The sequence below is a fragment of the Lotus japonicus genome, chromosome 6, assembly GCF_012489685.1.
Source record: "Lotus japonicus ecotype B-129 chromosome 6, LjGifu_v1.2".
Taxonomy (NCBI): domain Eukaryota; kingdom Viridiplantae; phylum Streptophyta; class Magnoliopsida; order Fabales; family Fabaceae; genus Lotus; species Lotus japonicus.
The window spans coordinates 11124662-11195580 of record NC_080046.1 but is presented as its reverse complement, the minus strand read 5'-3'; the positions used below and the strand labels follow the sequence as shown (position 1 = coordinate 11195580).

The 70919-nt window shown below is 36.6% G+C and overlaps 5 protein-coding genes and 1 long non-coding RNA gene across 10 annotated transcripts; 2 read left to right on the top strand and 4 right to left on the bottom strand.

The window, feature by feature from the left end:
* Nucleotides 1-16352: 16352 nt before the first annotated feature.
* On the bottom strand, nt 16353-21402 carry LOC130723908 (factor of DNA methylation 1-like). Its single transcript, XM_057575052.1, has 6 exons — nt 20507-21402; nt 19095-19243; nt 17776-17973; nt 17460-17672; nt 16815-17061; nt 16353-16667 (listed from the first exon to the last, which is right to left on the bottom strand). The coding sequence occupies exons 1-5, from the start codon at nt 20949-20951 to the stop codon at nt 16921-16923; spliced, it is 1146 nt and encodes a 381-aa protein (XP_057431035.1). The 5' UTR covers nt 20952-21402; the 3' UTR covers nt 16353-16667; nt 16815-16920.
* Nucleotides 21403-24225: 2823 nt separating this feature from the next.
* Nucleotides 24226-28902, bottom strand: LOC130722111 (factor of DNA methylation 1-like). Of its 2 annotated transcripts, XM_057572741.1 has the most exons (7): nt 28718-28902; nt 28020-28323; nt 27082-27230; nt 25750-25944; nt 25447-25659; nt 24661-24914; nt 24226-24510 (listed from the first exon to the last, which is right to left on the bottom strand). In XM_057572741.1, exons 2-6 carry the CDS (start codon nt 28300-28302, stop codon nt 24681-24683), a joined length of 1074 nt encoding a protein of 357 aa, XP_057428724.1. In that variant the 5' UTR covers nt 28303-28323; nt 28718-28902; the 3' UTR covers nt 24226-24510; nt 24661-24680. The 2 variants fall into 2 exon arrangements, with proteins under 2 accessions (XP_057428724.1, XP_057428725.1); XM_057572742.1 differs by lacking the exon at nt 25750-25944.
* A 31-nt stretch (nt 28903-28933) lies between these two features.
* Nucleotides 28934-33674, top strand: LOC130722112 (uncharacterized). 3 transcript variants are annotated; one of them, XR_009013780.1, is made up of 6 exons: nt 28941-29394; nt 29509-29580; nt 29718-29862; nt 30836-30980; nt 31192-31266; nt 33294-33674. It is a non-coding gene; the product is annotated as an uncharacterized LOC130722112 (long non-coding RNA). The 3 variants fall into 3 exon arrangements; XR_009013781.1 differs by lacking the exon at nt 31192-31266 and having other exon boundaries at nt 28934-29394; nt 30712-30980; XR_009013779.1 differs by lacking the exon at nt 31192-31266 and having other exon boundaries at nt 28950-29394.
* Nucleotides 33675-42212: 8538 nt separating this feature from the next.
* Nucleotides 42213-55615, bottom strand: LOC130724899 (protein INVOLVED IN DE NOVO 2-like). Its single transcript, XM_057576166.1, has 17 exons — nt 55446-55615; nt 55181-55342; nt 54565-54713; nt 54103-54309; nt 51461-52400; nt 50878-51059; nt 49669-49758; nt 49289-49576; nt 48551-48760; nt 47233-47466; nt 46156-46339; nt 44374-44419; nt 44058-44292; nt 43369-43572; nt 43062-43274; nt 42768-42994; nt 42213-42450 (listed from the first exon to the last, which is right to left on the bottom strand). The coding sequence occupies exons 5-16, from the start codon at nt 52365-52367 to the stop codon at nt 42770-42772; spliced, it is 3018 nt and encodes a 1005-aa protein (XP_057432149.1). The 5' UTR covers nt 52368-52400; nt 54103-54309; nt 54565-54713; nt 55181-55342; nt 55446-55615; the 3' UTR covers nt 42213-42450; nt 42768-42769.
* Nucleotides 55616-57244: 1629 nt separating this feature from the next.
* LOC130723175 (protein INVOLVED IN DE NOVO 2) lies at nt 57245-65266 on the bottom strand. 2 transcript variants are annotated; one of them, XM_057574132.1, is made up of 8 exons: nt 65094-65266; nt 63245-64189; nt 62662-62843; nt 60562-60651; nt 60171-60458; nt 59492-59701; nt 57935-58173; nt 57245-57510 (listed from the first exon to the last, which is right to left on the bottom strand). In XM_057574132.1, exons 2-7 carry the CDS (start codon nt 64155-64157, stop codon nt 57937-57939), a joined length of 1920 nt encoding a protein of 639 aa, XP_057430115.1. In that variant the 5' UTR covers nt 64158-64189; nt 65094-65266; the 3' UTR covers nt 57245-57510; nt 57935-57936. The 2 variants fall into 2 exon arrangements, with proteins under 2 accessions (XP_057430115.1, XP_057430114.1); XM_057574131.1 differs by having other exon boundaries at nt 65098-65265.
* Nucleotides 65267-69498: 4232 nt separating this feature from the next.
* Nucleotides 69499-70113, top strand: LOC130724898 (protein MAIN-LIKE 2-like). Its single transcript, XM_057576165.1, has one exon. It carries the CDS (start codon nt 69499-69501, stop codon nt 70111-70113), a length of 615 nt encoding a protein of 204 aa, XP_057432148.1.
* The last annotated feature ends 806 nt before the right edge of the window (nt 70114-70919 follow it).

Sequence of the window (70919 nt, the reverse complement as noted above, 5' to 3'; positions counted from 1 at the left end):
TTAGTGATTTGGATAAAAATTAATACTTAGTGATTATAATATCATCTTATTTTTAATTTCAAAACTACTATTTATTATTTTTACTATGAAAGTGCATAAAATTACGTGACTTAAAAGTTTATAGTTGTTTCAATATAGAAGATGACATGTTGACTTCACCTTATACTCCTTGAATTTTCTTAGGAACCAAAATCAAATTTTCAAGATTTTATGGAACCAAAATCATATTTATCGCTAATTTAAATTATTAATTTAAAATTACTATTATCTTATAAAGTAGTAAAATGATATTGTTATTTGATTCTATATTTCATTATTTTACTCATTCATATGACTATGTAGTCGGATTCTCTTGACGTTGTCAACCTTGTCTTGTCCACTCCCCCTTCGACTCATCTGTATGCTTCGGTGGTTTGAGACATCAAAGAGCTTCTGGGAAGACCTTGGAGTTAATTTCTCTCACACTTTGCGAGAGGGTAATGCTTATGTTGATTTCTTGGCGAAGTTAGGAGCCCAGCAGGATGAGGTTTTAGTGCTTGTTGAGAACCTGTTTGTGGGTATGAGTTTGTTTCTCTTAGCTGATGCTTTAGGCATCTCATCTTTAAGGTCTTAGCTCGGGCATTTGCCTGTTTTTCTTTTTTACTTTATGAGCTGGACAAAAAAAATTCATATGGCTATGTGTTGATAATATGATGTAAGTTGTTACGGTCAAATAAGCAAATTTTGGATCAATAATCACCTATCAGTATAAATATATGATTTAATGTTTAAAAGATATAAATATTGTTCTAAAGTTTTTTTTTCCAAAGTTTTAAATACAAGCCTCAATATAAAATAATTTAAACATTTTAAAAGTTTCAAAAGAAGAAAATCAGTGCACTCCCGTGCATTGCACGGGCTAAAAGACTAGTCGTCAATATATTTTACATCTGTTAAATATTTGCACAATCCTCATCCTTATAATGGTAAAAGAAATTCAAATTGTTACTCCCTCGGTTCCTAATTATAAGACATAGTTTTACATTTTTCATATTTCTAAATATAAGACTTTTTACAATAATCCAACAAAAATGAATAATGTTCTCTTTACACCTCTCTTTGAGGTGGAGAGAGGTAGAAGGAAGAGAGAGATAAGATGTTTGGCATGCCTAGCTGATAAACTAGCTGAAAGCTGAAAAGCTAGTTGATAGCTGAAAAACTAGCTGAAAGCTGATAAGCTAGCTGAAAGCTGAAAAGCTACGTAATTGAAACAAAAATGTTTGGTAAAACTAGCTGTTTAATAAGCTGAAATTGTAAAATGACATAAAAGGACATACTTGTATAATTCTTTTTATATTTAACATTGCTGTATTTTCACATTAATACCTATATGTTATTATTATTAAAATTATTAATGAATATTTTAATTTCACTCAAGTTATTTATCATCTTAAAAATATAATATTATTTTTTACTTATTTAATTTTCTGTATTTTTATTAAATTAAATAGAGTAAAACAAATAATTTTCAATTTTTAATATAAAATTATTTATTTTATTCCAAAGTAGTAATTATTTGTGTGCGGGAACGGCGTGCATATGAGACAAGTGTGATAACTGATAAGTAAATAGGTTTAGTAAAAAACATATAAGGCTAAAGGTGAAATTTTAATAAAATAATAAGGACAAAAATGAGAATATATTTAATAAGCTATAAGCTTTAAATTTTAAGGGCTTAAAGCTACTGAAATAAGTTCATTCACTAAACACTTTTATAGACCTTTTAAGCTAGTCAAATAAGTTTTAAGCTAGTCAAATAAACTATAAACTAACTGAAATGACATGTCAAACATAGCCAATATTTTTGGATCGAAACATTATCCTAGGTTTGAAAGGAAAGATATTTACAGTACTATAGTTCAGAAGCTAGGTTTTAATAACATGGAATATTGGATATGGATCCTATTCTCTAAAAATAGGAGCCTATTGTTACAAGAGCTAGCCAATAAAAGGAAGAACAATCAGAGGAATCTTCTGAGGTGGCGAGGAAAGAGGACTTCAAGAAATTCACTGCTAGGAAGGTTTTGATTGCAGATGAAATCTCCGAAGTCGACACTAAGCTTGAGGAGCTGCATCGAGAGATTACCAAGTTGGAGAAAAAGCGAGCTGATTTGGTCGAGGAAGGCCCTGCTGTGAAGGCTCAGTTGGAGGTGCTTACCAAGGACTCCAAGGCTCTGATCATCTCGACAAAAGATGTTATCAAGGAGTTGGAGGTTGACCAGGCCGTAAAGAAGGATCTCGATGCCAAGATTTCCACCTTTGCTGATCGCTTGAATTCCTTTAAATTCCTGCTTTAGAATTTTATCTTATCAATATGTAATGATGGCACTATTTTAACCATGGCTTTCGATGCCGATTTGCATGTAATATTTCGACAATGGTTTTGGCACGTAGGCCATATAATTTGACGTTTAATTTGCCATGTCTTTTCAGTTTCCACTACGCCTTTATTCTGACGGCTATTCACTTATTGTAGCACCGTTCAAACTTCCTTGCACCCCCTTACGTAGTCGTTGCTTGGTTTCTGGGGAATGAACCCATTTATTGCAATCTTATACCACGTTTTCTTGATTCAATGTAAGTCTTTGTTCATTAAAGGCCAAAGCTATTCACGATGGTAGTGGTGATTTATGTGGCCGGTAACCATAAGATGAAGAGTTGGCAATCGATTGCCACTAATTAATGCACTCCTTTGTTGTTTTACTATAAATAGAGCATTCTTGGTTACTTCTTTTCAGCAACTTCTTCAAGCTCTTCCTTGCCTTTTTCTCAGAATTCTTTTCCTGCTTCCTTTTCAGCCATGGCTAGCCGTCGTGTTCTTAACCAGATCCGAAGCTTGGCCTTTGAAGAAGACCTGTTTTGAGAATTGCATTCCTCCCTTTCTCTGGCTGAAGAGCTTACCAGGCTCGTTAACCAGCTTTTGCAGAGGAATATTATTGCCTCTGTAAAAACTCCTCTCCTGGAGTTCCTGGGCCTCCTGCATGAAGCTGTACCCCTATATGAAGAACACCGGGAGCTTACTGCTCGAGTGTTCTTTGCTGAACACCAAATTGAGGAGAAGATGGAAGAATTTGAAGAGTTGAAGGCTGCCCTGAACCGAGCGGACCCTGAGGGGAGTGTGGGAGCTTTGAAAGCCTTGGTGGACAAGCTTTCTTCCGCTGCCCGTGAGGAGCTGGATCTTCGACAGGAGAAGTCGAGACTGGAATCCCAACAAGAGGATGTCTTGAGGCGCATGGAGCCTCTTAGGGCTAAATACGATAGTTATAGGGCCAATCCCCCTTTTTAAAGTTTCTTTGCCATAGTTGTAAATGCTCTATTCCAATTAATAAAACATTCGAGTTTGGCAATTTACTTTGTTTATCTTCTTATTCTTGCTTCCTTATTCGATGTTTACTTCATACAACGTTGGCTTATACGTTTTTAAGTATTTGCCATTTACCGTTATTTGTCGATTTCGACCTTCTAATTCTTTAATCGAATAAGCGTTGTGTAAAAGTACTTTCTCGACTGTGAAAGGGCCTTCCCAGTTTGGGGCCCACTTTCCATAGCGTTTATCCCTTTTATCGACTGGTAATACAACCTTCCATACGTAATCACCGGGCATAAAAGATTTAGCTCTAACCTTTTTATTATAAGCTTTAGCAACGCGATTCTTTTGCCTGGTTAAGGTATCCAATGCCAATAGTCTTTCTTCGTCGAGATTGACTAATTCATCAAGCATCATATTCCAATAATCTTCACTTGGAATTTCCTCTTGCCTTTGAATTCTGCTTGATTGTAAATATACTTCTGCTGGTAACACCACTTCTTGGCCGTACGCTAATCGAAATGGCGTTGCCCCGGTAGCTTCTTTAGGTGAATTCCTGTAAGCCCAAAGCACTTGGCCCAGTGTTTGATGCCATCTTTTAGGTTTTCGACCAATATGTTTTTTAATCAAGGAGATCAATGTTTTGTTGGCCGCTTCTACTTGACCATTCGCTTGAGCGTAATAAGGAGTCGAGGTTAGGAGTTTTATGCCCCAAGATTCCGCGAATGATACCACTTTTTGGCCTACAAATACTGTGCCTTGGTCTGTAGTAAGTGACTCAGGTAACCCGAAACGATACACTATGTGATTCTGAATGAAATCGATCACCGTGTCCTGGGTAACATTTTGTAGAGGAATTGCCTCTACCCACTTGGTAAAGTAATCTATAGCCACTATTATGTACTTGTGTTGCTTAGAAGAACATGGGTTAATTTCGCCAATTAGGTCTAAAGCCCATCCCCTGAATGACCAAGGTTTAACGATTGAGTGTAATTCACTTGCTGGCACATGTTGTATCCCTGCGTGTCTCTGGCAATCTTGGCACCCCTTGGCATACTCCATACAATCTTTCATAATAGTAGGCCAATACATCCCTTGTCGAAATAGGATCCATTTCATCTTGATCCCTGCCTGGTGGGCACCACATAACCCATCGTGAACGGCCGAGATAGCTATGAACGCGTCGTCTTCACTTAAACACTTCAGTAGTGTTCCGTCGACGTTTTTCTTGAATAGCTCGTTTCCCATGATGACATAGCTCATTGCCCTGTATTTCGTCTTTCTGTCTGTGGTACCCACAGGATTTTGCAAGTAATCGACAATTGGCTTTCTCCAATCATTAGGTGCCATGTTGTCAATGACTAGGACGTTGAGGTCAGAGGGGTTTAGTTTTTCTTTGACTTCGATAAGCTCTTTTAGCCTATATTTATCGACCATATATCCTGACGCGATTTGTGCCAATTCATTGGCCTCTTGATTGTCTATTCTGGAAACATGGCCTAGCCTAGCGTCGTCGAATTTGGCCAACAGATTATTAGCTTTCGTGTAGTACTTAGCTAGATTTTCACTGATGCATTTGTATTCCTTGGTGAGTTGCTTTATTACCAACTCAGAGTCTCCTTTTACGACAACGTTCCTTGCCCCCAAGGCTATTAGGATCTCGAGGCCTGATATCAAAGCATCATACTCGGCCTCATTGTTCGAGCACTTCTTCTTGATCCTAAACTTGAACTTCGTGGGGATGCCCCCTGGGGATACTATGAACATCCCGATTCCGGTGCCATTTTTATGGCTAGAACAGTCGAAAAATAGCTTCCAAGGTTGGACACCCACATAGGTTACAATTTCTTTAGGCAAAGTATGATCTACTAGGAAATCAGCGACTGCTTGCCCCTTAACTGCCTTTAGTGGGGCATAAGTGAGTGAATATTCGGTTAGGGCCAAAGCTCATTTGCCAATTCGACTGTGCAAGATCAGTTTAGATAACATGTGCTTTATTATATCATAATGAGAAAAAACCATTACATCAATTGGCTTTATATAATATTTCAGCTTTACACAAGAGAAGTACAAGCATAAGCACAATTTCTCGATCATGGTGTATCGAGTTTCTGCATCATTCAACACCCTACTTAAGTAAAATATGGCTCTCTCCTTGCTATCTTCATCTTCTTGAGCCAACATGCTTCCAATGGTTCCATCTGTGGCAGAGATATACAGCTTCATTGGCTTTCCTCCTATAGGTGGTGCCATTACAGGTGGACTGGACAAGTACGCTTTGAGTTCATCGAATGCTTTCTGGTGCTCTGCTTCCCAGCGAAACGTGTCTTCTTTCTTGAGTCGAAGAAGTGGGGAAAATGATTTGGTCTTCTCGCTGAGGTTGGCAATAAATCTCCTTAGGAAGTTAATCTTTCCTAACAATGATTGCAGTTGTTTCTTGCTGGTTGGTGGATTTGTGTCGAGAATGGCTTTGGCTTTGTTCTTGTTGATCTCGATGCCCTTTTTATGCACCACAAAACCCAAAAAGTCACCTACAATAACACCAAAGGCACATTTAAGGGGATTCATCTTCAAGCCATATTTTCTCATCCTCTCAAAGGATTTCCTTAGATGCAACAAATGGTCATCCCTTGATGGGGATTTCACCACAATGTCATCAATGTAAACCTGCATGAAAGTTTCGATAAAATCATGAAAAATGGTATTCATTACCCTTTGGTAGGTCGCGCCAGCGTTTTTCAATCCAAATGGCATGACCACCCACTCGTATGTCCCCAAGGCACCAGGACATCGAAAAGCTGTTTTCGACACATCCTCTTCTGCTATGAAGATTTGGTTGTAACCTGAGTAACCATCCAACAAGCTTAAATATTCGTGACCAGCAGCTGAATCCACCATCATCTCAGCAATAGGCATGTGATACTCGTCTTTTGGAGTGGCAGCGTTAAGATCTCGGAAATCGATGCAAACTCTCATCTTTCCATTCTTCTTGATCACTGGAACCACGTTGGCTAGCCAGTCCACGTATCGAGCCGTTCTGATAAATTTACACCTGAGGAGTCTTTCAATTTCTTCCTTGATTTTCACCAACACATCTGGATGGAACCTCCTGGGCAATTGCTTGACCGGTTTCTTGTCTTCTTTGATGGGTAACTTCAATTCCACCAATTCTCGACTGAGGCCAGGCATTTCATCATAATCCCAAGCGAAACAGTCTTTGAATTCCTTGAGTAATTTCACCATCCTGTCCTTCAACTCTGGGTCAATTTCATCATAATCCCAAGCGAAACAGTCTTTGGCCTCTTTTCTAAGCCATCTCCCAGGTCCACTTCTTCCAAAGGGTCTTGTGCTTCCATTTTCTTGGAAATGTCGACCACTGGCTTTTCGAAACCTAATGGACCGTCATCATAGATGCAATCCAGTCTCAAATCGCAAAGATCCTCGAATTCGCATTCATCGACTCTCTGCTCGTTTTTTCTTATGCACGTGTTATCCTCATTTGCTGTTGCCTCCTCTTGGGATGTCATTTCGACAGGCAGAATTGAGGCATTGGTTTCTTCAGTAGCCATTTCTTTGGCTATTCTTGCGGCCTCTAAGGCCGTCCTTATTCTGTTTTCGGCTGCATAAGCCGAAATCCGAGCTAGGCTCGAATTAATCATCTTTAACCTCATTTTGCCACTCAGTTGTGGCATCCTTTTCTTCATCGCTGTGCCATCCACTCATGGCATCAGGTTTGTATGCTTCATTAAGGTTCAAACCCATGATAGGATCTAATGTCACTGAGTACTCTGAGTACGGGTTGAAATATTGGGAGGCCACTGTGTCTAGAGGAGCAATTGTGGCTAAACTTTTGTCGAAATTCTTTTTGCTGACGTAGCCTGTCTCCGCTAAGTAGTAGCTCTGATCTACTTGCACATTCTCGACGACTCCATCTGCTTTCCAAATGGAAATACGTTGGTGCAGGGTTGAGGGCACTGCCCCCACGCCGTGGATCCATTCTCTCCCCAATAGCAGGTTGTAGTTGGCTTTTGAGGGCACCACGATGAACAATGTGGAACGGGCTACCGCTCCTACGGTTATGTTCAACATAATTGCTCCTAAAGAAGAACCTGTCTTCCCCTCGTAGTCGGAAAGGACCATGTCGTGAGGGATTAGGTCTGCTTCAGTTTTGCCCAATTTCTTGAGCATGAACTTAGGCATTAAATTGATTGTGGCTCCTCCGTCGACAAGAACTTTATTGACTCCTTTTTCGTCGACTTTTGCCCAAACGAACAACGGCTTCAAATGGCTTTTCATCTGCTCCGTTGGCCTCTGGAAAATAGCTCTTTCGTCTTCGACGGATCCTTTTTGCATCACGTAGTAGCACAAGGGGTTGTCATCCGGCTCTTCCTCGTCGTAGTAGTCCTCTTCATTTTCGGTTAGCTCCGAGATTCTGTCGAATTCAGCGGGTAAGATATACACTATGCAGATGATGTTAAGATCTTCCCTATCACTGTCGTCGAAATCGTCGAGCATGTCTTCATCCTCATCCTCAGCCACATCTTTCCCTTTTTCTTTGGCCGGGTTTGATGGCACAACTGTTCTTTGTTTGATGGCGTGGTCAAGCTGGTTAATAATCGACGCCACATTAGGTTCATTGCGAGGGTTATCTTCTGGCTTTATGTCCCATAAGGAACGGAACTTGCCACCTCTTTCTCTCTCAGCTTTTCTTTTCCTCAGGAAACGTCTGAATTGAGTTCTGGTCATTTGCTCAGGGGCATAGTAGTTTCCAGAGCCATAGGAGTAGCTCCGTGATACGCGGGAGTTGTTAATATAGGAAGACCCCTGGCCCAAATCGATCTTCGACCACTTCTGGTGATGCTTCGGTTTTGGGGGTGCTGACCTGAACCATTGATTCTTTGGCAAACCAGCATCAGGGACATAAGTCTTGTCCTTGATTCTTGACTTTTGGCCTCTATTGCCATCGAGTTCTTGATCCCTTTCAATCCACTCCTCGTGGGGATATTTCAACCTTCTGGACACAGGCATTTTGCTCTGGTAATGCCTCTTCATCTCAGAATCTTGATAGGCTTTAGCTGCTGACTTGTCGAAAACGGCACTACACCGAGGACAAAGCATGACCTCTTTCTCGCCATCTTTGCTTCGTGACAAAAACTCAACAAGAGTTTCTCCTGCCTTGGGGTAAACCTCCTCTAGGCTCACCTCTTTCGCGACCTCTGGTTCTTCGACAGCCATGTTTTCCTCCTTTGCTTCCTCGAGTATCAGGCCCAGATTTAGCTTCTCAGAAATGTCGACCATGCCAATGTAGAAAGGTTCCACGTAGTTGGCTTCAGCTACCTGCAGTGGGTCGGAATCAATCTTCATTTGGCTTTTGGCTTTCTCGTCATACTTGAGCCTTCCCGAATCCAATGCCCCCTGCACAAGATCCCTGAAACGAACACATTGTGAGGTCCAATGACCAAAAAAGTTGTGATATTTACAATATTTCTTCCTTTTCCTTTGTTCAGGAGAAGGAAGTTTTTGGTCTTTAGGGACCACAAGCAAACCATTAGACACAAGTATATCATAAATTGCATCACATTTGGTCACATCAAAAGTATAAGTTTTCACAGCAGGAATCGTGTTCTTGGGGTTTTGCTCCCCAAGTTTGTTTTCACGTGGTTTCAATGCTTTACAAACATAAGGATCCCCTGGCTGAAGTTCAGCCAGATTGACATCATTTAATCCGACGTCTTCAGGAACTTCTCGATAGACACATGGACTTTGACATACTGGATCCGCATCTATGTACGCTACCTTCTCCTTCTTTGGCCACTTAGTAGTCTTGGCCCTTTCCTCAGACTTTTCGGCCTTTAGCACTTCGATGTGCCTCACTCTGTCTGCGAGTAAGGACATATCTTGAATATATTGAGTGTCGATTTTCTTCCCAATAGAATACTCTAGACCACCAGCGGCTAAGACAACTAGCTCGTGTTCAGGGACATGGGTGAAACACCGAGATTTAAGCATCCTAAACCTGTTTAGATAATCATCAATGGACTCTGCTGGCTTTCTTTTGACACTAGCCAAATCTTTCAGACTCACTTTGCACTCTCCCCTAAAGAATTGTTCGTGGAAAATTCTTTCCAACTGGGCCCATGTATGGACTGACCTAGGAGCGAGGGTAGTGAACCAGGTAAATGCATTCTTAGTTAAAGAACTCGGGAAGTACTTCATTTTCAAGTTTTCATTGATGGCTAGGTCCCCTGCTTCGATTTGGTACCTGGCTATGTGTTCTACAGTGGACTCCCCTGAATCCCCGGAGAACTTAGTGAATTTGGGGACCTTCCAGCCTCGAGGAAGCTCTGATTCGAGAACTTCCTCTGTAAAGGCCGACACAAAATGGGGTCTATTCGCGAAACCCACGTTGAAGCCATGTTGGTTCAACAATTGTTCCACTACAGCAGCAACATTTTGTTGCCCCCCAGCGTTCTGGTGTCGAATTCTTTCTAGCACACCATCAGCGTGTTCTTCCCTGTTTACCATATATACATTTTGCAATGGCGGCTGCACTGCCTCGTACAAAGGGTTTGCCCTCATCTCTTGGCGTTGCGGCGCCTGGTAGCGCACAGGGGCAGGGACATGGTTAGGCAACGGGATTTGGTTAATCCCTGGTGCCGGTTGGATTTCGACTGGTGCCCCCAGGGCTGTCGCCAAACGATCCATCTGTCGTGCCAAATGCTGATTATTGGCATTATTATTTTGGAGCACAGGGTTGATTAACTCACCTATCTGTCGAGATAACATGTTAACCATTTCATGGTTACTGTCATGTACCTGTTGCCTAATGGCTTGAAGTGAACTAGTATTCATACCTGTAGATAAATAAACTTGTGAACTGGATCCAAGAATAGGAGGGCTAACTCGACTCCCCAAATTTAGCATTGTTCCATTTGCCCCAAAAGGGGGTATGCTGAATGGGGGAACATTTTCAGGGAACGTCGAATACGCGCCTTGTATGCCTTGCATCATGGACGTAGGCATACCATAAGGCATGTTTTCCCTCGTAACTGTTGGAACAATTTGTGTCTGCACTGATGTAGATACAGGCATTTCTGCAACTGCAGAGATTGCTACATCCTGGGTTGGCATAGTGGTGCCATGCCCCATTCCAGTAGACACTTCTTCATTATTGTTACCACTACTTCCCCCATGGCTGCTCTGATTACCCACGTTAGACCCTTGAGGAGAGGTTCTTCCTCGATTGCTCGCCATACTTATAGTCTTACCACTTCTCAGGTGCATATAAATCACAATCAAGGCAAGTAACAAATACCAAATAGCATGCAGCAAACAAAACACACGAAACGCTTCTGTAAAACTTAGTTTTCACAAAAACGGTCCCACCGGGCGTGCCAATTTGTTTACGTGGTTTTTTGGTAAACAAATATCCTCTTAGTTCGACTAAAGGAAGTTTAGATTCGGGGTCCTTTTGAGAAAACGCTTTGCCAAAGTGTTGCGTGTGTGAGTGCTTTTTCGATAACACCAAGTTGGTTTAAACAGAACTGAATTTCATTACACACGGGTCAATTACAAAGAAATCACATACATCAAAATAACATAAAAACTACAAAAGATGAAGATCTCGACAGGGAAATGCGTAGAAGAACTGGGGAATTAACAAACTTAAATGCAAGAAAACTAAAGCGTTGGTTCTGCAACATACTCCTCCATCATCACGTTTTGCTCTCTGAGTCTCATTGATGCGGACGTTTAGAGCTTTTTGGTGAGCTTTCGGAGTTTTGAGTTGGGAACCCCTCTTTCTGCTGCTGCTTCTTCTATTTATAGTGCTGTCATTGCCCACGTTCTTGGCGGTTTTTCTTGGGTGCATGATGGCTTCGTGGGTTTTGAATTTTGGCGCCATGCCCCACGTTTAGCCGCTGGTTTTCGAGCACGTGACTCTATTGCCAGGTGGGTGGTTCTGAGTCGTGGGCAACCGTTGCTATTCGTGGCATCGTGGGTATATGCACGTGCTTGTAGTTACTTGTTACTCGGTAACTGCCTCTTCCATTAAGATGATCGAGATTTCTTCATCTGCTGAGTTTGTCGAGATATAACTCTTCCTAACTTGACTTTGAGGGGCACCGTATGCTGAGTTGCCGGTTTCGCCATAGCCCTTGTTGTCGAGAACCCACCTTTGCACCATGATGTCGAGAGTCGTAGTCCTCGTAGTTTTTTAGCTCAACAGATATACTTGTAATTTAACATTTACTTCATTTTCTTTCACCTTTTTCTCAGTTACGACTTCTTCTCCTCTCACCAGCTGCTCACCACCGCGCGGGCTCCCTTACTCTGCTCCGTTAATGTGATTCTTTTTCTGGATTTCCCCGATAACCCACTCGAAGCAGACAATCATGTTCGCAGATGGTGGTTAATTAATATATTGCATGTTCAATGGGCAAATGAAATCTCACAATAAAAACTATTGATTTGTTTGTCCAACAAAAATCACGGGTAATTACAAATCCAATAAAAAAGTACTGATTTTAATATCAAACCAAAAAGGTTCAGATCATTTTTTAAATACAAGAGACTAAATTATAAATTTAAAAATTTGACGATGGTAGAAAACATGATAAATCAAAGAAAAAAAAGTAAAAAACGCTTTTTTTTAAATGGGTACTTGAGAAATTGTCAATATATTTTACATCTGCTAAATATTTGCAGCATCATCCTTATAATGGTCCAAGAACATTCAAATTGTTAATGATAATATTATTCCTAGACTTCGCTTCCAACTTAATTTCAGGTGGTTAATTGGTGGATTATAATTGGAATTTTAATTTTTCTTGCATGGGCTTGGGCTGTTTTATGCAGGTTCAAGCATCAGAGAAATCGACAAAAAAAAAAAGCACAAGGGAAGGTGATCGCAAGAGGGCCTAAAGTGGGTAGATTATTTCCTCTTAAATTTTCATTTCCTAGTCTTTTGTCTTTTGCTTGTAAAGTAAAGGTGCCCACTAGGGTGGACCATTTTATTTTTGGTTTACCGGTGCACCATGGGTATATTTGACTTTGCACCAAGAGTAATTGAGACTTTACCCCTTTTTCTCTTTCTTCCTCCAACTTTCCTGTCCTTACTTTCACTGTCCTTCTTCATCGGAACTTCCTTATTGCTTTCAATTTGCGTTGATCATCTCCACTGCAACATCAGTTGCTTCTTAAACCCATTGATGAAGTCATCAGCTTTTTTGTACACCTCTTAATTTTCTGCCATCCCTTTCTCTGTCAATATCAAAATCATCACCTTCTTCTCTTAAAAAATCAAAATCAAAAGTGCCCACAAATCAAAAATCAAAAGCTTGCATAGATCCATCTTCCATATTCTCTTATGCTTCTTTTTCTTCTTCAATCTTCTTCTCTTTGTTAGCACAGATCAATGCCTGCCATGTCTCTATTTTTTCTTGGTTTCAGTAAAAAGGATTCAATCTAGCTTCACTCTTATTCTTGTTTCTGAGTTTTATGTGTTTCAACTTTCTTGGTAATGCATTATCTCTATTTTTTGTGGGTTTCAATTAGACAAGATTCAATCTTTCTTCTCTTTTTTGTTGTTTCTGGGTGGGTTTTTGAGTTTCGTTTTGTCTTTGTTTTTCAACTTAAAAGATTCAATTTTTCTTCTTTGGTTTCTATTTCTGGGTTTTGTAATAGGAAGTGTTGCAAAGAGGGTATGGAGGTGAAGGTGGGAAGGCGGAGAGTGCTGGAGAAAAAGGAAACCTGCAAAATTTACATTGTAATTTAAGCCATCAGCATTTCTGAAAAAATCCACACAAAAAAACAAAGATGATTGCAGAACCACCCACAAGTTGAAAGACAATCCAACTAGATCAAGCTCTGATTCATCTCGAAGCCTTCTCCTCTAAGCACCAATACTTGGGGCATAGATATTAACAAAGATTCACATACCTTAATTGACTGAACACTGGCCTGAAAAGGAATGCATCCCCACCCCCACCCCCTTTTGTTCCCAACGTTGCTTAGCAGTGTTTCTTCCACGAACAACATTTTTCGGATCAGGATGTGGCAAGAAATGCCGCACATGAGCTGGGAGAAGAGCATGTAAGAGGAGGAGCTGTAGGTTGTCAAATTATTTTTTTACCCTTTTATTATTCAACTAATCCTAACCATTCAATTATAAAATATTCTAATATTCTCAGATCTAACGGTGATTAATCGTGGTCCACCGGTGGACCAAAAAAAAAGAGGTCCACCCTAGTGGGCACCGTAAAGTTATTCCAAAAGTGTGAGGATTGGCATAAAAAAGTATGTCATCAATTGTTTTGTCTTATTTGCTAAAAACTGGATTATAAGGAAATAATAATGTTATTTTTTATTTTTCTTATTCTACGTGCAAATTGGCTAAAAACAATTCCTTATCTTTTCCGTCTCATGTTCATTAGGTAGCCAAATGTTTTGATATAGTGTGTTTGAATCAGTGTTAGCAGAATTGGATCTGACCATAATTGGATTTGGTCAAAATTGAATCTTGTGACGTGAATTTAAGTGACATGATTTATGTATGGATAAATATACCCAAAATTGATTTTCGTAATTGAATTATTGTAGTACATATACACAAAATCAGATCAAGCTGATAGAGAAGCTACCTCAAGTCAATTCTGCCAGATCCGGATCAAACTTGTAGAATCGATTCTCAAAATTGGTTCCCAAACATTTTCAAAACGGTTGAGATCTACAATTGAGGCTCTGATCCACAGTTGGAGCTCATATTAACGTTTGAGAATTGCAACCAATTAAACACACTAATTGTTCATTATGATCTTTGAGTTGTGTCTCCTATCTCATGCACAATATAAGTACTTTGTGATGTTTATCGACGCCTATATCCGCTTTGCTTGGGTATATTTTCTTCACTCTAAAGCTGGAGTTTTTTCTAACTTTAAGAAGTTTTTATCTTATGTTGAGAATTAGTTCCATAGAATAATAAGATCTTACTCTCCGACTCTAGTGACGAGTATGTCCTCATGCCTTTCAAGAGTACTTGCAGTAAAAAGACATCATTTTTTCAATGTTCATGTCCTTTACGCCTCAATAAAATGACGTTGTTGAGTGGAATAATTGTCACTTGCTATATGTCACTAGAACATTACTCTTTGAGGCCTCTGTTTCCTCTCAATTTTTGGTTGAAGCTTTGTCCACTGCGATCTATTTGATCAACTTGATTCCTCTTTCTTTCATCTCTTTAATGTTCATGCTAGTTAGATATCATTTATCCTTTTGGATGTGTATGTTTTATCCACTTACTACCGCTTTTCTAGGATATAGTAACACTAAAAAATGGGTTATTGTGTTATGATGTCTCTGTTAATCGCATCTGAATTTCTAGGAACGTAATTTTCTTATATCATCAATATTTTTTTCCTGTTCTCCTTATAGGCCTAACAAGTTTGTCACTCTTCCTGGTTTTGCTCACGTTTCTCTATATGCAGCACGTTATAAACCTGGACATGTATGTGTTAGACGCCCGATTATTCCACCACATGCAGATATTGATCTGTCTCTTCTCGGTGCTGATCCACCATTTTCTAATGCTGATCAACCACTTCCTGATGTTGATCCCTCACCTCCTAATTTTGATCCACACGTTCCTGCTGAAGCTTCTTCGTCAGAATCATCACTGGTTACCATACGTAAATCCTCTCGTATGCATCGTGCACCTGATAGGTATGGATGTGAACATACTTCTCTTACTGCTACTTTATCTTGCCTATCTATTCCTACATGTTATTCAACAATTATTAAGGATATGCGTTGGGTGAAAGCAAGACTCTAGGAACTGCAGGAGAATTTTACTTGGGACATTGTTTCTTGTCCGTCGAGCGTTAAACTCATTGGTTGCAAATGAGTTTACTTTGTGAAGCTGAACTTTGATGGATCTCTTAATCGTTCCAAAGTCTGGTTAGTGGCTTAGGGAAACAAACAAGAAGTGATGCAGATTGGGCTGATTGTCTTGATACTCAGCGATCTGCCTTCGGTTAATGCATATTTCTTGGTCTTGCCCTGATTTCATGGAAGAGTAAAAATAAGTTCGAGTTTCCAAGTCCTCCATTGAGTCTGAATATCGGGCTATGTCTACAACTTGTTCAGAGATAATTTGGCTTCATGACTTGTTGGCTTAACTAGGATTCCCTAGGCATGATGTCACCCCTCTTTATATTGAAAAGACTATACATAGTACTGGCAATCCAGTTTTTCATCAGGGCGCTAAATATATTGAGGTGGACTGTCATTCCATTCATGAGATTTTTGACGATCGTGTTATTTCTCTTCCTCATCCCACCTAGCAACTCCAACTCGCTAACATTTTCATGAAAGTTGTTCCTCGTCTTCATCACCAATTTCTACTAAGCGAATTGATGTTTCTTGACCAACTGCATCAAGGATGTTAATGAAGATATTAGTTTTTTTTTTTCTAATTAAGGTTGCACAAATTAGAAATTGTAATTATGAGTTGTAATATTAAGCAGGTGTGGGCGATGCTTTGTAAGTGGAAGTTGGCCATTAAGCATGGTTTAAGTCTGTGCTGGAAGGTGGCCAGGTGGGGTATAGAAATGTGCAAAATGAATCAGATAATTCGCAAGAGGTTATTAATTTACTAAGACAAAGAGGTTTGGGGTCTCTTCAATCTTCAAGTTTAGGTTTTAGATGTTCTCCAGACTCCGCCTTCTCCATCTTAGGCGGCAACTTACTCTCCACCATGCTCCAAGGGAATGCAGTGCTGCACACAGAGAGAACAACCCCTTTCTTTTTTTGGCATCACCCCCTCCTGTTGTGTTTATTTTACAAGATAATGATAGGGTTAATAGACTAATAGTTAGTTCTTTCTATTTCCTTTCTACTTCACCAAATAATAGTGCAACTCATATTAAGGAGTGAAATTTTTTTTTTCTCCATATAACATTAATATATAATTTCAAATAATTTTTTAATTTCAAAATATGAAAGTATCCATACTATTAATTAAATATGTATGACAATTCAAAACATGGGTTAACCACCTAGTTATACTTGGAAAAGTTGGTTATCAACTCTTTGCACCACCACCAAGTACTACTACCACTTTATGGGGAGAGTGTCAAGAGTTTTTAAACCCACCTGGTAATATACATATTTATAGACAAATAAATTTAGCAGCAAACTATACAGATGGATTTTATCAAAAAAAAAGGTCCTTGTGTCTAATAAGTCTTCTTCTGATCTCCTATGCACTTGATCCATCTTCTCTTTCAACCATGTTTTGCTTCTGCCATTCTTTTTAGCTTTGAGACTATAAGAAAGAAACTTTAATCAATACAAGTTATTCACAGACACCTAATGTAAATGGATAAATGGCAATAAAAAATTTCATAATGTAACATAATCATAATGGTCTAACAATATATTGGTGAATTACATTTAAAAATACTTGCAGGACCTGAGAGAAAGAAGTTCTACTTTCTTTTGCGCTTGTGAGTCTTCAATAGCCTGATAATATATTGGAAAATTTCTTTCAAAGTAGCTTTCCTTTCCTCCTTCCAGTTCTAAATTTCAGGGATTGCATATCTTCCACTTGAATTGTATTCTTCTATTTCCATCAATGCATTTCCCACAGCCTTGTATACCAGTTCACCACACTCATTCCTCAATCCTTTCAGTTTTTCATCATTTTCATCTAATACTTCCTGAAAGTATCAAAAATCTCAAATCAATGACTCCACCATTATGAGGAAAATGCTATATATATGTCCTCGTTTAATCATGACATCTCCCTTTCCCCTTTCTTGCATCCTTTTTTCAACACTTAGCCCCAAATCAAACATGGAATATTTATGGTTGTTATACAACTACTACTCAATCTGCATTCTGACAACCATTCAATTTATTCTATATTTTTTGTTTGACATGTGCAACTGAACAATCTTAAATTCTTCCCTTCTTTACGATGATACTAAAGAGTAGTCATATAATTTAAAAGATCAAATACACTTATATGCTTCTCATATTGAGTTTTCACCTTCATGAAGGTACTAAAGATGATATCCATTTGATTCATAGTGAAAATTCATAAGCATGTACGTACCTGTAAAATGCCATTGACCTCAATCATTTTGAAAGGATGCCAAGCTGAATCCTTCAGATTCTCTTCCCATGATGAACATAACTTGGCAGCTATCTCCGGCCATTGTTCACGTGAGTACCTCTGCAAGCAGAAATTTTGAAAAGGTATTGGGTCTAATTCTCCCAATCTTTTGATTCCAAGTTCAGATTGACCTCTGAACATATCTGGTAAACTCTACAGGAAAGAAAGCTATGAGAGTTTATCTATTTTACACTTCACATCTGTTATCAATAGATTTTAGCAAAAGAGTATTCATTAAAGAGGTTGGAAATCTCACTTCTAGAGATTCTTTCCGCACATCAAGTATTTCTTGTTTATATTGGTGCTCTTTAACCACAAGGGAACTGTTAAGGACTTCCACAAGCTCCAAGTAATCCATTTTGTCCTGTAACTGATTTCTAAAAGTAGTAATTTCAGCATTCAAACTGCCACCACTTTTTGCATGACTCTGATCTTGTAATATTATTCTTTTCAACTGTGGCAGTGAAAATTTAGAAATTAGAAAGAAGATTATTCAATGACAATAATAAATTAAATACGAATAAGTATCCTAGCAAACAGCCATATTGAGCATCACATGGACTAAATCACTAAATGAAAAAGAGAAAAAAAAAATCATTATATTATTAGTGAATGTACATTATCTGTTAATCATATCATGCTCAAGTAAAGGGATTTAGTATAAAAACTATCGATGACATTTAGTAACTAAGAGGAAAATAGCAATCATGAAGAGCTCATACTGACTCCAACTATTACATGAGTCTCATCAGTTAGTTAAGCTAGCTAATGGGTCAGTCACTAATTCTGGTGCAGGGTAGTTAAGAGGTTAGGAGATATGATAACATGTAAAATAGAGCCTCATAAGTACATATGATAACATGTAAAATAGAGCCTCATAAGTACATATTAACTGAAGTACCGCATTCATTCTTAATCAATGAAAGGAGATTTAATTTCTTCTGTCATTTTTTCTTGGATGATATCATAGCCCTGTCGTGCATCTTTGAGTCATGGCGAGAAATTCAAATTTAAACTCTTCACCAGCCCTAACTACCTCTAATAGTATAACAGCTTTCCATCAGTTTGCAACTGACTCTATTTACATATTAATAAGCTTGGTTAACCACAGTATTCCTTCTCTAGGAAGAACCTGTTCTGATCTTCTTGTAAGCTCTGAGAGCTCTTGAATTTTTTCAATAATAATCAGAATCTTATTTCTAGTTTGCTATCAGTGGCATGACATGTCCAAGTGGAAGTTTATAATTCACAAGATTCTAGAGATTCTAAAATAGTTTTCTTAGAATCACTACCACATCAAATTATTTCATGTTCTTTACCCATCCAAAATAAGTTAGCTTCCGGAGAATGATCTAAAATCTCAGCTTGTTTTCCTCAAAATTGGCACTGAGTACACTATATATGTAGCTAAAATAACCATATCTTATTACAGGCAAAATTAGAGTGAAAAAGTCTAAAAATTAAAATGCAACCAAGTAAATAAAACTGGTACTAGAAATAGACTGGGGATCTGATTATATAAAATCCTTCTAATGATTTATTTTCAGGCATCTGAAGAATCTGACCGTTACTTACTTTTTGAATCTCCTCTATGAAATTCTTCTCCTGTTGATCATTTAGGGCTTTACTCTCCTCCAATTGCTTGCTAAGGTACCAATTGTCTATCTTCAAACATTCCATGTCATCATTCATCTTAGAGTTCTTGACCCTCATCTTGTGTAATTCTAGAAAATATTAAGCATAAGTTTAACAAAAGAAAACAAAGCAAGCATTATTAAAAATAAAATTCCAATAATATTTTAAAGGCAACCCAACTCTCTCTCTCTCTCTCTCTCTCTCTCACACACACACACACACACACATAAAGACAAATGCAGGAGAAACCAGAGTGTCACATTAAAGAAGTTATAAGATGGTAAATTTGGTCTTGAATCCTAAGGAGAAGATGCTCATCATATAGTTGTGCATCCAGTGACTGATTCCAGTAGTCCTAGTTATTATGACTAAAGTAGCTTTACAGATAGGGGTGGGAATAGGCTAGGCCTAGGTAGGCTTTGCTTAAATAGGCTTAGCCTGTTTAAAAATCTTAAGGCCTGAGCCTGGCCTATGGCCTATCAAAGGCTTTTTTTTCGAGCCTGGTCTGGGCCTTCCGAAAGCCTGGCTTGGCCTGGCAGCCTGTTTAAAGACCCGTTTCACAACAAGAGTTTTACGTTTGTTAATAAATTTATCTGTAAAGAAGTTATCAAACTTATAAGCTAACGGGTTAAATTATACTAAAATAATATTTTCAACAATCAGACTTATAATATTATCAGCTAATAGGTCGTGATGAAACTAAACGAGATTATGTTGGTTTCTTAGAGTTGAAGAGTCAATTTAAAATCACACGCCATATTAAGATATTTAAATACGTCATATATTTATTTTTAAAAAGACTTATAACTTTGAATCGTTATATAAGTCAATTTGCTTAAATATACTAAAATCTCAATAAGTATATAATATCAAGATATTATTATAAATTTTTAATATATAGACATCATCAAGGGTAAAATATATTTATACTTATCATATTTACAATTTACCAAAAAATACTAATCATATTTACTTAAATAGGCTAGCCTGTAAGGCTTACAAGGCTTGTTGAATGGCCTGAGCCTGACCTTTTTAACTAAATAGGCTTTTCAAAAAGCCTAAGCCTTGGCTATTTACCAATTTGGTCTGGCCTGGCCTGGGCCTGTGGTAGGCTAGGCCATAGGCCCCTACGAACGGCCTGGCCTATTCCCACCCCTATTTACACCCCTATTTACAGACATTATAAAAAAAAAGTAGCTTTACAGAAGCAATGACATAATGGCAAAAATAAATTTCAAACCAAAATAAGTATAATTTGCTAATAAAAGTGCATATTAGAAAATTTTACATTCTAGCAAGTTTTACATACAGATAACATTTTCTCCTTCCAACATCATAGTTCAAAGTTATACCTTCCTGGGCATCATGCACTTCATCTTTCTCTTTCATCAACTTGTGCACCTTATTCAAAGACTCATTGTACTTGCATTCCATTTCAAGCAGACTTTTCTCTTTGTACTTAATTTCCTCTCCAAGCCGTATAACGACTCTTCGGACCATAGCAACTTCCTCACTATGTTTATGCTCCATCTCCATCATCTTCTGATCCCTGTCATCAATTTCATTCTGAAGGCTCAGAATAAGCCTATACTCAACCACAAAAGCTAACTCAAGAGTTGAGGTTTGCACAACCCTTATAAACACTTGATTGGCCTTATCTCTAGCCAATGTGGGACTTCTAACACACCCCCTCACGTCCAGGATTTGAACAGACTGGAACGTGGGAACAACAACGGGTGGCCCAAATATGGGAGGTCTCCACACAACAAATGGATCTAGGATAGGCTCTGATACCATATTAGAAATTGGGAGGCCTATACTCAACCACAAAAGCTAGCTCAAGAGTTGAGGTTTGCACAACCCTTATAAACACTTGATTGGCCTTATCTCTAGCCAATGTGGGACTTCTAACAGGATAGAAACTCAAGGTTCCTGCATAATAAACACAAAATGAAAGCAAAATGGCTAGGCATTAAGACTCAGAAACAAGAAAAGTTTTGAACTTTAACTAAAAACAATGAAAGTTTTGAACTTTTTACTAAGATGGAACATAATATTTAAAACAAACAACTCATTAGCAGAAACTTGCTCACAGCTAAATCAACATTGGAGGGGGTTTCCTTTCAACTCTCTCACAGACTTGAGACAATGATTTAGAGTTATTTCCCTCTAGAAACACCAAAGTCTCCTAAAAAGAAACACACTTTCTCTCCCTAGCTTCCAGAAAGAAAGGCTTCAAACATGAAGGTAGCAGGAATGAATGTAGTGAGAGTGGGGAACTAAGGACTTATTATTATATTATGTTTTATCTCTAATTTCTTCTAGTCTCTCTCATCTCCACTCAATTTACACTATAAAGTGAAGTGGGAACGCAATCTTATTCTATTCTCTTTTTGAATTTCATTCCTATTAGGGAAGTGTTAGCAACACTACATTTTTTTTTTCATTTTGTTTGATTAAAATTTATATAGGTCCACTAAATTATATTTTTAGTATAAATGATTGAGTAAAATACACTCACCCCTCTCAAGGTTTGTTAGAATTACACTCCACCTCATTTTTGTCTAAAATCTACACCTCACCCCATTTTATATAGATGCAAATTTAGTGACGAAAATTATTCTTCATTAATAATTAGTTATTATTTAAATTGTTAATCAATAATTTCAAAAAATATTTTCAATATAATCCAATAAATTTAAAAATGAAAACATCACAGTCCTCGTCATTCTCTCAATCGCGGTCTTCCTCCATAAATTCACAATGCAAATTCTGCAATAGCACACCCGACCGGTTTACAAACCATATCTCGAACATAGGGAAACATGCTTGTGTTTTCATATTTGGTAATAATTCAATTTTAATCAAAATAATCTCTTTATACCTCAAATTTTGAAAATTGGATTGTAGACCAAAAAAGCAAGACAAATGGGTGAAGAAAATAGAGAAACAAAATTAAGAAATATGAAGTGGATCGGAGGTTATTAGAACCCAACGATGCGGTGGAGCACCGTTTTTAACAAAATCCAACGACATCTTAAACTAACAGAGCGTTCGCTTGCAACTTAAAGGGGGTGAAGTTCACAAGAAGTAGTTGAACTAGCTTTGGGAATGTGCGATTCACGTTCTATGGTTCAGGTCGCAACAAAACTTTGATGCATGGTGGTGTCATGGGGTTTCACATTCTGGGACAGTGGCCGTCGTGTTAAAGGGAGCAAAGGCTTGGTGGTGACCGTTTGTGGTGAGAAATATGATTTGGAGACAGATGGGACGTGGACTTAACAGACAGAGTGGATTGTTTTTTTAAATTTAATTCAGTAAAATTATTTTCATAAATTAATGTATGATAGTGTATATGCATTAAACTTATTTAAATTTTAACTAATTAGTAATTATTTTTTATTAGTGACGAATTTGTTTTCGTCACTAAATTTTGCCTTTATAAAAATGGGGTGGAGTGTAGATTTAAAAAAAGAATGGGGTGGAGTGTCATTCTTGCAAACCTTAAGGGGGGTGAGTGTATTTTACTCTAAATGATTAGATAATTTTAAAGTAGCAATTTTACACAAACTATATAAATAAATTATATAATCTAGAATTTGATTTGGGCCCAGTTTGGAAGAGCTTATTTGAGCTTATCTGACAGTATAAGCTCTTATGCCCGTGTTTGGGAGAGCTTATGCAAACAGCTTATGGTCTGCCATAAGCTATTTTCAGCTTATTTTCGTAAGCTACTCAGGATAGCTTATGAAAAACAGCTTATGCTTATACACAGCTTATTTTTAATTTATTTCAATAAATTTTTAAAAATAGCTTATGAATAAGCGCTTATGTCATAAGCGCTTATGACCATAAGCGCTTAATTAAGCTGTTTATCCAAACGGGGCCTTGATAGTCAGAGAGTCTTTTAGAAGTATATTTCTCTTTGTGCTCTGTCATAGATGTTACTCACACCATCACGCACTTAACTTACATCTACCACACTGAAACCTTTCTCTGGAAGAACATTTTAGTGTTGTCTACGGGAAAGAAATCAATTTGGATCGCCATGGTAAAGAACCACCATAAGCAATTTGTAGTTGGAACTTGGAAGTTCCATTCCAAACGCTCGCAGAGATTGTGATTACGTAGCAATTTGCTCTTCGCTGCTTGAAGAATTCAACATTCATGTTGGACATAAGTTGGGCCAAAAATATTATATGTTGGGTCATAAATCATAATGCTGCAAAATGACTATGAGCAATGAGTTTGTTGGGTGTCCTGTGGTATATAGATTTACTCTTTAACTTAGGCGTTTTTTCGCATCATTGTTACAGTTATTATTACATGTACCTCTTTGTATCTATCTTATGTAATGCGTTGAAATATCCCATTGTACTTTTATCTTGATGAATTTGTGGTTTCATGATGTTTCTTTCTTTGAAGAGATTCATATTTTGGATCTCTCGCTAGATTTGTTGGGGCTGATTTGATTAGTTAACTTTCATTAAGTCACACTTAATATTGTGCAAATATTTTTGGTGTTGAACAAGGTATATAACACATTTTTAACCAAACTCTGTCGGTTAAACTCAAGATGACTTAACTCAGATTAGTAAATTTTAATCCACCCATATTATCATTAAAGCTAAATAGCCATATAGTTTCACCAAAAACAAGTGAAAAAATTGCAAAAAGCAATAGATAGCAACCTAACTCGATTGTCTTTAACCAGAGGGACTTGGACCAAATCTACTAACTTAGAATACTAGGAGGACCAAAATTTCAAAACTTTAATTAAGGGGATCAAAACTATAATTAAACCTATTATTTACTCCCTCCATTTTAAAATAACTGTCCAAAAAGAGAAGAAACACACATATTGTTAACTTTTTAAATGTTATCATTTGTTATCCTAGTTTATCATTTGTAGTGTATTATTATCTCTCCACATTTATTGTTCTCATATGATATGGAAAAATAGCAATATGTTTTCTTGAAATTTTATGTGGCCAATTATTATGAAACAAACTTTTTTTTCCCTAAGTGGACAATTATTTTGAAACGGAGAGAGTAATAAATATGTATGACAATGCTAAACATGGGTTAATATTTGAAAATGTTTGTTATCAACTACAACCAAATCACTCCATGCCCATGGGGAGAGTGTTGAGTTTTGAAACCTATCTGTTAGTAATTACATATTTATAGACAAGTAAATGTAGCAGCAAGTTTGATTTCGAAAGCAGCAAACTATACAGATGGATTTTATCAGAAAAAAGGTTCTCATTTCTAACAAAAAGTCTTTCTTCTGATCTTCTATACATTTGAGACATCTTTTCTTTCACCCGTGTTCTGCTGCTGCCACTCTTTTTAGCTGTTAGACAAAAAGACAGAAACTTTAATCACTTCAAGTTATTCACATACACCTAATGTAAATGCATAAAGGGCAATCAAGATTTCATGCTGTAACATAATTGTCTAATAATGTATTGGTGAATGGTGAATGATATTTAAAAATACTTACAAGGCCTGAGAGAAGAGGTTCTAATACTTCCTTTTCCGCTTGTGAATCTTCAATTGCCTGATAATAAATTGGATAATTTCTTTCAAAGTGGCTTTTCTTCCCTCCTTCCAGTTCCAAATTTCAGGGATTGCATATCTTCCACTTGAATTGTATTCTTCCATTTCCATCAGTGCATTTTCCACAGCCTTGTATACCACTTCACCACACTCATTCTTCAATCCTTTCAGTTTTTCGTCATTTTCATCTAATACTACCTGAAGTTATCAGAAATCTAGAATCTATGACTCCACCATTATGAGGAAAATGCTTTCTGGTTTATAATTGGGCACTCCATTACAAAAGCAAGAAGCCTTTGGAACTACAAGTAACAACTAGATTAATCATGCCATCTCCCTTTCTTGCATCAAAAAACTACAAATTATACTTTTGACAAAAATTAGCCTCAAATCAAATCATCGAAAACTTATGGTTGTTCTAGAACTATTACTCAGCCTGAATTCTGATAACCCTACTCTATTTATTCTTTAAGCTTTATGATTAGAAAAGTAGTATCAGTAGCATTTATTGAGTCTAATTCTCCTCCAATAGGATCACACTTTCGTTATAGTTAACATAATTACTTGACATGTGCAACTGAGCAATCTTAAACTCTTTCCTGTTTTGTGATGCTTAAGAGTACTCATATGATATTAAAGATCAAATACTAAGGTATTGATGTTCTCACATTCAGGAAGGAAATAAAGTTGATAGCCATTTGATTCAAAGTGAAAATTCATAATCATGTACCTGTGGAATGCCATTGACCTCAATTGTTTTGAAAGGATGCCAAGCTGAATCCTTCAGATTCTCTTCCCATGATGAACATAACTTAGCAGATATATCCTGCCACTGTTCACATGAGTACTTCTGCAAGCAAAAAGTTTGAAAAGGTTTGGGATCTAACTCTCCCATTCGCTTGATTCCAAGTTGAGATCGACCTCTGAACATGTCTTTTAAACTCTGCAAGAAATAAACTTACACTTCACATCTATTCACATATCAGACAGATTTTAGCAAAAGAGTATTCATTAAGGAGGTTTAAAATCTCACATCTAGAGATTCTTTACGAGCATCAAGTATTTCTTGTTTATATTGGTGCTCTTTAACTACAAGGGAACTATTTAGGTTTTCCACGAGCTCCAACTGTTCCATTTTGTCCTTTAATTGATTTCTAAAATTAGTAATTTGAGCGCTCAAATTGCCACCACTTTCTGCTTGACACTGATCTTGTATTACACTTTTCAACTGTCATAGTAAATTGGGAAATCAGAAAGAAGATCATTCAATGAAAATAACAAATTAAATAGAATTAAGTATCCGGGCAGACAACCATATTGACCATCAAAATTTGAAATGATTTATAATCTAAATGAAAAGGAAAAGAATAAAGTTTTCTTATATTATTAGTGATTGTACATTATGTGTTAATCAAGCCATGCACTTAACTAAACTAAAGGGATTTAATGCATTAAAAAAGCTATCAATGGCACTTAGCAACTAAGAGTACTAGCGAATGGGTCAGTCACTTCAGTTACTAATTCTGGTGCAGCCGTGCAGGTAGTTAAGACTTAGAGGTTAGGAGATATGATAACATGTAATGGAGTCTAATGTAATTCAATAGTCTCATGAGTGCATATTAACTGAAGTATCACATTCATTCTTAATCAATGAAAGGAGATTTCATTTCTTCTGTCAATTTTTCTTTGGTGGTATTAGAGCTCTGTTGTGCAACTTTGAGTCATGGCGAGAAACTCAAATTCGAACTCTTCATCAGCCCTAACTACTTCTAACAGTCTAACAGTCTAACAGCCTCACCACTAACCACTTAAAAGTGACTCTATTTACAAATTGAGCTTGGTTAGCCACTGGCCCGCGGTGCTACCATAATATTCCTTCTCTAGGAGAAGCAACTGCTCTGGTCTTCTTGTAAGACCTGAGAGCTCTTGAATTTTTTTCAATAGAAATCTCAGTCGTCAGAATTTCATTTCTAGTTTCGTATCAGTGTGCATGTCAAATCTAAGTGGAAGTTTATAACACACAAGATCTAGAGATTCTATAACTAGTTTACTTCCAAATCACTGCCACATCAGTAGAAATTATTTCACGTTATTTTTCCCAGCCAACATAAGTTATAAAGACTTCGGAGAACCATCTCAATCTCAGCTTGTGTTGCTCAAAATTGGCACTGAGTGTACTACAACTCTATAAGTAACTGAAATAACCATTTCTAATGTCTAATTGAAGACAAAAGAGCCTAAAGTTCAAATGCAACCAAGTAAATAAAACTGATACTAGAAATAAACTGGGGATCTGATTATATAAAACCAGACAAGCTTCTAATGATTTATTTTCTGGCATCTGAAGAATCTGACTATTACTTACTTTCTGAATCTCCTCTATGAAATTCTTCTCCTGTCGATCATTTAGGGCTTTACTGTCCTCCAATTGCTTGCTAAGGTGCCAATTTTCTATCTTCAAACGTTCCATGTCACCATTCATCTTAGAGTTCATGACACTCATCTTGTGTAATTCTAGAAAATATTAAGCATAAGTTCAACAGAAGAAAACAAAGCAAGCAGTATTAAAAAATAAAATTCTAATAATATATTTTAAGGCAAACCAACACACACACACACACACACACACACATATATAGACAAATGCAGGAGAAATAAGAGTGTCACAATAAAGAAGTTATAAAATGGAAGACTTGAATCATAAGGGTGTCTTTGTGAGTTGAGTTTTGGAGCGGAGGGAAGGGAAAGGGAAAGGCTTATGAGAATCCCTCCCCTTGTTTGGGATTTTTTTAAGACAAAACAACTAAGGCAGAGTCTTGGAGGGTTTTCCAAAATTCCCCAAACCCATCCCTCCTTTTAAAATCTCCCAAACAAGGGAAAGACTTCTCATTCGCCTATTATTCCCTTCCCTTCCCTCACCACCCAAACTCAACTCACAAACACTCCCCTAATTGGGGGTTTTGTTGGAATTTTGAGCTTCCGAACAATGGGAGGGCTAACCCTCCCTTCCCCTACCCTCAGCCTTCCTCTGCCCTCCCTCAAAAACTCTCAAACATAGCCTAAGGAGAAGATGCACAGATATAATTGTGCATCCAGTGACTGATTTCAGTAGTCCTAGTTTTATGACTAAAGTAGCTTTTACAGAAGCAATGACACATTGGCAAAAAGTAATTTCAAACCAAAATAAGTAGAATTTGCTAATACAAGTGCCTATTAGAAAAATTTATATTAGCAAGTTTTCTGAAAGAAACAATCTCAATCTGTAACATACATATGAAAATTTCACCTTCCAACATAAAATACCTTTCTGGCATCCATCATGCAACTCATCTCTCTCATTCATCAACTTGTGCACCATATTCAAAGACTCATTGTACTTGCATTCCATTTCAAGCAGACTCCTTTCTTTGTTATTAATATTCTCTACAAGCCCTACAATGTGTTTACGTACCCAAGCAAGTGTCTCACTATGCTTATGCTCCATCTCCATTAACTTGTGATTCTTGTCATCAATTTCATTCTGAAGACTCACTATAATTCTCTGCTTCCTCAGAGCCTCCTCATTACTAATACTATGATTCAACATTTGGATATAAATTCAAAGTTCCTGCACATATTGAAAAAAATAAATCCAAGTTATTTCCTTTCTATCTTCAAACCAAAACACCCTACATAAAATTGGAACAGTGGGGTTGACTAAAATCACAAAATGTGTGCATATTGACTAGGCATTGCGACTCAGAAACAAGAAAAGTTTTGAACTTTGACTAAGATGCAACATAATATGAAATGGGCATGATTGAAACTCCACTTCTAAGAGAAAAATGAAAAGATTTCATAAATTGTGGCTAGAAAAGTTGACATTTTTCTGAGAACCACAGTTCACACATGAAGAATGTTACAGGTAGAAATTACAATGAGGGAAAAGAAAAGAAAGAAAAATGAAGAGAAACATGAAGTGGCGAAAATGCAAGTGGAAAAAGGTGCATGAATGGCAATACCTGAGAGTGTGAGAATTGAGAAATGGAATGGTTCAGTCTCAAATACTACTGTCGGTCCTAGATGTTGACACGAATTCAGCGTGTGTTCCTTGATCCGGTAACACGTGTTTTTCACCCGAAAATGTTAAGGCCAAGGGGTAGCTTTTATGTAAAGAGGAGAAATCTATAACTAACTAAAGCTAGAGGGTTTTAAGCACTGTTCATCAAAAGAAATCTGCAAGGGCCGGGTCAAGGGTCGGGTCTTGGAGCGGTTTTTCGATTACCTATGCAGGAGAACCCGATACAGCTGCAAAGTAGGGCAGGTAGCCAGGTACGGCCAATCTCCTCCTGCAGATTGCAATCTTCTGCAATCTTCCCTCTACCGCATTTGCCCCTCTCCTTGAGCTTGAATATCTGAGATTGGTTGATGATGTTTGCTATAAAAATTGGATCGAGTTTCATACCCTGGCACACTTGGATCGGATAATTCTACTACGCTTCCTGATCCGTCGCTCCGGCAGCGGTCACTCGGCGCCGGATGAACGTCTCCGCCGAGACCCTCTTTTCTGACCCCTAAGGTGTTCGACTATTTCTCCAAACCAACCGTCCGCGTCGAACACCAAGCAGGTGCAGAAGCTCACTGGGTCCAAGAATGTGAGGATTAAGACCCAGCTTGACCCGAGTTTAGTGGCTATAAGGTATGGGAATTCATGGTTTTTTCTGTTCTATATTATATTTGGAAGCTCTTCTACAATTCTACCGCTGAAATCAATTTTGGGGAGAAGCTTATATGAGCTTCTTATGTGTATAAGAATTGAATCCGGAGAAAGAGAAATAGTAGCTGATTCTTCATCAAAGGAAAATAAAGCATAAGATGAAAAAAGGTGAGCATGAGATAAGTAATTTTTTCTGGGTGTGATATTTTTACTGAACTAGGCATTCCTATAAGAATTTTTATAATAAAGAAAATCAATGATTTGATCCTTTGATGAAAACTGTGATCTGATCCTGCTATGTACAGGAATGATTTTATGCCAGTTTGGTGTAGTTGGAAAGCAACATGCTCACAGGAGAGATGCCTCCAAGACTTGGCAAGCAGCTAGGACCAGAATTATTGTTTGGAAGAAACCATTCTGTTCAATTTAATTGGTTGGAACTTTACATAGGTACTTTACAATTCATAGGCTAATGCCCAAAATTAATTGCTAATTCACGATTTTGTGCCATGCATAGCCTTCAAGCTGGAGAAATTCTCAAGATTAAGTTTGATGATGCTAATTGCAGTGTTGTTGATGTTGCTATTGGTCATGTAGCTTAAAAGATTTAGTAGTGGTCCTATTGGATGTCTTTGTGTTTTGTCATATTTTCGTGTTCTAGACCTTCCATTTGCTTTCTAAGTTTACCCTTATCATTTTTGTTGCATCGTTTATGTATCGCTTGGCTATCCATGTAATCACCGGACTATGCTCCAGTTGAAATCTCTAATCAAGTTTCTATTATGTATATAAGTATTTTACATCATTCAAGTTATTACTGCTAATTCTTCTTCATTTGTGTCTTTCCCATATATTGTTTATAAAATGCTAGACTCATCCTATTGTTTCTGGAATCTAAATATGTTGGATTTTACTTTGAACTTTCTTTGATATACCTTTTGGTTTATGTTTGACTAGCCAAGCCATGAATTATGAGGGCCTGTGGTCCTCATTTTTGATTCCCTGGACAATTATTTTATGAACGGTGGATGTTCAAAGTTAGGATTTGTACAATGCTATATTTCCCTGTTGTTATTCATTGTTGTTCAGTTTTGCAGCAATGATGAATGTTGTAACATTGTAGGATCACCTTGAAACTTTATTCAATGAGCTACACTGCTACACTTATGTGTCTTGGTGAACTAGGAATATATGATGTGTTGTTTCCACTTTTATACTTATGCATTGTGGCTTTCAAAGTCTCCTTCAATGTGTCCTTTTGATTCTCATAATTTGCTCTTGGTGCCTCTATGTTTTTAGGTTCTTGAAGGATCACCCAGAGTTCCTCTTTCACGATTCTCATTACAATACCAAAGTGAATAGCTGTATGAAATGAATATTTTAAATACGAACAGTATTGAATTTTCGTCACCTTCTCTGGCAGGTACAATAAGCTATGCAACTTTATGAGGAGATGAAACATTTGTTGTGGATCCTCCAATTACCCTCTGGATTTTGAAATGGATGCTTGACTGAGATCTATGTTTTGAGAGCTCCCAATCACAACACCACTTGAATGAGCTGTCTGTGTAAGACATTTTAATGTGTATTTGACTAAACTTTGCCATATGATATATCCTGATTTTTTTAAATGGTGGGTTTTGAATCATTTATTTCTTGATGAACTTTGATTATTTATTAAGTGTTAAAGAGTTTAGCCCATACACTCAGTTTCCTTGAAAAGTGTTTTGCACTATCAAGAATGTTGCCTCAAGTTTTTATCATGTGCTTCTTTTTCAGATAGTTGACTGGTTTTTTGAACAAGGATGGTGATTTTGTTTCAGTTAGCTAACTAACTTAGGACCATGAATGCTGGTGAGTGTCCTTATAACACTGAAACTTTTTTTCTGGAGAGATTTTTGCAGGTAAAAGGATTTGGAACTCCTGCTATAACTGACAATGTAGTTAGTGTATGCATATCAAAATGAATATAGTAGCTTATGGCAAACACTTTAGACTAGGACGGAATGGAGCATAGAGCTGGCAACATCACTATTTTTTTCACCACCTTAGAATTACATGCATTTACTAAAAAAAAAAATTATGTGTGACTTATTAGCAGTTCTGGTGTTTCTGGTTAGAGCAAAATGCTTGGACATTTAAAGGGAATATGCTGACCTTAGACCTGCTATGGACATATAGTTTTGTGGGATCTTTTTAGTGCTCAAAATAAGGAAATTTCAGTGTATCTTATCATGTTTAAGCTATCATGATAAGATATTTTTCCTAGAGTTGTGTTGTGCACCTGTTGGATATTTATCTATTAATGATATATATTTGGTGTTTCTTTAAAATAGTTGTAGTCCCTTTCCTTGCTGTTTTTTTATTCCTCTCTTGGCGTTCTTTTCTACCAGCAAAAATGATTTATATCAGGTTTTATTATTTCTCCAACTACCTGATTCTGGAGAAAAATGCTTGAAGCTTTAAATTCGACATGAAGCAAGAGAAGACTTTTTTTTAGTCTGCGGCTAATTGTGCATAAGGATGACATTTAAAGTTTTAAGAAGATACTAGCCTGCTTGAAAGACAAATTTTAATTGTGCATAAGGGTGACAAATTTTTTATGATTGAAAGATTTAACCTCCGTGCATCCACGGGTTAAGCAAATACTTCTCTTCTATACTTGCCTGCAATCTTGCCTCAAATCTATCCTCTAACTCTTCAAAACAGATCCATGCAACCTGTCTCAGAAGTCATGATTAAACCACACTAACATCAGGCTCCAAATTCCTTCCTTTTGATTTGGACCAATGATAGAACACTAATTCTGATTCTAGGGGAAGTTTCATTGATTACACTGTTTAGTAGTAGATTCCAGAGCCAAGGCTTCTATAGATAATATTTCTAGACTTACAAAATACTCAAAACATAACTTCTCCTATCATATACTGTAATTTAGATAGAAACATAACTAACTTCCCTTCTGACTATAGATTCTGTTATTTAATTCTCCTTCACACAGTAACTGCCCTACATTGCAATTCCATTGGCCTTGTGGTTACTTCTGTGGAATAAACATTCTGAATGGTCGGTTTTCCCAGCACATGGTCCTCCCCTATCCAAACTAAGTCAGGGGTTTTGTCCTAACAGCTAATCAATTGTTGTCTAATTAAGTAATTATGTTTTGGGTGCCAAGAAACTTGAGCTCCATATTAAATTCTGGAGCACCTTCTATTAATCACTATTTTTATAATTATGCAACATCAAATTTCCTTATTGAAATTTCCAATCCTCAGGAGGAAAGCTTGCAGAGGCTACAGAAACGTATAGATGTTCCATATGATAGTTCATAGTTCTATAGTTCAGCACCAGGCAATTGTATTAGTTTTCTTCCCAAATAAGGGGCAATTTAGATTCTAATATTAAAAAGACTTCTATAGATGGAGATGGGGATGGATCCTCTATGTGAGATTTTCACTGGACACCTCGCCCCCTTATGGACAATTCAAATTTGTCACCCTTATCCACAATTAAAGTTTTAAAACTTTGATTTTTAAAGAAAATATGTTAGGATTATGTATGAAACCAAATTCTGCTTGATCTTTATCCTCTTCTGTATTGGTTTGTTAGAACTTTTTGTGTGCTGAATCCATTTGTGTTAATAATTGTCATGCAAAAACACCCTTTGTTTTAGTGACCGCTAATTTACCTTTGTTCTTTTTTATTAGAATCTATATACCTACACTGTGATGTGCAAAAATCCACTTTTGTTGAACCCATCTATTTATGGTTTATGGTGTGCAAAAAATATGCTTTATGCTTATCAGAATGTTGTTTGTAAATTTTAAATACTGGTTCTCTCTTTATGAGACTAATAAATCTGGTGATTAAATCTTTTGCAGGAATTGAAGGAGAAGAAGAAATTAGCATCAGCAAGAAGTAGCATGTTGAATTGAAGGAGATGGAACTAGCATCACAAGAAGGAATTGAAGGAGGATTAGAAATTAGTATCAGCAAGAAGTAGCATGTGGAATTGAAGGAGATGGAAGTAGCATCACAAGAAGTAATTGAGCAGTTTTCGTTTGAGAGAGAATGGAAAAAATGAAGAAATGTGAGCCAAGTATATATTTGTACTCATTTATCTTTATGTAAAAAACACAATTAATTGATCATTTTTCCCTTTATTTTGTATTAAAATCCCATTATCTGTACTTTGGAGCATTTTTTTTCCAGCTCCCACAAACGGTTGCTTGATTTTAAATAAAAATGTATGCTTCATGAAATTTTACTCACAACTAATATGAACATTATTGTGACAGACTTATGAGCAATGAATGTCTGAATTTGACTCTTCTTTTGACAAGTCTATATACATGCTATTGATACCCCTTAACTAAGGTCCAGTTTGGAAGAGCTTATTTAAGCTTATCTGACAGCATAAGCTCTTATGTCAGTGTTTGGGAGGGCTTATGCAAACAACTTATGACCTGCGATAAGCTATTTTCAGCTTATTTTCATAAGCTACTCAGGATAGCTTATGAGAAACAGCTTATGCTTATGTACAGCTTATTTTCAACTTATTTCAATAAATTTTTAAAAATAGCTTATGAATAAGCGCTTCATAAGCGCTTAATTAAACTGTTTTTCCAAACGGGGTCTAAACTTGCCTTGACTTCTTGTCTTTTCGTGATTTAGCCATTTTGTCGTGTAAATGTGAGCTTATTAATCTCTATAGATCCTATTACTGCCTATTAGACCCACGATAATGGATTCATGAACAATAAATTTCCCTTTACAATACAACGACAAATTAAATTATTGATTAATTGTATTACAACTAACATGTATATTATTGTTTAAGTGTATACATAAATTTAATCATTTTTTGTTCTACATTTGATACGATTTTTTTTATGGAAAGATTTAACCTTCGCGCGATGCACGAGTTGAGTATTTTTTTATAATTTTTTGTAGCATATTCTTGCTGGTGTTGTTACTCACCATCTCCGGCACCGTTCTCAATCAGTAAACATGATATTGCCTCATGGGAACACAGAGGAATGGACAATCAAATGGGCCACAGGCAGGCCTCGACAGGGTGTTTTTGGTGAAGGCTGGTATAAATTCTGCAAGGCGCAGAGATTTTGCGCTGGGGATGAATTGCTCTTTTTTATAATGCCAGATAACACTACCTTTAAAGTTGAATTCCATCGAACCTAAATTGTGGTGTGCTCAAGTGTTCTATGCTGAAGTCGTGCAATTTATTTCCAGTTTGTGTACTCTGTTTTGACCAGGTAAAGCTGGTTTTGCGTCTCTTTCGGACATCTTTGCCCGAATTTAAATATCAATTAAATCTAATTTTAAATTATATTGTAATTAAATATTTTTTAGTTAGAGCATTGATTTAATTTTAAATTTTAAATTTAAAAAATAAATAATATAAATATATGTTGTATGGTGGGATCCGAGTAATAATAAAATAATGAATCATGGTTGAATTAAATTAATAGTAATTTTTTCAACGAAATCAATGATTTAGAGCCCGTGCATCGCACGGGTATAATCACTAGTGATTATAAGAAGATTGAAGTCAATTAAGACATGAGAGATGCGATAATTGTAGATAATAGACTAGATACAGTCTAAGACTCTAAGTAAACTTTTTTGGCACTGACACCTAATTATTTTCCATCACATTGAAAAGTATAATTTTAATTTAATTTAAATAAAAGAGGAATGTAATAGTTTCTCTTATATGATATCAAATGGTTAGATGTTGTGTAAAGTTCATATATGTTAAAAAAAAATGCTAGCACTAATTAACCTACCAAATTCTCTACTAATAAAATAACTGTAAGTTTCAAAGATCTATTGTTGCTCCCAAGTCCCATCATGGTCCAAAGACACCTGATTTTTTTAGATACTTTATAAAGTGTAGTAGTTAAAAACCATCACAATTCACATATGTCAATTTGTGATTTAGAATCCTCACTTGTCTATGAAGCATTACTGGTCTATAAAGGCGAAATAAGAACATCTGAAAATTAATATTTAGAGGAAATTAATAGTCAGAATAGAGACTCCATTTCGATCAATTCAATCAGAGCATATATGAAAGGTACTTCACATTTGCATCTCCATTATACCAGTAATTATATTTCTTCAATATTTAATTTTATCTAAATTGTTGGAGTGGCTAAGAGCATAAGTAGTCTAAGATATCATCCACATACATTCACCACAAAACCTTCAAGCAATGAATGAGTGAGTTCTTTCACTTATAAACTCTTTGACTCTTACTTACATATCCAATCATAATATGCTAGACAAGATGAAGAGAAAAATGAAAACCACAATAATCATCATCAGGGCCGGCCCTAAGCCTGCCCCTGGGCCTGTGCAGGTAGGCCCACAGCCCAGGGCCTCCAAAAAGAAGGGGCCCTAATTTTTTTTTTGGTTGGCACTTTGACCAACTAACCCACTTTGGTAGACCCACAAACAGATTTGCTTTTAATTTTTTTTGTTTGACATTTTGGCCCACTAACCGATTTACCCACCCATTTTAAACCCTAGTTTGTCCAAAAAAAAACCTAGTAATATTTTTAATTAGAAACAGTGAATGAAACACTGAAACTGAAACGTGAGGAGCACAGAGCACTGAAACATCAAAAAGACGACTTGAGTCACCCACCGCCGGTCCGCCGCTGCTTCAACCGCGCGTCCGCGCCCCTAGCCGTCGGCGCCTCTGCTTGCTTGCTTCGTTTTGCTTCTACAGTTCTGCTTCGTTTTTCTTTTTGCTTCAAGGTACTGATGTAGGAGATAATTTATCTCCTCCTTCATCCCTCAACTTCGGTACCCTTTTTCTCTCTTCAATTTCTTATTCTCTTTTATTTTAAAGTTTTTTTTTCTTACTTTGCATCTTGTGGGGATGAAAGGGATTGATGGAAAATTGAAAATTTTAGAAATAATTTATGATGCAAATTTTTACTGTTCAACTTGAATAATGCTTTTTTTTATACATCGGAAGATAACTTGAATAATGCTACTCATGAAGTTATAATTGATTTAACTTCAATAATTATTAATTGTTGATACAAATTTGTATCTTGTTTGATTATTTGCCCATGACCTCCAAAATGTCGGGACCGACCCTAATCATCATCTAATAAGTGACAGAGGCCATAAAATCATAACCTGCCAATGGCAGCTTTGATAATTCAAATAAGACAAACAAAACTGGACCTGGTAGAACATATCGTCTCCCGAAGACATTCAAAGAAATCATCTCCTTAGAAATAAATAGAAGATACACACATAAGTTTAAGAACTTCAACAATTTTTCCTCATCAATAAAGTTTTTTCGAGCTATAGGAAGCTCAATAATTCAAGCATACTTTCCTTCTCATTTCTCAAGTACATTCATATATATATATATATATATATATATATATATATATATATATATATATATATATATATATATATATGAAGTTAATCATATTCACTACAATAACATCTTCCTCAAGCTTTTTGGCATCTTAAAGTACCGTTCTTCAACTATTTCAACGCAGTGAACTGCTTCTATTTTCGGTTTGCGATACCCACGTTGTCGATTCTCAAATTCCAGCTTTTTCAATTGTTTCTTAAGCTGAATTATTGTTGTATTGAGTTGTTCATTTTGACCCTGGAATCGATAATCAAATACAATAAATTAAACAATATGTTTTTCTCACATTGACAAAGATAAATGCCTTGCCGTTTACAAAGCTTCAAAACAGGTAATGCAAACCTTGAGATCTTCAGCCAATTTCCAAATATTTTTATGCTCATTTTGTTGCTTCAGAGCAGCCATCTGAACAGAGCTCATTTGCATTAAATTCTGAAATCACAACAAATACCATCAATAAATAACGTCTTTCTAAAAACATCTGATATGCATTCAAACTGCAATAGATATCTTATATATAGCTCAAATAGAAAACTATAGAAGCATGCATTTCACAGTTGTACTGATTTTAACTGACCTTTTGAATTTCCTCAGTAAAATTCTTCTGCTGAAGATCATTCAGGGACTTACTGTCCTCAAATTCCTTGGAGATCTGCTCATGTTCTTTCATTATACATTCCATCTCATGGCTCATATTAGAGTTCATAACCTTCAATTGTTCTAGTTCTGAATTTAGAGAGAGTAAACAAAATAAAATACAGCAGACACATGTTAAATAATTTCCAACGATATTCTAACAGAAATTCATAATCTTGATTGAAGCCTGTAACAACAGCTGCAACAAAGTGTGTAATGAATGCTTTTTTTTAACAAGATTTTTTGAAGGTAAGCGTGACAAAGTTAAAAAAACTAATACTATTGCACATAGAACATACGTACCTTTCTCACATTCTTCATGCAGCGTATATGCATTGTTTGTCATATTGATGACCATGTTCAAAGATTTTCTGAGTCTGCTCATAATGGCAGCTTTCTCACTATGTTTTTGCTGCAAATCCATAATTTTTTTCTTCTGGCATTCAATTTCCTTCTGAAGGCTTACTGAAGCATTGCATTGCTGATTACTGGCATGATCCCCCTGATGAGTATGGTTTTGGTTCGTCATATAGCTACTTATTTGTTTTATTTTACTTCTGAAAAATCCATATGAAATAAGTGCAAAGACAAACACTGTTTTATATATATGTTTCATGGTGTGACCTTATGCATGAGTTCAAGCAGTGTAGCCAGCAGACTCGCTCTATATATATATATGAATCTTGGAGTGACCTTATGCATCCTATGAACTTTCAACTGAATCGTTGTATTAATGGAAAGTGACATTGATATGTGTAGCTTAGTGGGGTTGGAAATCAGGAAAAGACTCTAACACTTCATGTTGGTCCCATATCATTTATAATTTAGAGGGCCAAAGGCTCATTAATGATCTTATTTTAAATAAACCTTTCTTCTTCGCGTTAAATTGTGAATATTTAATCAATTTGTTATTGACAAAAAAAAAATCAATTTGTTACTGTTCACATAGAGTACTAACTTTTGTTGTTTAATTATAGAGGAGACGTTGAAATTTTTTATATACTATACTGCTAAAATATTTTCTAGTTACTCACAATATTCGTGATTTTCTAACTTACTCCTATGAAGAAGTGAGCTACTCCATAAGCAACAATGTCTAAAATATTTGGTAGAAAATTGAACTCCTAAAATATATTTTTAAGATGGGAGAAACTTAGATCAAGTTTCTTAAATCAATTTTATCAAGTTTACCAATCATGTGATGTCACATGTGCAACTATTTCTAAATATAAAAGTCATTTATTAAGAATTTATTGTCAAAATTTGAAAAACTACACATAAACTTGATATAATGGAGTTAAGGAACTTGATCTAAGTGTGGGTGTAAAATAATTTGTTATGAGAGATTTGCTCACTTAATGTGATTTCAGAGATTCAAAAAATTAGTCTCATGATTGCCGGCTGTAGAGTACCTTCGTGCAAAAAAAAAAGCTTAATTACTCCATTAGTTATGTTTTTCATTCACACACTGTCACTTCATATTCTCCTTCTTCATCATTATCTATCTCTTTTCTTTTCTATCATATTGACTCATCACATCTTTTACTTTCTCGTTTTTCCTTCATATGATCTCTCTTTTTTCTCTACTCCATTTTCACATACATGGGAGTGTGAATGAAACATAATTGATTAGTTAAAAATCAATATAGGAGAGCCAACAAAATCATTTATAGAAAGAGGGTTGTTCACATCACCATGAGTGATTTAACCCCACCATAGGTAGATCAATAGAATTTAAGACTCGGGCTTGCTTTTTGCTCTCCCAATAAATTAAGGCATACCAACAAACATGCACCAACTTGACACATACTACCTCCGTTCCTATTTAACTGTGCAGAGAAAGAATAAACACACATATTAAGGAGTGCAATTAATTTTGTTAATTTTCACAACAATATTATTTGTTTTCCTATTTCACCCTTTAGAATGTATTTTATATTTCCTCATTTATTGTTCCTGCAAGGGCATTTCTTGGAAAACATCATTAAATGCTCTCTTAAAACTCTAAGTGGACATATGTACATGAACAATTTTTCTTCTTCAAAGTGGATAGTTAATAAGGAACGGAGGTAGTACCTCCTTGTATCTGCACACCCTGCCAAATCGGCATCATTATAGGCAACTAAAGTAAGAGATTGGCCAGAAAAACAAACCTTGATGAGAAGTTTCTTGGCTTAATTACACTTTTGATCACCCACTTAACGCTAATGTGCAATCAAAGTTCCTAAACATCAAAAATAGCATTCCTGGTCCCTAAGAAAAATTGCAACCCAAACCTCTTGAGGTTTTAGTAACTTCTGGGTTCCCTTGAGGTTGAAGAAGAAAGGGGTGGTGGTGGTATGACATGTGTGGTGGTGGTGGTGGTTGAGGCAGGAGGAAGAAGAGTAGTGGTGGTTGAGGGAGAGGGTACAGTGGGGACTAAAAATGCACCATTTTATAAAATGTATTATTAAAAAATAATTTTATCATTTAAAATATAATAAAAGAATGTCATGTAAGCTGAAAACGTTAGCTTTTAACGGAATATGGACGAAAGACCAAAAGTGTTAACGAAGTGTAACTTTAGGGACCAAGAATGTTAGTTTTGAAGTTTAGGGACTCTGATTGCACATTCACATTAAGTGAGAGACCAAAAGCGCAATTGAGCCAAGTTTCTTTCAAATAATGTGGCGAAGAGCAGCCAAGTGAAGATGACAACAAGTGTGCATGAATTGGCTAACTTGTACTATAAAGAAACATTTGGGCGTGTAATAGTAAAATAGTTAAGGCTACCCACCAATTGAATTGATGATACAATAAAGGATTAGGCAAAAGATCACCCTCATCGTGATATAGTATTTGATATTAACTGCGTTAAGAGACCCTCTTGGCCCAACCCTAGACACTCTAAGATCCTTTTAATTACAATTTTCTCCAGACCCCCGGAGCATGAAAAAAAAGGCTCGAATGGTACGATCCCGCTGTCACCCTAGAATGAAAGGGGTGATCTCGTAGTTGAGAAGAGTACCAACAGACTTGTTGGGGAGAGTCACGGCGATGACCCATGGGGCAAGGCTGATGGGAGACACCAAGGAGATCCTGGACACCACATCTTAACCCAAAACCTTAAGGCATTAGGTTTATGGGTCCATCTCCTTATAAACTCTCCCTCTCACCTTGACTTCTCCGATGTGGGACTTGACTCTGACACTTGATTCCAACAATCTCCCCCTCAAGTGTGAGTCCTTCAACCACATTACCCATGGTCCTCCCGTCTGCGGAAGCTATCCTCAAGTGTGAGTCCTTCAACCACATCACCCATGGTCCTCCTGTCTGCGGAAGCTATCCACCTTGCACCAACGGAACCCGCCGCCTAGCCACACTGCTAGGAAGACTTTCGACACAATGAGCCGTCATGGTCCCACGAACCATTGGCTTTGATACCACTTGTTGGGGAGAGTCACGGCGAGGACCTATGGGGCAAGGCTGAGGGGAGACACCAAGGAGATCCTGGACACCACATCTTAACCCAAAACCTTAAGGCATTAGGTTTATGGGTCCATCTCCTTATAAACTCTCTCTCTCACCTTGACTTCTCCAATGTGTGACTTGACTCTGACACTTGATTCCAACAAGACTGAAGACTAGCCGAAGAAACTTACTCTTTGGTATACTTGTGTTGATTGAGAAAGAACACTTTTGGAACCAGAATGAACCTTAAGACCCAAAATATAGAGAACATACCCAAGATCCTTCATATCAAAAGAAGCTTGTAATTGTTGTTTAAGAAGTTGTATGCATGCTTGATTAAAGCCCGTGGTCGAAATTTCTCAAACGATGCTCGAAAGCTTGCCTTCATCCATATAAGGAACGTTTGTGTTTCACATGGCTTCAGAGGAAGAAAACAAGCCTCGAGGGGAAGTCATATGAATATCTTCTGCCAAATCAACATGAAGATAGACATACTTCACATCCATTTAATAGAGTTATCAGCTTTTAGATGTATCCTTTACAAAGTTATTTCCTTAAATCTCTTGTTTAATTATAATGGAGCCCATTAAATTTATATTAGCTATGATATTTTCTGGAAACGAAATTGAATTTCCCGGTTTCAAATCACTGAATTATGAGCTCATTTCACCTCCCTTGCTCCTACAAGGCCATCTCAAACTTTTCGGTTGTACCTTGAAGGATGCTGATAACCATGTCCTTCCTTTTTACTAGTATCCTTGGTCTCATTTTAAGCTTATATCAAAATTATGTTGTGATGCACTTATATGGTCTCCTACTTATATCAAAGTTATACTTCTATTTACTTGATTCTTTCTTTCTTTAAAAAAAAACTTGATTCTTGATTATTTGGATGTTAAATGAATCAACCAAGAATCTGGCTCCCTATTAGTGATGATTTTGTGAATTTAACTAGTTAAGTTTTGTTAAATATCCATAGTTTGTTTTAATTTGAATTTCCTTAGTGAATGCAGGGCAGCAAACTCTATTGTAAAATCACTAAATTTGTGACCCTCTATATTTAACTGCGTAGAGTTCTGATTAGGGCGTTAGTCGTCAACTTCCAAGCAAAAGAGGATTGAACTCACTTGGAATCCATAAAGGGTTTTCAAGTAACAAAAGGGTCTTATATTTCTAAAATACGTCTTCGTTGGGTCATGATCACCAAGTGACAGTAAAATATAATCATATACCAAAATGCCAACACAAAAAAACATGCTAAAATGAAGGCAAAATAAAGCTGTCCAAGTTTAACATAAAATGCCTTCTTCCACGATTGAGATAGCGCAAAGGTTCTGTCAAAATGCTAATGCAGTTTAATTCTCAGCAAAAAGCTCATAGAGTCTAGTAGGGAAACCAACCAGTTCAACATTATTATAAGTTACTTAAAAACTACACACAACCATTAAGTTCGCAGTTCGACTAATTTGATGAGTGCTACCCAGCTCCGAAGCTTCATTCTATCTACGAACACAGCATGTTCAACCCTGTAATTCCAACATCAAACAACCTTTCAGCAATAAAATTCAATATTACATGACACAGTAATTAGAATGATAACAGTAGCAATATTGAAAAAGCACAAGGGGATTCAGAATGCTATAAATCAACTAGTTTCTTGAGAAAACAAACCATCAAGAGAAATAAAGTTGGGCAACTTTAGTTATAGGTAACTAAAGCTACATATACCAATCAGCTTTAATCTTTTTGTTTCCAAGTTCTAGCTACACAATTTGTATGAAAAATGCAGTAACATAAATCCATTATATAGTTGTATACACAACAAAAGCATCACATTACCCACCTCTAGTGTCTCTGGCTCATTTTCCTTTTCCTGATAAGATCCTGAATTGCTTCTTTCAGAGTTGCTCTCCTTCCCTCTCTATAGTTCCATAATTCTTTGGTTACGTATCGCCCACTAGGATTATATTCATTGAACTCTACTAAAGCAGTCACAACAGCATTGTATGCCCCTTCACCAATGTCATTTTTGAGACCATTCAGCTTTTCATCGTCATCATCAATAATCTCCTGAAATTAAGAAAATGAAATTGTAGATTAAAACGAATCTATGTTGGACTTATTAACAAAGACATACCTTTTCTTTCCCTTCAATTGTGACAACTTTGAATGGATGCCAATTGGTGTCCTTCAGATAATCTGCCCACATTGAACTCAGTTCTGAAGCTCTCACTGCAGCTTCTTCCTCATTATATCTTTCCTTCATTGCTTCAAGGAAGGGTCTAGTGTCAATCTCCCCCATTCTCTTAACTCCAATACGAACATATTTTGACTTCTTCTCCATAATGTCCTACATGAGAGAAAAACATTATTCCAATATCATTCAAGCAATCTTTAAAAATTGAATGAAATTTTCAGAGAGTAATGTACCAGTATAGACTTACATCATTAATCAATTCATTTCGGGCTTCTTGAAGCTCATCAAAATTCTTGCGCTCTACAGAGATTAGGCAGTGGTTCAATGCATCTAAGTCTTCAAGTGACTCTTCCTTTTCACTTAAACCCTTCTGTAAAGCATCTATCTTCTTCAGAATTTTTGCATCTTCATCATCTTCCACATGCTTCAACTCATCTAATAATCCTCTCAGCTGCAGAATATCCAACTCCAGCTTTTGAGTCATATGTTTTAAAGGTTGAATTTCAAAAAGTCCTCCAAAACTATCTCTGAATTATATTTTAGTTCCCGAAATTTGGAACTGCCAAATAAGGGAAGGACATAAACTTCCTCCTCTCTAAAATCTCTCAAACAAAGGTTAAGAGGAGAAGAGAAAGGGCAAGCAGAGGTGTTAATGACAGAATCTGGGAGGATCTATTGTTGGGATTCCTAGTTTGAATACATGAAAAATCAGCTACACCGTACAAGAAAAAATCCTTTGCAGTTCACTATTTTTGCATGCATCCTAAGGCATTTTTTAGCAAATACAGACTCCATGTTAAAAATATTGAAGAAAAAATTAAATTTTTGGTTTTTATTGTTGTTTTTCAAAGAAATAATACATCAGGGTAGTTAAAAAAAATTAAAACTTTTCCACATTCCTGATTTTGATTATCTTTAAATCCATTATATACATACCTTTCCACATTCCTGATGCAGCTTATACTCTTTGTCAGTCATATTCATGACCATGTCCAGAGATTCTTTGAGTTTGCTAATAACTGCAGCTTTGTCATTGAGTTTTTGCTGCAAATCAACAATTTCCTGGCTCTGGGGTTCAGTTTCCTTCTGAAAGCTTACCAAACCCTCACATGGCTCACTGGAATCCCCTTCATGACTAGTGTTTGCCATGATCATGCAAATTTCAAAGTACCTGCAAATTTAGGAGTAGTTATTTGTTTGATTTTTGGTTTTGACAAACCCTAATTGAAAAATGTGCAAAGACAAATAATACCTGAGAAGAGTGATGAGTGTAGAATGAGTTGGAGCAATGTTGGAACCTTAAAAGCAGATGCTCTCACTTTATGGGTTCATGATGGTGACCTTACGCATTCAAAACGTTGCATTTCATAATTTCACATTGTTTACAATAGGTACTGTGAGAAATCCAAGAGTCATGATATACTCACACACTTTTTCTTTCTCACATATTACTTTCACATTCTTCCATTTTTTTTATCTCTTTTGTTTTTCATCACATCATTAATCATATCTCTTGTCCCTCAAGATTAGCTCAAATGGTAGGAATTATGAGACATAAGGGTTGGAGGAAATAAAGAAAAAAAGTTCAGAGTTCGAATCTTGATGGATGACTAATTTATTAACATTACTAACCATTAACGTTTACTTAAAAAAAAATAATCATCATATATTTCACTTTATTAAGGTAGATGATAAATTACTATATTATGAGAGACATTGGAAGAGATGAGGTAACCGCAAGTATGTTTAAATTTATGTAAGATAATTGGGATTGGTTGCACAAGCATTGCAAAAGCCTTGATAAAATGTGAAGCAAAAGCCTCGCTCCTCAAGCCAAAGTAAAAGGAATATACTACTTATTAAGCAGACGTGTGACGTATGCACTTTAGAACAATGGTACTTGGGACCTCTTTCTCCTTCCTTCAGGGAAATCTGTTGTTAGTTGCAGTTGGGTTTTCACTGTGAAAATTGGTCATGGAGACAAGGTTGATAGACTTAACCCCGATTGGTTGCGAAAGGGTACACAAAAATATCTGGCTTGGATTATGGTAACACTTTCTCTCCAATGGCTAAAATGGCCTCTATTCTAGTATTCCTATCTAGGGATGCTATTCTTCACCGGCCTCTTTACCAGCTTGATGTGAAAAATGTTTTCCTCATGGTGATCTGGCTAAAGAAGTGTATATGGAGAAACCTCATGGGCTTGTTGCTTAGGGGGAGTCATCTGGACTAGTATGTCATCTCCGTAAATCTTTATATCTGAAACAATCACCAAGGACATTGTTTGGTAGATCCAGTTTTGTTGTGAAGGAAATTGACATGCTATAATCTGCATTCTAAAATATATTAAAGGAGCTCCGGGAACAGTCTTTTGTATGAAGACAAAGGTCATGCACGAGTTGTAGGTTAATCTGATGCAAATTGGGCAGACTCTCGTACTGGCAGGAGATCCACTTCTGCCTACTGTATTTTCATTGGTGACAACTTGATTTCATGGAAAAGCAAGAAATAAACTATAGTGGCAAGATCAAGTGTAGAAGTTGCCATGGCCTCTGCCACCTGTGAACTAATATGGCCCAAACAGCTACTTAAAGAGCTAAGGTTTGGGGATACTACGTAGGTGACACTCATTTCTGATAATTAGGCAGCTCAGTCATAGAATAATCAATCAGAATAATTCAATCACGTTATTGATTGAAAGCTTCTTTTCAAGTCACAAAATAATAATAGCATGCGACGAAGAGAAACAAAAACACGCCATAGAATAGAATGGCACATTCCATTCACCAGATCCCACCAATCCAAACATAGCCATAGAGACAGGAAAATATAGTCATACCAAAATGCAAGTAATCAAACAAACATGCTAAAAATAAATGGTTAGTAAAGTAAGACAAGTTTAACATCAATGTCTTCTCCCATGCTTGAAATAGTATAAGGGCTGTCGCTATTGTTGCAGTTTGTTTCTCAGCAAGACGCCCATAGAACCCTAATTTCTAGTAAAAACCAACAGCTTATCATAGTCAAAGACAACCTTTAGGTTCGCAGCTTTGGAAATATGGATGCTTGAAACCCAGCTGTGATGCAGAAATTATCTCTCCAAATGCATCATGCTTGTTCCTATCACAAACATCAATCAACCTTTCAGCAATAACATCAACAGTTATATGACATGTAACTAAAACTGTATCAGTAAGGCTTAGTTGCAACTTCGGTCCCTGACATTTACCAATTCCACGATTTTAGTCCCCCACCTAATTTAATTACACGGATGGTCCCTGACTTTGCTGGTCGTCTGCAACATTAGTCCTTTCATTTATTTGTTAACGAAGAAGGTTTACGTGGATGGTCACTTAGCTGATGTGGAAGTCGAATTGGAGAGAGAAAGAGACCAGCAACTGATTCAATCTTCTTCCTTGCCTCCAGGGACTCGTTCGTTCTTTATCTCTTCCTTTTTCGCTCAATCTCAAGCTTCGAAACATCTTCCTCACGGTGCTCTGTTTTTTAAGGAGGAAGAGGGTAGAAGATGATCGTTGCAGGTCTCACGTGCAACTCGCATGCTTCCCTCTCTCTTCAGTCCTTCTTTCTCTCTCCAATTGGACATCCACGTAAGCCTCCTCCGTTAACAAATAAACGGCAGGACCAACGTTGCAGACGACCAACAAAGTCAGGGACCATCCGTGTAATTAAATTAGGTGGGGGACTAAAATCGTGGAATTGGTAAACGTCAGGGACCAAAATTGCAATTAAGCCTATCAGTAATCAAGTGAAAAGGGGAATCATGATCTGTCATATGTAAATTTCACATCACATAATCATGTTGAAATTGAGTCTGTCTCCTTTTTCATAAGTATTAAATAGGTGGGACCTTCTGAATATTTACAAAGAGAATGTTTCGTATGACAATGTTATGTGACATGAGATGATCTTAATAAGAAAAGGAGGGAGGGGATTCTGATTACTATAAATCAACTGGTAGTTTCTAAAGAAAACATCAAAAGCAGTAATCTATCCTTTTAAAAAACCTTCTTTGAGTTCTTGCAATACAGTTCATGAGAAAAATACAGTCGCCTAAATACATTATATAGTAACTAGTTAATACAAACCTTCACATCATTCCCCTCTTGCTTTTAACCATTTCCCAATGCTTCAACAGAACTTGCGCTCCTTCTTTCAGAGTTGCTCTCCTTCCCTCTTCATAGTTCCATAATTCTGAGGTTATGTATCGCCCACTGGGATTGTATTCGTTTATCTCTGTTAAAGCAGTCACCACTGCTTTATACGCCCCTTCACCGATGTCATTTTTTAGCCCATTCAACTTTTCATCGTCATCTTTAATAATCTCCTGAAATGAAAAAAATGTGATACCAGATAAAAAAGGGCATGCTTTAAGAGTTTTAACAAAGAAATTAGACAAAATATTGCAGGATAATTATAGATTAAAATGGATATGAAACCCTTTTAGATAAAATTGCTACTTTGTAAATAAATGTACTAAAGCAATAGGGGAAGAATGAAAGTTAAGGGTGAAAAGATGCTTATTAGCTTGGTATTCACTTATGCTCTAATCAGCATAATCTTCCCCCTTTATACATAGTATCCTTCCTTGTCCACTATGTGCTACCCCTTCCTTGTACAACACACCCTCGTAGCAAGGATCTATAAGAATGATACACGTAAAACTACTCACCCCACATAATGCTAATTGCATCATCATTTTCGTATTTGAATTTTGCAAAGTAAGCTGTTCAAACCTTTCCAGGTTTACAAAATATTGACAAGTTAGCCCCTTTTCATGATTGTCTGGCTATTCTTTTTCCTATTTGTCAAGCAACCAATTATACCAAAAGCTTAAGTTGTTGGGTAAGGGCCATATGAATGGTTTTATATTATATTTCTAACACGCTCCCTCACGCAAGAGCTCACTTGGGCTTGAAGCGTTGATAATGCACAGGCCCACCTACCATGTCCTGAAATTCCACTTTTGTTTAAAATAATTTGGGGGGGGGGGAGGTGGCAAGGATCGAACTCTAGACCACTTGGTCATAGAGGCTTTGATACCATATCAAACAACCAATTATCTCAAAAGCTTCAGCTGTTGGGTAAGGGCCAGATGAATGGTTTTATATTATATTTCTAACACTATTAATCCCCTCATGACATTTCTAATACTACAAACCTTCCTCTACTTCAATATACATCATATACTAAAGGACAAGGATCAATATAAAGAATGCCCTTAGCTTACACTAGGCGAAAGTTAAGAAGGCCTAATATAGCATTAATCTAAAGTACACTGACCTTCAAATATTCATTTCTTAATGAAGAGGTGATGAAACCAAATTTGATTCAGAGTGATATGCATTGCAATGAAACAGGTATAGTTCAGGATAAATTCAGGGGGACTTATATGTTTAACAAAGACATACCTTTTCTTTCCCTTCAATTATGACAACTTTGAATGGATGCCAATCTGGGTCCTTCAGATATTCTGCCCACAATGAACATAGTTCTGAAGCTCTCTCTTCAGCTTCCTCTTCATTATATCTTTTCTTCATGGCTTCGAGGAATGGTCCAGTGTCCATTTCCCCCATTCTCTTCAGCTTAATATGGGATCGAAATGACGTCTCTTTAATGTACTGCAAGAGAGATAAACCCATGATGAAAGTAATGTAACATACAAGCAGTGAATGGATGTCCAGTTATCAACATAATCACAGTTAGGTCTCATCTGCATAATCAGACCGGCCATTAATAACACTTTGAATAATAAATCAATTAGATGAAATGGATACAACGAGATTTTAATTTTTCTCTAGTCACTTTACTACCTTGCTCTGAACCATAAAAGATATCAACATAGAGAGACCAGATAGAAACAAAGAAGAGGTCAGAGGAGTGTTCTATAAGTAAATGTGAATTTATGCCACGTGTACTTCAACTCATAACACTTCAAACTCTAAAGTAAAATCAGCATACAAAACTGTTAGGATTAATTATATTAGGATTTAATCTATTTTAATTAATCCTAACAAAAACATTACCAGCCAATGATTCACATATGAAAGAAATATAAAACTGGATACTGTCGAACAGGTGCTCTTCCAAATTAATTAAAAGAATCAGTAAACTGGAAATGGAAAATATATCTGAAAATGCACACTTACATCAATCAATTCTTTTCGAGCTTCTTGCAGCTCGGTATTACTCCTCCTCTCTTTGACGATTAGTGTTTGGTTCAATTCATTTAAGTCTTGAAGTAACTCCTCCTTTTCTCTCAAATCCTTGTGTAAAGCATCCACCTTGTTCAGAACTTCAACATCTTCATCATCTTCTATGTGCTTCAGAACACTTAATGATCCTTTTAGCTGTTGAATCTCCAATTCCAGCTTTTGTTTCATGTCCAGTTGTTTTTGAAGCTGAATGATTTTAGCATGGAGTTTTTCTTTTTCTCTCTATCAAAATAAATTCAAATAACATTAAGCTACTCTGATGTTCAGGTGTACTGTTTTGGTCATTGACAAGCTTAATGACAGGTAACACAAACCTTTTGATATTCAGCCAGTTTCATAACATTTTCATCCGCCTTCTGTTGCTCCAGAGAAGCCATCTGAAGAGAGTTATTCTTCACTGCATTCTGCAGAGACAATAAATGCAGCAGAGTTAAACAAGGCTTGCTAAAGCTTTTTAAGCACACTATGATCTTGAAGATTTCAAAGGAACAACAAAAACATTATGCCAAGATTAAAGTTTAAAGGGTCCTTAAGCAAGCTTTTTAAGCTATTTGGATATCTAATAGAAAGTGTAATGGAATAGAATAAGATGAAAAGAAATGAAGAGGAATGAAATAAACATGTCACTCTATTGTTTGGACATTATTATTTAAAACTTAGTCAAATCTCTCAGACATTTTTCATCCCATACTCCTCAGTTGAAGGCAAAAATAGAAGAGTGTTGGATCGAACAGAATAAAATCATTTCATCCTTCCTACTTTAAACAACCCAAAAAATAGAACCTGGTAGCATCATTTCATTACATTCTATCAATCCAAAAGTAATCTTAATAGGAGTAAAAAGAGTAAAGGAAAAATAGAAAACGCCTGGTAAGAAATTCATTGGCATACAACTCTAGATTGGTGACTTTTATCCCCCCCCCCCCCCCCTCCCCAAATTTCATCTCATTAAAAGCATGGCTTATAAAAACTCAATGGAGTTCATAATTTTAATTGTATTCAATAGTAACTGTTGAATATTGGTTCAATCCATTCTACGTTCCTGTGACAAAACGAGGGATATGATCAATGTCTATGTCACAATCGCAGAGATACAAATCCAAGCACACATATTATAAGCTGCTAACAAGGATTTAATCATTATTAGATTCCCTTTCAAACTAAATGCACCAGCAATCCAGACACTAACTTGTTTTGGATTCATAGCCTTCAACAACATACTACTCAAACGGAAACCAGTTTCATCATATTCCCAGTATGTTCAGAATTAATTATCCATAAATTCAGCAGAAAAATAATTTTCAACCAATCATTTCATGATCATCAAAACCCATAAGTGGCAAAATGATCTGCCTTTGTTGCTAAGGCTTTCCTTGAAAGCAACGAAACATCCAAGAGTATCAACCATCTCAATAATAATTAATCAACTTTAAATAATAATGTAAATTCTCCATATTAATTTCACAGGATTCTCAATCAGAGCATGCTAGATGAGATGGATCAAAATAATAAAAACACTATACCTCTGCAATATCTTCTGCCAGCTTTTTTCTTTCACTTTCATTATGTGCCTCACGCTTTTCCAGTTCAATTTTTCGCAACTCGAGCTCGCTTTTCTGAGATTCCAGTTGCAATTTAAGCTTCTCATGATCGTTAGAAATTCTTTGTAAGTATTGCCTAGCACTTGACTGTATTTTCATTATCTCTAAAGACAAGGAATCATTGCATAAATCAAAGTTGTTAGAGCAGATCAGTGCATTTAAAAATAAAATAAAATAATTAAAAATCTAAAATGGAATTGCGGCATAGTATTCTTAAGAAATCAATTTATTGATGCCTGATTCTATGGTGCAACCACTGCAATTATTCAAGAAGTGAGCGGTTATGACTGGACCACCCACCCACTCTCCTCTCCCTACTGTCAAAATCAGATTCAACCCAGTGGGCAAGAAACTGCCACTCTGGAATCTGATGTGTAACCAAAGTACCAGCTGCACCATATACATGGGTTTCTAGTACTAGACATATAAATCAGAAGCACAACGACTAATCTAGTCCTGATCCAAATTAGGGAAAAGTAACTTAGGCTCAATAAAAATAGATTACCTTCATCATAAGCTTCAAAGAGCTTATTTTTTTCTGATATAGCAATCTCTATTTTGGCCGTAGTCTCAGAGCATCTTTCTTCTATCTCTTTTAAGTGCTTGTTTTTTACCTGTAAAATGTTAGTCAATTCGGACACTAGAATACCACTACGTCGAGCTTCTTCTTCAATGACTTCAGGTATGGTTTTGACATCGGCCTTCTTCTGCAGATGTTCCCCAATGACATTGTTCGTTTTGTTGTAGTCATCTGCTCGAGCAACCCAGGCATATAGACCAGACTTCGGTTCAGAATTAGCAAACCAATCCTTTTTTCCATGATGTTCTAATTCATATGCTCTTTCAAAGGCCAATGCATTCTGTAAGCCTAGCCAGCCTTTTTTGAATTCCACAAGAGCAGTTCCAGTGTGTCCTCGGAAATTCCACAGAGGATTGACTCGAACTAGATCAAAACCCCTGTTTCTGTAGTCATCCCTCAGCTTGGAACCAGTCGCCCCAACAATGCGTCCATCTTCTGTCTGTCTAGTGGGAATATTAACTACAATCCCAATACAAGGCCACACAAACTGCTCATCAGAATTAACCTGAGGATCACTTTTATCAGCAGGTTTTGATGGAACATCGCCATTCAGTAGATCCTTTTCCAAATATTTCGCTAAAGCCAAATGATTAGCCTTTTCTTTTGCCTTTCTCTTTTGTGAACAACTCTGACCCACCCCAGAAGCATGTTGAAGGAGTTCATTGTAAAAATAATCTTGTTTCCTTTTCTTAGGGCAGTATGGACAAGTGAAGGTCTCATCTGTGGTTTTCACATTCTGACTTCCACTTTTCAGTTCATCATAATATTTATCTTCATACTCACTTATTTCTGATTCACTTATATCAGAATCCTCGTCAGAGCTGTGAGCCATCACAGTTGTTCCTCGGCTTTTTTATTGCGAAACCTGAAAGACAAGCTAAATATTAGTACTCTGTTGTTCTCGTTAAATATCATATTCAAATCCTTGGAAAAAAACTACTCCTGAACAGACATTTCCTTAGAAACACTTATAGACGTTTACATTACAATTATTTCATAGAAAAGGATCCACCATTACATGAAACATTAATAATTAGAAAGCTACTTCAAATGTGAAACTTCTACTGAATACTAGACAAGAGATTAAGCATGTAAATACAGTCTGGAACCCGTCAAGAGTAAAATGATAAAAATGTAATTATAAATGCAAAAAGTCTAAGAAAAAAAACCATTCAGGCCAATAACAAGCAATTAGTTTCGCACAGTGGATGGGGCATCAGCGTGTTTGGATCTATGGTTTAACCTGCCACCATCAGTTCTCTCCATGTAAAAGCTACTCCAAACTTCTCTCAGAATCACTACTTTCCCTAATTTGAAACCTACCAGATTTCCATACACACATTTTAAGCAGCATTAAAACGTTGAAGCACACAGACAACCCCAACTTCACAGCCAATCACACAGAGATCAACAAACAACCCATTACTCCTAGTTAAAATTCAAAAAACCTGATAAAGTAATACCTTCTGATTCTAACAAAATGACCCACTTGTCTAGCAATAATCAAACCCCCAATGCAGGTTTATAATTCATTATCAAAATATCACAGGGAGCTTCTGGGGAAAAACAAAATTCCACTAAAATTAATTAAAAAAAGCACCGATAGCCCATACATATCAATCACCCCCGCTCAAGTTCACTCCGAAAACACGAGAAACCCGAAAACAAATTCAATTAACAGCGGAAGAAGAAGAAGAAGCAAAAATGACCAGTTATTATAAATGGGTGTACAGAGTAGAAAGAAAGCAAATGCATGAGGATAATTCCAAGTGACAAATGCGAAATGAAATGCAGAGATGAATTTGGACAAATTGGGTGAAAATGCAGGAGATTTTGACCTACAGGCAAAAATTGGAAGCACCCTCAAGCTGGATCTGGAGGAGGTAGTGTGACCTTGACACTCTTCACGAGAGGAATCGCAAGAACGAGGCGATCGGTGATTCTGAAAGTCTGATTATGGGGGTTTGACCCTCGAATCTTTCAGCTACTGTTACTACTGCTCACTGCTGACTAGGGTTTCGTGCTAATTTGTTCCTAATCTTATATGGTCTCACAACAGGGACACGTGGCGTTTGTGAAGGAGGTGGTGACGTGGAAGTTTATGATTGAAGCGTTTGAGGCAGGACACGTAGAGTGAATACATGTCAGGTAACAATCTGCACAGAATGCATGGTGACCCAACAATAGTAGTTGTCGCTCGCAATTGTGTGAAGAGTACGAAAAGAACCAAATTTAAAAATAAAAAAAGGACTAATTTCAAGCTAATAATTATGTCGACCACCAATGCACCACGCAGTTCTTTTTAGAGAAAAAAAAACAATAAAAATTAACTTCCACCAGTAATTAGTAATTACACTACTTAAAACAGCTCCAGAGCAGCCGCCTAAAGAGAGCCAATTTACTTTAAATTCTGAAATCACAACAAACAGCTTAACTATTAAATAATGCTTTCAATAGGCAATGCATTCAACCAGCAACCAGAAGTAGACAACCAGGTATATCTGAACACAACTATACAAGCTTCCCACAAATAAATCACACATCCAAAGATACCCACTTCAACATACCTTTCTTATTTCCTTAATAAAATTCTTCCGCTGAAGATCATTCAGGGACTTACTGTCCTCCAATTCTTTGTTAATCTTATCACGTTCTTTCTTTATACCTTCCATTTCATGACTCATATTAGAGATCTTGACCTTTAACTGTTTTAGTTCTGACTCATTTTGTTGCTTCAGAGCAGCCATCTGAAGAGAGCTCATTTGCATTAAATTCTGAAATCACAACAAATACCTCCACTATTAAAGAATACCTTCTATAGGCAATACATATCTTCCTACATACTAATTACAGATTAATGCATTTGGTATTTTAAAAGTGTAAAAATCATTAAATTCTTGCTGCATTTAGTATGTAGGAGGCTAGGAGGATGAAGTGGGAGTACAGCAACAAGAAATAGGCAACAGGTGTATATAACATAGAAAACGTAACTATACAAGCTTCCTACAATCCTTCTGATTTCAAGATACCTTTATTATTTCCTCCGTAAAATTCTGCTGCTGAAGATCATTCAGGGACTTACAGTCCTCCAATTCTTTGGTAATCTGATCACATTCTTTCTTTACACCTTCCATTTCATAACTCATATTAGAGTACTTGGCCTTTGCCTGCTGTAGTTCTGACGAGAAGTAGAGTGCAGACAGAATAAAATATAGCAAACATGTGAAATAATTTCCAACAATGTTAAATACAGGCAACTGCAGAAAGTTTAACAAAAAATAAGCTCGAATACACGGAAAGATCTGAATCATTAACTGCAGATAGTTTAGAATCATTAAGAAGAGAAGAAAAACAGCATGCAGAAGGGCATATGACAGTCAATCTGGACTCATGGAGAAAACGATTGAGCGAATTTAAAGTCTCGCATTTCTCAAATACAAATGCAAGCAGCTGGTTTGGAGACTCATTGACAAAAAAAAAATTGAAATATGAAAAATAAGTGATTCCTTTCAATATAGAATTCCTTTGTGGTCGACTATTTCTCATGCATCTTATAGCATTTCATAGCAAATAGTCAAATACAGGCTCCATGTAAAAAATTGTAAATATATTGAAGAAAATTAGAAAAATTGAAATTAATAGTACCATGTCCAGAGATTGTTTGAGTTTGCTCATAACTGCAGCTTTATCAATCATTATTTGTTTCTGGGGCTCAGTTTCCTTGTGAAGGTTTACTGAAGCATTGCATTGCTTACTGGCATTCCCTTCATGAGTATGGTTCACCATCATCATACAAATTCAAATTACCTGCATATTTAGAGTTTGATTTTACTTCTGACAAACCCTAATGAAAAATGTGGAAAAGAAAAATACTTGAATTGAAGCTAAACGGAATGGAACTGTGCAATACCTGAGAAGAGAGAAGAGAGAAAAAGCAATGTTGCAACAGAAAATGGAAACCCAAAAATTCTTTTCACGTTTGGATTGGAATTGTGAAAATCGCATTCACAACAGAAACAAAACAGCTACCCAAACATGCTCTTCAACTACGCAGAATCGATATCTATCTAATTTCTGAATTTGGTCCTTGTAATTATTTTTCTGGGTCCTCTAAAATTTTCCCATTTTTTTCTAATGTTAGTTTTGTTTTTTCCTAAAGTATGTATCCGGTAGCAAAGTAACCTTGAGACTAGTCTCTTGGCTCCCTAAAATCTCGTTAAATTGGTAGACATCTTCCAACAAATGTTTCTCTATAAGCACTTCTTAATGATCAAACCTAGACTAGATGTTTAAGAATCTCAATTATCTACTAGTTGTATTACACGGTGACGTTAGTTTCTTTGAGTAAATGAAACGAAAGTCCAAGTCATTAGACACGTGGCTTGTAGTCAAAATTCTTGACATGCAACAAAAAAAAGCTTCTCAGAGTTTTGAAAAATATCAGGCACCAAAACTTTGTGAAGGTTATACATAGTAGCACTTTGGGAGTTGGGACTGAAGAGATTTATCGACTATATTGTTCCAATTACATATATTACTTGTTTTACCATTTAAGCATAAACTTATGGTCTAGGAGGCAAGGCTTGAACTCATGGGGATGTATACAGATTTGTCGTCCTGCTTAGAGATGTTCATAGTCAAAAAGCCAATTGATGAAATGTTCAAAAACTGATTAAGCTTGAATGAGATTGTCGTATTCACGCATGAGAATCAAGAATCAAGTGCTGAAGTTTGTTGATCAGAGGTTTATCAACAATTCTGAGTACTCGACACAGTTCTGACATTGGTTACCATACACTTTGTTTAGTAGGATAGAGAGAGATAGAGAAGAGAGAGTAGAGAAGAGAGAAGTTGAGTAGAGAGAAATAGGTAAGAAATAATGTACACTTTGTTTGGTAGAGAAGAGAGCGATAGAGAAGAGAGAGTAGAGAAGAGAGAAGTTGAATAGAGAGAAATAGGTGAGAAATAGAGTAGATTTATAGGTTGTTTGGTATGATAAATCATACCTTCACTCATCTCTCTTCAATCTCTCTTCAATTTGGAGAGACCGAAAAAGTGGTGGGCTCTATCTCCCTCCTCTCACCTACCAAACACACATATTTCATCATTCCTCCCCCTAACTCTCTCTTCTCCATCTCTCTCTATCCAAACCTCCCTCTACCAAACAAAGTGTTAAGAGTGGTGGGTTTAGAGCCAACGACTATGACAATGGTAACAAGTGTTAGAACGCAAAGTTGAGGAGTGCATAACTGCTATGATGAGAGTTGTCTTGTCTTGTGCTACTCACCATGAGTCCTTAACAAAATTACATGGGATTAAGCAGGCTATGCTAAGTTTATGATGTTGGTCTCGTGGCAGTCCACGTAAATTTTAACTAATTAATGAAAGTTAGAAAGAACGTTAATAACATTACTGTCAAAAATAATGTTACTAGCATTTTTCTAGAAGGAAAAACTAAGATTGCATTGGTTCAAGATTTTGGAGGGATAGAAAACAAAAAATTACGACCAAATTCAGAAATGGATTTGATCAAAAACTTATTTAAGCAAAAACAAATCCTAGTAAGATTGCATTGGTTCAAGTACCAAAAGGTGGAAGCAGAGTGCTCCTCCTGTTTCGGGTCGTTCAAGGAAAGTAGGAAACTGAATCCCAAACATAAGTTGGGTCATGACAGAGAAACAGTAAAATATAGTTATACCAAAGTGCAAGTACCAAAAGAAACATGCTAAAATAAACGATTAATTAAGTTGTACAAGTTTGACATCAATGTCTTGCCCCACACTTGAGATAGCACAAGGGCTGTCATTATTATTGCAGTTTGATTCACAGCAAGATGTCCATAGAACCCTAATGACTAGTGAAAACTAACAGTTTATCATTGTCACACACAACCGTTAGGTTGGCAGCACTACAAATCTGGATGCTTAAAACCCAGCTGCGCATAAATTAGCTATCCAAATGCAGCATGTTTGTTCCTGTCACAAACATCAATCAACCTCTCAGCAATAAAATCAAGAGTTACATGACATGTAACTAAAACTGTATCAGTAATCATGTGAAAAGCGGGATCATGATCATGTCTGTCATGTAAATTTCACATCACATTATCATGTTGAAATTGTGTCTGTCTCCTTTTTCATAAGTATTAAATAGGCGGAACCTTCTGAATATTTACAAAGAGAATGTTTCATATGACAATGTTATATGACATGAGATGATCTTAATAAGAAAAGGAAGGAGGGCATTCTGATTACTATAAATCAACTGGTAGTTTCTTAAGAAAACATCAAAAGCAGTAATATAGCCTTTTAAAAAACCTCCTTTAAGTTCTCGCTATACAGTTTCATGAGAAAAATATAGTCGCCTAAATACATTATATAGTAACTAGTTAATACAAACCTTCACATCATTCCCCTCTTGCTTTTAACCACTTCCCAATGCTTCAACAGAACTTGCGCTCCTTCTTTCAGAGTTGCTCTCCTTCCCTCTTTATAGTTCCACAATTCTGAGGTTATGTATCGCCCACTGGGATTGTAATCATTTATCTCTGTTAAAGCAGTCATCACTGCTTTATACGCCCCTTCACCGATTTCATTTTTTAGGCCATTCAACTTTTCATCGTCATCTTTAATTATCTCCTGAAATTAAAAAAATGTGATACCAGATAAAAAATTGCATGCTTTAAAAGTTTCAACAAAGAAATTAGACGAAATATTGCAGGATAATTGTAGATTAAAATGGATCCGAAACCCTTTTATATAGATAAAATTGCTATTTTGTACATAAATGTCCATAAGCAATGGGGAAGAATGAAAGTTAATGGAGCTCGGTTAAATAATCATCAATGAACCAAGGCAAAGCAAGAACATTTCAAAGATCCCCAAATCAACTTCCCTAAATATAATCAATCACACAAGGTCCCATGATAATTTAATAAAGGAACAATAAGGCAGAGCATCAGGTATCCCTGAATATGTTAGGACCTGGAATCAGGTGTGATTATTAATATTAGATATTACTGCTTTCACAAACAATAATTCCCTCTTCTAAATAGAGAGTAATCTAATAAGAGTATCTAAGGAGGGATTACAGTGTATCTCTCATTTTTACTCTCGCTGATGCTGGAAGACAAACAGAAGAATACAACATCAGTGAAAATGAACAGGTTCATTGATGGATCATGGATCTGATTCCTCCCACCTAATATCCCGCACTCAATCTTCCAGATCCCACACTTCCGTTCCTTCCCTCTTATATTTTCATTTCCCACAGACAAATTCCATCCTTCTCCCACAACTGCTTATCAGCTTGGTATTCACTTATGTTCTAAACATCATGAATCATCCCCTTTTTTATATAGTATCCTTCCTTGTCCACTATGTGCTGATCCTTTACTGCCTATCCCCTTCCTTGTACAACACACCCTCATAACCAGGATCTATAAGGAGGATACACGTAAAACTACTTACCCCCCATAATGTCAATTGAATCATCATTTTTGCATTTGAGTTTTGCAAAGCATGCTGTTTAAACCTTCCAGGTATACAAACTCACAAAAAAATGCAACAGCTGCTAATAAGGAGGCTCAGACTCCAAATTTCAAAATAATGGCCCCTCTTCATGGTTGTCTGGTTATTCTTTTTCCTATTAATCCCTCATGGCGTTTCTAATACTTTAAACCTTCCTCAACTTCAATATATGTCATATACTAAAGCGAAACGATCAATATAAAGAATGCCCCTAGCTTACACTAGGTGAGAGGGGACTACAGCTTAAGAAGGCCTAATAGCTATAATCTAAAGTACAGTGACCATCAAAATATTCATTTCTTAATGAGGAGGTAATGAAAATAAATAATAGCTGAACCAAATTTGATTCAGAGTGATATGCATTGCAATGAAACAGGTATAGTTCTGGACAATTTCAAGGGGACTTATATGTTTAACAAAGACATACCTTTTCTTTCCCTTCAATTATGACAACTCTGAATGGATGCCAATCTGGGTCCTTCAGATATTCTGCCCACAATGAACACAGTTCTGAAGCTCTCTCTTCAGCTTCCTCCTCATTATATCTTTTCTTCATGGCTTCAAGGAACGGTCCAGTGTCCAGTTCCCCCATTCTCTTCACCTTAATGTGGCCTCGAGATGACGTCTCTTTAATGTACTGCAAGAGAGAAAAGCCCAACGATTAAAATCAATGTAACATATAAGCAGTGAATGGATATCCACAAAATCACAGCTAGGTCTCGTCTGCATAATCAGATCGACCATTAATAACACTTCGAGTAATAAAAATCAATTACATGAAATGGATACAACGAGATTTTAATTGTACTCTAGTCACTTTGCTGCCTTGCTCTGAACAATAATAGATATCAAGATAGAGTAGACCAGAAAGAAAAAAAGAAGAGGTAAGAGGAGTGCTCTATAAGTAAATGTGAATTTATACCACGTGTACTTCAACGCATAACACTTCAAATAAGCAAGTAAAATCAGCATACAAAACATTACCAACTAATAATTCAAATATGAAAGAACTATAAAACTTGACATTGTTGAACAGGTGCTCTTCCAATTTAATTTAAAGAATCAGTAAACTGGAAAGGGAAAAATATCTGAAAAAGCACACTTACATCAATCAATTCCTTTCGAGCTTCTTGCAGCTCGGTATTACTCCTCCGCTCTTTGACGATTAGTGTTTGGTTCAATTCATCTATGTCTTGAAGTGACTGCTCCTTTTCTCTCAAATCCTTGTGTAAAGCATCAACCTTGTTCAGAACTTCTGCATCTTCATCATCTTCTATGTGCTTCAGAACACTTAATGATCCTTTTAGCTGTTGAATCTCCAATTCCAGCTTTTGTTTCATATCCAGTTCTTTTTGAAGTTGAATGATTTTAGCATGGAGTTTTTCTTTTTCTCTCTGTATCAAAAATTCAAAATATATTCAAATAACATTAACCTACTCTGATGTTCAGGTGTACAGTTTTGATCATTGACAAAGCTTAATGACAAGTAACACAAACCTTTTGATCTTCAGCCAGTTTCATAACATTTTCATCCGCTTTCTGTTGCTCCAGAGAAGCCATCTGAAGAGAGTTATTCTTCACTGCGTTCTGCAAAGACAATAAATGCAGCAGAGTTAAACAAGGCCTGCTAAAGCTTTTTAAGCACATTATCATCTTAATGATTTCAAAGGCACAGCAAAAACATTATGTCAAAATTTTAGTTCAAAGGATCCTTAAGCATGCTTTTTAAGCTGCTTGGATATCTATTAGAAAGTGAAATGGAATGGAATAAGATGAAAAGAAATGGAGAGGAATGAAATAAACATGTCATTCCATTGCTTGAACATTATTATTTAAAACTATTAGAGTAGTAACAAGTGTGACTCAGAGAATTCCCACATTGTCTAGATTAGCAAGTGTAGAAGTGTATACAAGTAAAAGAACACACACATCCATTGCCTTAAGCTTAGGGTTTTGTAGTGATGTGTGAATGTAAGTTAATTCTAACATGGTATCATGAGCTGGTTTCGAGGCAAGCCATGACTTCCGCTTTAAGATAAAAAATCTCAAATCTCAGACATTTTTTCATCCCATGCTCCTCAGTTGAAGGCAAAAATAGAAGAGTGTTGGATCAAACAGAATAAAATCATTTCATCCTGCTTTAAACAATCCATAAAATAGAACCTAGTAGTATCATTACATTCTAGCAATCCAAAAATAATCTTAATGGGAGTAAGAAGAGTAAAGGAAAAACAGAAAACCCCTGGTTTGAAATTCCCTAGCATACGACTCTAGATTGGCGGAGGCGGGATTTTGAGACATGGGTGACCAAGATCTAAAACTATATGATTTATAAGAAAATTTAAAATTTTCACATATATAACATATGCGACAAGATTGATATATAACTACTATTTTATAAGCAAAAGAAATACATGATTAGATTGAGTATAAGAGATACTAACCATCAGATAAGCATTAAATGACCAGCAACAAAAACTAGAATAAACTAGAAAGAAACAACAGCGCACTCTCTCCGAAAGTAGTAGAAAAGTAGCACATCGAAACACATAATCAAGAAGAAATCTCTTCATGACCCAAAAATTAGGAGCAACACTTCAATTATTAATCAGCGGGAGCAAGATGAAGCAGCAGTAGCATTAGGAAGCGTCATGAATTATTCACTTATTCAGTTGAATGGAACTTCTTTGGTTGCTTTTACAAAGAAAATGAGACTCACTTTCCACTATGTGCTTGTGCGACCCATATAAGCCAAACTTTCAGTGAATAAAAAAAATTACAATGATCTCATTTATTAAGAAGAAGTGTGTGAGTTTTAGTTAAAAAAAAAAAAAAAGAAATGGGGAGGGATGAGTACTGTCATGGGAAAACAACTGGGATACAGGGGCCAATTATATATATATATATAGTATAACTGTATAAGTATTAATAAGTTAAAAGATAGGGGGGATGGCCATGGCATAGGGAGGTCGCACCTTCCCTCCGCCCCTGCTCTCCCCCTTCCCCAAATTTCATCTCATTAAAAGCATGCCTTATAATCCCTCAATAGAGTTCATAATTTTAATTATATTCAACAGTTACTGTTAAATATTGATTCAATCCATTCTACGTTCCTGTGACAAAACGAGGGATATGATCAAAATCGCAGAGATACAAATCCAAGCACACAGATTATAAGGTGCTAACAAGGATTTAATCATTAATAGTTTCCCTTTTAAAGAAAATGCACCAGCAATCCAGCCATTAACTTGGTTTGGATTCATAGCCTTCAACAGCATACAACTGAAAAGGAAACCATTTTCATCATATTTCCAGTATGTTCAGAATTAATTATCCATAAATTCAACAGAAAAATAATTTTCAACATATCATTTCATGACAATCAAAATTCAAAACCCATAAGTGGAAAAATGATAAACCTTTGTTGCTAAGGCCTTCCTTGAAAGCAATAAAACATCCAAGAGTATCAAGTATCAACCATCTCCATAATAATCAATCAACTTCAAATAATAATTTAAATTCTTCAACATTAAATTCACAGGATTCCCAATCATAGTATGCTAGATGAGATGGAGCAAAATAAGAAAAACACTATACCTCCTCAATATCTTCTGCCAGCTTTTTTCTTTCACTTTCATTATGTGCCTCGCGCTTTTCCAATTCAATTTTTCGCAACTCAAGCACGCTTTTCTGAGATTCCAGTTGCAATTTAAGCTTCTCATGATCGTTAAAAATTCTTTGGAAGTGATCCCTAGCACTTGACTGTATTTTCTTTATCTCTAAATACAAGGAATCATTGCATAAAACAAAGTTGTTAGAGCAGATCAGAGCATTTAAAAATAAAATCAAATTATGAAAAATGTAAAATGGAATTCCGGCATAGCATTCTTAAGAAATCAATTTATCGATGTCTAATTCTATGGTGCAACCACTGTAATTATTCAAGCAGTGAGCGGTGATGACTGGACCACCCTCCCACTCTCCTCTCCCAACTGTCAAAATCAGATTCAACCCAGTGGGCAAGAAACTGCCACTCTAGAATCTGATCTGTAACCAAAATACCAGCTGCACCATATACTTGGGTTTCTAGTACTAGACATATAAATCAGAAGCTCAAAAACTAAACAAGTCCTGATCCAAGTTAGGGAGAAGTAACTTAGGCTCGATAAAAATAGATTACCTTCATTATAATCTTGAATGAGCTTATCTTTTTCTGATATGGCAATCTCCATTTTGACCGTAGTCTCAGAGCATCTTAGTTCCATCTCTTTTAAGTGCTTGTTTTTCACCTGTATAATGTTAGTCAAATTGGACACTAGACTATTCTGCCTTCGAGCTTCTTCTTCAATGAGTTCAGGTATGGTTTTGACATCAGCCATCTTCCGCAGATGTTCCCCAATGACGTTCATTTTGTTGTAGTCATCTGCTCGGGCAACCCAGGCATATAGACCAGCCTTCGGTTCAGAATTAGCAAACCAATCCTTTTTCCCATGATGTTCTAATTCATATGCTCTTTCAAAGGCTAACGCATTATCTAAGCCTGGCCAGTCTTTTTTGAATTCCACAAGAGCAGTTCCAGTGTGACCTCGGAAATTCCACAAAGGATTGACTCGAACAGGATTGAAACCCCTGCTTTTGTACTCATCCCTCAGCTTGGAACCACTCGCCCCAACAGTGCGCCCGTCTTCTGTCCGTCTAGTGGGAATATTAACTACAATCCCAATCCAGGGCCACACAAACTGCTCATCAGAATTAACCTGAGAATCATTTTTATCAGCGGGTTTTGATGGAACATCACCATTCGTTCCATTCTTTAGATCCTTTTCCAAATATTTCACTAAGGCCAAATGATTAGCCTTTTCTTTTGCCTTTCTCTTTTGTGAACCACTCTGACCCACCCCAGAAGCATGTTGAAGGAGTTCATTGTATAAATAATCCCGTTTCCTTTTTTTAGGGCAGTATGGACAAGTGAAGGTCTCATCTGAGGTTTTCACATTCTGACTTCCATTTTTCAGTTCTTCATAATATTTATCTTCGTACTCGCTTATTTCTGATTCACTTATATCAGAATCCTCGTCAGAGCTGTGAGCCATTACAGTTGCTCGTAGGCTTTTTATTACAAAACCTGAAAGACAAGTTAAATATTAATACTCTGTTGTTCTCGTTAAATAACATATTCAGATCCTTGGAAAAACACTATTCTTGAACAGAAATTTCATTAGAAACACTCAGAAGTTTTCATTACATTTACTTCATCGAAAATGATCCATCGTTACTTCAAACATTAGAAATTAGAACGCTGCTTCAAAAGTGAAACTTCAACTGAATACTACACAAGAGATTAAGCATGGAAACAAACGGTCTGGAACCCATCAAGAGTTAAATGATAAAAATGTAATTATAAATGCAAAAAGTCTAAGAACGAAAACCTACCAGATTTGAAAACCTTTCCAAGCTTCTCTCAAAATCAATCCTTTCCCTAAATTGAAAACCTACCATATTTCCATAGACACACATTTTACGCAGCATTAAAACGTTGGACCACACAGCCAACCCCATTTTCACAGCCAGAGATCAACAAATAACCCATTACTCCTAGTAAAAATTCAAAAAAGCTGATAAAGTTAACACTTTCAAACTCCAACCTAATGTCCCACTTGTTAAGCATTAATCAAACCCCCAATGCAGGTTAAAAATTCATATCAAAATATCACAAAGAGAAGCTTACTAGTAAAAATTCAAAAAATTCTCACTTGTCAAGCAATAATCAAACCCCAAATGCAGGTTCATTATCTCACAGAGAGCTACTGGGGAAACACAAATTTCCACTAAAAATTCACCCAAAAAAACATCAATTGCTCATGCATGTCAATCAAACCCACTCAAATTCCTTCCCAAAACACCAGTAACCCAAAAACAACTCCAATTAACAGTAGAAGAAGAAGCAAAAATGAGCAGTTACTATAATTGGGTATACAGAGTAGACAGAAAGCACATGCATGATGAAAATGCAGAGATGAATTTTAGACCTACGGGCAAAAATAGGAAGAACCCTCAAGCTGGATCTGGAGGAAGGTAGTGAGTGTGAGATTGACACTCTACATGAGAGGAATCGCAAGATCAGAGATTCTGAATTTTTTCTGGTTATGGAGATTTGACCCTCGAATCTTGCAGCTACTGTTACTTCTGCACACTGGTGACTAGGGTTTCGTGCTCTTCAATCAGTGTTACAAAAGGGGCGCGTGGCGATTGTGGAGGAGGTGATGACGTGGAGGTTTGTGATTGGTGTGTGTGACGCAGGACACGTAGTGCGCGTACGTGTCAGCAGGAAAATGCGTGGTTACCCGACAATTGAAGTTGTCGTTTGCTATCGTGTGAAGAGTACGAAAAGAACAGAATTTTAAAAAAGTTAATTAAAAATGGACTATTTTCAAGCTAATAATTATAATTATGTCGTGTGCACCACTAATTACATTATTTAAAAATCATTTTTTATTATTTATCATAGTTTTTTCAGTTTATCTACCAAAAAAAATAGTTTTTCAGTTTTTCGTATTTAAAACTAAAAATTTCATTATTTTAATTTTAATTTTTAATCACACTATGAAAAAAGTTAAAAATAAAAATGGGAGGTGCACTGACAGTGTAAACTTGTTTTACACATGCATCCAATTGATTTTCGTCACATCAGCAATTTATTAATTTAATAATTAAAGTTAAAAATATTTGTAACCACTTAGTCCTATATGGCATAATGTGATTGGACGTTAGTGTAAAACTTCTTTACAGTGACGGTGCATATCCATTAATCTCATAATAATAATAAGTAAAAGTAAAGTGACTCACGTTAATAAAAACATTAATTAGTTATTTTTCCCTTAACTTAATTAATGTTTACAATTGGGATGTCGTTGGAGGATGGTAGTGTTATAAATAAGTTAGTAGCAGAACCTTAATAAACCAACCCCTAAGTGATATATATGACGGAATAACACCATATTTTGTTATTTTCTTATCTTCTAGTATAAGTTATGTTTATGTTAAAGATTTGACAAAGTCCTTCATGGGTTTCACATGATTACTTAAGCTTCTTAGGAGAGTTAGCCCCAATGACACTATCTTATAGCTTATAGCTGGATGTTATCAGATATGTGCTCAGTTGAATTGTAGATTTTTTTTGTAGCTTTTAACTAGATGAACATAGAGATGTTTCTCTGAATTGAAATATAGATTTTTCTAGTGAATATTAAATATGTTATTGTAGAATGGTGTGCACTTAGAATGAATTAGCATGAAAAAATATTAAGATTATTGAATTTTCCATTTCTAGATTTCAAAAGCAAGAGTTATCAAGGTATAGTGAAGAAAAATTATTTCCCGTAACCTGATTCAAATTGATCCAAAACTAGTGTAATGAGGAAAAAAAAATGATAAGGGGAAACATAATTTCAAAATTGACAAGGGTGTGTAAATTCGCATAAGCAATTCCACATTAAATAGAAGTATTCGGTTTGAACAATACTTCCTTCTTACTAGCATTTTACCAGAAAATGGAGTGCAGAGTGATTCCTCCCTATTTTAAGATTATAATGCATGTATTCTATGTTCAGATTACCAGAACAAACGAAGTATCCAAAATAAAAACAATCCAAGTACATAAGAGTACAGAAAAAGAGTGAAGTTAAAAGTCAGTTTATACTTTATGTTTCATCAATTTCACACCAAGTCAATTATAAGAGTGAGTTGTTTCTCTCTCTACATATTATTGTTGTTAAGTTCAAACGCATCATAAAGTTTTTAAATCTTATTTTGATCACAACAATTTTATATAAGAAGTTTCGTTGAAAATTAAACTCACAATAGCATTTGAATTTCAGGAGTAACTCAAGAAAATGTCATATGCTTCAACGTTCAATCATATCAAAAAGAAAAGCTTCAGAAGTTACAAAACAGTTATGTGAAGCAAACTGACTCTCAATCAAGATCAAAGTCCCTGACCGTCCAATGCCACATCATCAGTCAGACTTATTGAAGACAAATTTTGAGCGCCAAAGTTTAAGTTAGATTGCAACCAGCTGCCCTACATTCAAATCAAAAGGAAACCAATTGACTTATATTCAAATCAGATCACGTGAAGACTAGTTTACTTCAGCTAAAGACACACTGACCGACAAGGGAAAAGTACAAGCCGCCAACATCATATTTCTCAATTGTCTCTTGTCTGAAAAGTAGCCCAAGTCTATCACCACCTACTAGCTGACAAACATCATCTTTTCGGCTAAATGATAGACTTACCTCTGAGCTCGCATTCAATGAAGCTGCCAACCAAAGTCATTTGAATCAACGGTTTGATCTCATCTCACAACGGCTAAAAGCAACGGTCAGGTTAAAGCTCACAACGACTACAACACTAGCAAGCGAGTATATAAGGCACACTTGAAGATTGAAGACATAGAGAATTAATTCTGAAAGAACAAGAACTCAAGCATTCATTCCAATATTTTCAAAAGCCTTCAAAGTTCAAGCATAAAGTTTCTAAGAGTCAAACACAAGCCTTTACTTCTGCAAGTGGAAGAGAGAACCTCGTACCTTAAAAAAGTCAAATCCTTTTATTCTCTTCTCACTTAGTTTCAGAACTCTTAAGTGCTCCAAAGTCATATCTGAACCCAAACACTTAGAGTTCCAGTGCCATAAATTCTCTACCACTACTCTTGAACGAAGAGAAATCATGTAGAGTGATATAATCTTTTTAAGATTATTGGAGAAGTCCTGAACAATACTTGTAGGAGGAGTCCTGTAAAATACTTGGAGAAGTCTGTGATAATACTTGTGGAATAAGTCTTGTTGAAAACTTGTATTGGAGAAGTCCTTGATACTTGCTAGTGAAAAGCTTGATGGTGGCCAAGTACTGGACGTAACTCAATCGTTTAGGGTGAACTAGTATAAATCTCAGTGTGCTGATCGTTCTGCTTTACTAACTTATATTTCCGCTGCACTAAACCGTTTACGAAAAGTCATACTTAACGTTTTCTTTAAAGAACTAATATTCTTTTCATTAACCAAAGTTTTAAAACGTAAATTTCAAGTACACAATTCAAACCCCCCTTTCTTGTGTTACTTATTTGCATCTCAATTATGTCTTGGAAATTGTTATCCACTATACAATCTTCAAATAGGGAATATATCTTAATAAACAAAATATCCTTTGCACTTGAATATGAGTTTCAACATATTCTTGTGGTGTTAGCGTCATCAACATGTTGTGTATAGTCAATACTAAGCATTCAAACAATCACATGACGAAAAAAAAGGGAAATTATTCAAGGTATCTCAGTTCCAGATTCAAAGCTATTGTGCGAAATGTCCAATTTACCCTATTTTAAAAAAAACTTGCCACAACCCCCCACTAACTACCCCACTTCTTCCCACTAATTCAAAACTTCCCAACCCCCCCCCCCCCTCCCCTACACCGAACCCATTTCACTCATCACTCATTCCTGTTCCTCAGTCTCTTACTCATCCTCTCACTGCCACCGGCCCCTCCAGCGTCACCACCACTGCAATCGAGTAGACCCGCCGCCCCCGCGAAACGCCACCCCATCTTTGCTCCGTCGCGTCTCGGTATTATTTCAACCCGACCCATATGTTTCAATTTTTAGTCGCTTTTAGTATGTGCGTCTGAGACGTTCCTCTAACGTGCGTTTGTTTTACACATTGAAGGTCAGTGTGCATAACAGACGCACCTTGAAGCAGCGACTCAAACGTTCCTTGAAGGTGCGATTGAGACGCTCCTGAAGGTGCGATTTAGATGCTCCTTCGTGGTGCGATTTAATGAGTATCTAAAAGTTTTTGTTTTGTGTCTTATGTTTCATAAATGGCAAGAACAAAAAATCTAGGCCGCTCCCCCCCAAAGTAAAGCCCCTGGAGAGAGCAGCAGAGCCCCCCCCCCAACAACAAGCATAGCCCAGGCTAGCAAAGAAATCAGAGTCCACCCCACGACATCGATACGTAGGGCGCGTCAAGACGCGACCTGTAAAAAGCAAGAAGATGACCGTAAAAAGCGTGAAGAGGCAGCACGTAAAAGGCGTGCATCGAGTGCAGTACAAGAGCCTAAACCAGTGGTTGCTAATGAACCTGAGGAAGATGATGATGATATGGTTGATGCTAGCCTTGATTTTTTTTTTTTTTTGGTAGGCAGATGCTAGCCTTGATAAAGAGAATGTGTCTGGTGAAGAGGAGGAGAAGGAGGAAGAGGAGGAGGAAGAGAAGGAGGAAGAGGATGATGAACATGATGGACAAGGTGGTAAAGATGTCCAGCAAGAGGATGATGATGAAATATTCTTTTCTGGGGGGCCTTATGACAATAAATTGTTGAAGACCTTCAAGGGACATGTAGCGCTGCAGGTGTGGAAGCATTACAAGAAACCGAATACAATGTTTGATCGGGTTGTGTTGAAGACCTACCACCATGGGACTGCTATGCTTGGGAAGGACAAAGAGAAACATAAAGAGGTGTTAAAATGCTTTTCTACATATGTTAAGGGAAGGGTTGAGGCTGCTGGTATATTGCCTTTGCTGACATGCAACCTTCCCTCAGTGGACAAGACCATGCTGTCGGCGTTTGTTGAGAGATGGAAGCCGGAGACTTCATCTTTTCATATGCCATTTGGGGAGATGACTATCACACTGGATGATGTTAGCTCTTTGCTACACATCCCTGTGGCGGGAAAATTCTTGAGTCTCCCAACTCTAACTCGTGAGGAAGCAGCCATTGTATTGCATAAGCAGCTTGGTATTACGCAAGCAGAGGCTGAAGCGGAGATCCGGAAGTCCTTAAGACCTTGTGCTCGGTATGCATGGCTTCTGGCTGTAGCTGAGAAGATGGCCAAGGAGGGAAAGACCAAGAAAGCTGCTAGAGCCTTCTTGTTGTGTTTGGTGGGGATGACAATTTTCTGTACCAAGACAAACAACAAGGTTGAGGTTTCATATTTGGGGTTGTTTATGGACTTGAGAAGGTTGAGGAGTATGCATGGGGCACCATGGCATTGACTTTCCTTTATGACCAGCTTAAGGATGTTGATGATCGGGATTTAGTAGTGTTTTTAGGGTCATTTCTTTGTAGCTTTTGAGTCTTTTTTCTTTGTCTCATGTAGTGTTTCATGCATTTTTATCTTTATTTGATTTTTTGTTTGGTTTTAGTAATTTTGTAGTTTTATAGGGACTTTAGTTGCATTTCATTAGAGTTTAGGAGTCATAGGAAATTTCCACTTGTTTTGGAGCCTTTGTGCAAAACTAACCTTTGAATTTCTAGATATTTTCCTAGCTTTGTCATCAAGTTTTTAGATTGTAACAGCTGAAGAGGGAGTGTCTAGAGGCTTGGAGACTTGAAGGAGGCATTAAAGTGGAGTAAGGAGACTTTAAAATGGAGTTAAAATGAAGTTCATGCGTTTTTGAGCGTGTAAAGGGCGCTCAGGCGCCCCTGTCTGGCGCCTGAGCGCCAGGGCTAAGCTGCCAGCATCTGAAGCTGGCACTTGAGCGCCCTGGGCCAGCGCTTGAGCGCTCCCTTGGCAGAAACTTTCTGTTTCTCGGGCGCTCAAGCATGCTTTGCCAATGCTTGAGCGCTCAGACTCGCCCCTTTTGCCTATAAATAGGATTCTAGTCATTTTCTCTTGTATCTTTTCATACTTTGTAAAATTTAGAGGTAGAGGATCATCTAGGAGAATGAGAGAGGGCTTCAAAGCTTGTAATTCAGGTTCTTAGCCAAGCATGACTCTTGCTAATCTCTTATATTGCTTTGGTTTTCTTGTAAGACTTTTCATCTTTAAGTTATAATCTTAAGTTCTTTCCCACATGAT

Coding starts and splice junctions, on each gene's coding strand:
- LOC130723908 (XM_057575052.1), bottom strand. CDS start 20,951: ATGGTATCAGAGCCTATCCTAGATCCATTTGTTGTGTGGAGACCTCCC. Junction 17,974..19,094: donor TCATAGAGGAGATTCAAAAA/GTAAGTAACGGT, acceptor TCACTGCCACAG/TTGAAAAGAATAATATTACA. Junction 17,673..17,775: donor TGCGGAAAGAATCTCTAGAA/GTGAGATTTCCA, acceptor TCTTTCCTGTAG/AGTTTACCAGATATGTTCAG.
- LOC130724898 (XM_057576165.1), top strand. CDS start 69,499: ATGTTTGATCGGGTTGTGTTGAAGACCTACCACCATGGGACTGCTATG.
- LOC130723175 (XM_057574132.1), bottom strand. CDS start 64,157: ATGGCTCACAGCTCTGACGAGGATTCTGATATAAGTGAATCAGAAATA. Junction 60,652..62,661: donor TGGCAGAAGATATTGAGGAG/GTATAGTGTTTT, acceptor TTGTCTTTGCAG/AACGCAGTGAAGAATAACTC. Junction 58,174..59,491: donor TAATTGAAGGGAAAGAAAAG/GTATGTCTTTGT, acceptor TTTTAATTTCAG/GAGATAATTAAAGATGACGA.
- LOC130722111 (XM_057572741.1), bottom strand. CDS start 28,302: ATGTTGAATCATAGTATTAGTAATGAGGAGGCTCTGAGGAAGCAGAGA. Junction 25,945..27,081: donor TCATAGAGGAGATTCAGAAA/GTAAGTAATAGT, acceptor TTACTATGACAG/TTGAAAAGTGTAATACAAGA. Junction 25,660..25,749: donor CTCGTAAAGAATCTCTAGAT/GTGAGATTTTAA, acceptor TATTTCTTGCAG/AGTTTAAAAGACATGTTCAG.
- LOC130724899 (XM_057576166.1), bottom strand. CDS start 52,367: ATGGCTCACAGCTCTGACGAGGATTCTGATATAAGTGAATCAGAAATA. Junction 44,420..46,155: donor CCAAAGCTGCGAACCTAAAG/GTTGTCTTTGAC, acceptor TCTGCTTTTAAG/GTTCCAACATTGCTCCAACT. Junction 42,995..43,061: donor CAATTGAAGGGAAAGAAAAG/GTATGTCTTTGT, acceptor TCTTAATTTCAG/GAGATTATTGATGATGACGA.